This window comes from Brassica napus, chromosome C4 (genome assembly GCF_020379485.1).
Source record: "Brassica napus cultivar Da-Ae chromosome C4, Da-Ae, whole genome shotgun sequence".
Classification (NCBI taxonomy): Eukaryota; Viridiplantae; Streptophyta; class Magnoliopsida; order Brassicales; family Brassicaceae; genus Brassica; species Brassica napus.
Window position 1 is genome coordinate 22,505,007 of NC_063447.1, and position 71,469 is coordinate 22,576,475.

Consider the following 71,469-nt stretch of genomic DNA (forward strand, 5'->3'; position numbering starts at 1 on the left):
CCCAATAATACCAATTTTGGAAGTATCCCTTTGATGGTGACACAACAACCCGTTTTCCAAACTACATCTATATATATAAAGTTGGTTTTTTCCCTTCTTATGACATGTGGAAGGGGGGTTTGTTGACATGTGTCCTCATGTTTTTTTTTTGTATTTTAAATCCTTCTTCTTTTAGATTATTGCAATTTGCTCCATCAATTTCTAATTGTGTATTATCTAATCCTTCTCATATTTATTGGTCCCTAAAAATCAAGAAATGAATAAAATAATCTATATATATAAAGTTGGTTTTTTCTCTTTTTATGACATGTGGAAGGGGGTTTGTTGACATGTGTCCTCATGTTTTTTTTTGTATTTTAAATCCTTTTTCTTTTAAATTATTGCAATTTGCTCCAACAATTTCTAATTGTGTACTATCTAATCCTTCTCATATTTATTGGTCCCTAAAAATTAAGAATATAATGAAAAGAGTGCAAGACTCCACATGAATATAATGAAAAGTGTGAAAGACTCCAACCAGAAGTGGTATAGAGAGCGTAGATAAACATCGCCACACACTGTTAATTTAGACGACCGTAGTTCAGATCACGCTGAACACATTAGCGATCATCATGTGAATAAAACGGTATCTAATGTTACAGTGTTTTTTACCTTTTTAGGATGGTTCAGGAATATAAACCTCACCGTCACACAAGGGTAGCATCCCCATGCATAAATTTATATGGAAATAAGAATTTATGGGCAGAGACAGTTGAGACGTTACAATTCAGGTTTTGTTTTGTTCAGCTTTAAATTATCCATCAAAACCCATCACTTGGTTAGATAATAATTTTTTTTCTTCTAAACTAGGGGATGTCCGCGCTTCGTGTAGAATATTGTTTTATTATGGCTAAAAACATAATCTTTTGGATAATGTAATTTTGTTGTCGTTTTTATTTGTTAAGAGCATTACTTGGTATTTTAGTGTGTTATGTAGTAGTAGGTGATATATTAATATATTTTGTGTTTGTTTTTTTGAATAATTTGTTGATGTGTGTATAGTACTTGTTAGTAGTGAAGTGAGCCTCTAACGTAAAAGAATATTGAATTTCTATAACTTTGCATCTACGCATTTTTTGATTCTAAGATTAACGGTTTCAGCGTTAAAATTGTATTATATATTTTTTTTGAAAATTATAACTATGATTTTTGCCCTCTCCCCATATTTTGACCTTGAGCTGTCACCGCCTATGTATTTCGTTATCTTTCTGGTGTGCGATACTTTTCACCATCACCGGAAAAAGATTCACCTCTTTCTCTTGTTCTTCCTTGCCTTCTTCACATGCGAGATTATATTGTATTTGTTATAGATCAAGTTTATGAGTTTTCATTTGTTCGGTTGATTCTCACGGCATTGTAAGCTGTTCCAGTTAATATTGACAGGCCCTCTTCTTCCTTAGATTTCAGCTGATGTTAGGAACTGTGTCTCTTTGGTTGGGTCAGAGTTTAGTCGTGTTTGATGTTGTATTCATCGTTGTTGGCTTACCGTCAATAGTCTATGTTCGTCTTGGTTTTCAAGATCTATTTTTTGGTGTTCTGATTTATATGCTCTCTTTTATAGCTCGAGGACGGCTCCATAGTTTGCTGATTTCGTTTCGTCTCCCTTTCCCTCTCTATTCTCGCATCTCTTTGCAGCTTTCATCGCATCTCTGGTGGCTCTTCCTTTCACCATATTTGCCACTTCAGGTTTGGATAATGTTTTCGTTCGTGTATGCTATGTGGGCTTGGAAGGTTATTTCTGGTCTCAAGTTTAGTCTCTGATTTCTCAGTGGTTGTCTTTCATTCTCCCTCTCCCAAGTTGTTTCTTTTCTTTCTATATTTCTCTTGTAATAGGTGTGCGGAGTTAGTCTCTTGAAGCTTTGGTCCCTTCTATCCAGAGCTTTGTGGTTTTGCACTTGCATGGCCGTCTTGTTTAGTTTGTGAGGTGTTTCTTCCCTTTTAGCTACTGGTTGTGATTCCGGTGCTTTAGGCATATATCTTCCTAAATTGAGAAAAATATGGTGAAAGTGATTTCGGTGCTTTAGGCATATATCTTTATTTATCATGGCAAACATGGTGAAAGTGAGAAAAATAATAGGGCACAATTAGAGAGTACTAAGCCAAATTGCAATAGTGTAAAAGAAGAAGAACCTAAAATGTAAAAACAAAAATACATGGGGACACATGTCATCAAACCCCCTTACCACTTGTCACAAAAAGATCTGGTTTTTTGTGATCTGACATCTATGATCTCTTTCATTTCTCGAGGACGGTCCCATGGTTTGCTGATTTTGTTTCGTCTCCCCTTCCTTCCTTGTTCTCTCATCTCGTTGCAGCTTTCATCACTGCTAGCATCTCTGGTGGCTCTCCCTTTCGTTATGTTTGCCAATCCAGGTTTGGATAGGGATTTTCAATGTGTATGCTCTGTTGGCTTAGATGGTTGCTTCTGGTGTTAAGCTTAGGCTCTGATTTCTCGGTGCTTACCTTCCATTCTCTTTTTCTCAGGTTGTTTATCTTTTTCCCTTCCTTCCCTTGGTATAGGTGTGTGAAGTTAGTCTTTTAGAGTTTTGGTCTCTTCTATCTAGAGCTTTGTGGTTCTTTGTTGGCAGAGACACCTTGTATATGCTTGTTTAGTTTATGAGATGGTTCTTACCTTTTGGTTGGTGGTTGTGCTTCTGCTGATTTAGGCATGTGCCTTTCGGCTTCGTGGTGACTTTAGTCTTCCGGTGATTATTCTTCCTCTGGCCTGCTTTTTTGGTTCTTTGCATTAGTGTTTGATTGCGTTCCTTTGTGTTCGGAGATTGCTTTATCTTAGATTTTATCTTTCTAACATTCTCTAACCTCTGCTTGTTCTGGCCAAGATACTCTATGGTAAGGTGAAGTAAGTTAGTTTTCATTCTTGATCTCCTTCCAGCTCCGGACATTTATTGAGTTAGCGTTATTATGGCATTTTCAGTTTTTTTTTTTTTGTGAATGTGGAGGTTTTTGGTTTAGATTATGTGCCTGCTCTAGTTTCTTCATTTTAGTTTGGTTATTTTATAATTTTTAATAATAAAATAAAAAAATAATTTGTAAATAAATTATTATAAAATAGTTAAAAATAATAAAATAATGAAAATTTATGTAATTTTTAGTTGTGAAATAAATAAATAAATAATATAAATATATTTTGAATATTTAATTTATTCACGACTAAAAATAGCATAAACTTTCACCATTGTATTATTTTTACTAATTTTTATTATTTTTACAAATTATATATTTATTTCACTATTAATATCATAAATAATCAAACTAAGAATAAGAAACTATATCACCGACGCAAATAACCAAGAAAGCGGGCCAGATGGAGAATAATAATTGAAAAGCCAAAGCCACCAAGAAGCAGGAAGATATATGCCTAAAGCACCGGAATCACAATCAGTAGCTAAAAAGTAAGAAACACCTCACAAACTAAACAAGAACATACGAGACAGCCATGCAAGTGAAAAACCACAAAGCTTGGATAGAAGGGACCAAAGCTCTAAGAGAATAACTCCGCACACTTATACCAAGGGAAACACGGAAAGAAAAGAAACAACTTGAGGGAGGGAGAATGAAAGACAACCACCGAAAAATCAGAGACTAAACTTGAGACCAGAATAACCTTTCAAACTCACATAGCATACATGAACGAAAACATTATCCAAACCTCGAGTGGCAAACATGGTGAAAGGGAGAGCCACCAGAGATGCGATGAAAACTGCAAAGAGATGCGAGAATAGAGAGGGAAAGGGAGACGAAAAGAAATCAGCAAACTATGGAGCCGTCCTCGAGCTATGAAAGAGAGCATAGAAGTCAGAACACCAAAAACTAGATCTTGAAAACCAAGACGAGCAGAGACTATTGACAGTAAGCCAACGACAAGGAATACAACATCAAAGACGACTAAACTCTGATCCAACTAAGGAGATGCAGTTCCTAACATCAGCTGAAATCTAAGAAAGAAGAGGAGCAGTCAATGACTCAATATTGACGGGAACATCCTACAATGCCGTGAGAATCAACCGAACAACTGAAAACTCATAAACTCGATCTACAACAAATACTATATAATCTCACAGGTGAAGAAGATAAGGAAGAACAAGAGAAAGAGGTGTGTCTTTTTTCCGGTGATGGTGAGAAGCACCGCACACCAGAAAGGTAACGAAATACATAGACGGTGACGGCTCATGGTCAAAATATGGAGAGAGGACAAAAAAACATCTTAAAAGTTATAATTTTCAAAAATATGAAAAAATATAATACAATTTTGACGCTGAAATCATTAATCTTAAAATCAACAAAAAGTTATTGAAATTCAATATTCTTTTACGTTAAAGGCTCACTCACTACTAACAAGTACTATATACACAACAACACATTATTCAAAAAAACAAACACAAAATATATTAATCTATCACCTACTACTACATAACACACTAAAAACACCAAATAATGTTTTTAACAAATAAAAACGACAACATAATTACATTATCCAAAAAATCATGCTCTTAGTAATAATAAAAAAATATTCCGCGCGGAGCGCGGACACCCCCTAGTATAATATAATACTCGGTATGTATGGTTATATACGAAAAGCTCAAAAATAGATATAAACAAAACTCATTTAGTTAATACTTACTGTTGTTGACTCTTAAATACTGGATAAATTCTTTTGAGGATTTCTAGAGAAAAAACTTAATGTGGATATCTAAAGAATTACCAAATGATATCTGACTGAAAACACCTAATGCATATTCATTCTACTTAAAACATGATCATGAGTTCACTATATGTACATATTTATGAAATTATCAACATGTTCAGTTGTAGCATCAAACAATATATATGTAACCCTAATAGCATTTGATATGCTTATTGCACCTATAATACACTGTGAAGACACTATATAAGTTGAATATATTAAAATAGAATATCTGAAGAAAGAATAAATAGTGTTATATCTTTGTAGGATTTGACAAACATAAAATGCGTGACACATACTACAACCACATCCATCTTCTTCGCGGTGTAAAAAATATTGTTTCGTATGATCTCCATATAAAGTATAATTAAGTATAACATCTCTAATATTTATTTTATGTAAGATACTATATCCTTGATTATATAATATAAATGTGAACGGCACTTATTTTGTATCGTGCAAAATCATTTGGAGTTTGGAAAAATTATTTGACTTTCCCTTTAGTTTTGACTTCTTCAATGTTATCAATGTGAATGATGTATACAATGCCATATGTCAAATTAAACAAACAAAAGATGGCAAACATGCGAGATTAGTCAGACTCTAACAAAAGGAATAAACGCATGTTTATTTTTTTAATTTAAAATATATAAGAATGTTGTTACCAATACGTTCCTTTCATATTTTCCATCTAACACCGCACAAAAGTCAGAGAAATATTTTTCCGGTACATCATCAGGAAAATCAGTCAACATTTTGGTCTTAGTGTCCTTAGGATATCCAGTTTGTAAAGAAAGAAAATTGTCATGAACTCGTCACTTGAATAAGCTGTTGGCTCAAAAAAGGAACATTTCAACTCGTTTTGAAGCTCTCCATCGGAGATTTCCTGTTTCCTTTTTTATTTCTTCCCTCGTCTGAGTGGACTTTCTCTTCCGGCAATCACTGCCACAGTTTATTACGAGATTACATTATTTGAAACTTTCCTTTGTTAGCTAATTCTCTCATTTGAGTTTTCTTTGCTCTGTTTCTTTCCTTAAAAAAGAGACCATCATTACTCTGTTTCCTTATCTTCCTTATTGGTATTTTCCCCATTCCCAAGTCTTTCCTTTTTTGATGGATTCACAAAAAAATAGTAGCGGAATTTAGCGATATCAAAGGAAAATTTGCATCAATCACGTTACACCTCTTGCCTCAGAATTTCTTGCTCCGCGCCTCAGAATTTCTTGCTCCGCCTTTCCTCCTCTGTATCAAAGCTACACTTCTCTTTGATTATGGCTGACATGCTACACAAAGCAATTCAATCGATGTCCTTGGAAGAAAAGGAACCGCTCACACTTCCAGACAGTCCAAGATTCAGAGTTTACGATTAGAATGAAATCAGTTTGCTTGGTCGGTTGCTAAATCCAGATTGTCAATCTATGGCGCGTATGATTGAGTACATGCCAACAGCGTGGAGAGTGTACGGCAGGGTTCGTGGGATTGCGTTACCACGTGACCGCTTTCAGTTTGTGTTCCAGCGAGAAGATGATCTCCAAACTGTGCTGGATGATAGACCTTGGTCATACCATCATTAGGCCATGGTCATTGATTGCTGGACTGCTAATCCTCCTGAGGACTTTCTCCAATCCATGGAGTAATGGATCTATATCCGTCACATTCCGGTGAACGTTTTCACTACAGATATGATGTATGCACTAGACCATGGATTTTACCCACGTTTAACCATGGTTTATGAGTGTTTTAAGATATATTATTACTATATAGAGTCTATTTAAAGTAATTATAGGTTCAGGTACTAACTGGAAGAAAATGATGTATTTGGAGCTATTTGGAGACTTTCTGAGCTTTGCTGGATGGTCGATTATTTGTCAGAATATCGACCGATAGTTAACAAGAAATATCGATCGATGGTGAACTCTTCATATCGATCGACGATGAAGCCACCCGAGAGTTAATGACAAATTAGAAGAATTAAAGTTTCAGAAAAGTTTCAATAATTATATTTTAAGTCCCTGGCCGCCTTTTAAGCTATTTATTAGGGTTTTGTATCATTTTAGGCAGACTTACCTAGAGACCTTTTTAAACCTAGTTTGGAGGAAGCAAGAAGCCACCATTGAAAGGGGAGAGCTTAGAATTGGAGAGATAGATCAACACTGCAAAACAAAGAAGATCTTGAACTCCCTTGCTTTTATTCTTTTTGTTGTTTACTCTATTTACTCATTTTATTTAAGTATTATTTAGACCATCATAACTATGTGTTCCATAAATATGTCTGAGTAATCCTTATTGTTAGATTTAGGTTTCTCAATAAGTTGATAAATGTATTACTGGTAACAATTGTTAGGGTGTTTAGAAATATAATTCTTTCATCTAGTTATGCTTAAAGCTAAGTTTAGGAATAATCACCCTTTAAACTTAGATCTTAGGATTAATTGGGATCAAGCCATCACTTGACTCAATACCTCAAAATAACTAGTACTTTAAATCGGTATGGAATCAGGACGAAACTGAAACGGGATACGTAAGTCGAATCAGTCATCACACCCTCTAAAACCAGGAGTAAACCTAGGTCTTGCCCTAAACCCAGCACATTGGTCTCTAACATCTCAAGGCATGATATCCAAAACTGATAACGAGATCTTAAATCATGTCCCTTCGTCAATATTCTAACTCTCTCGAATTTTTTTGAAAAAACAAATTCTTCGAACAATGCCATCTAGAACGAGCAGCGAATACGACGATCCAACAAAAGAGTTAGATACGAGATGACAACTTGTATTCTTCCCTCTACATTCGCAAGAATACAAACTTGCTCTTAAAAAAAAATAGTCTTCAATTCATTTAAAGTCCGCAAAGCGGCAGGGATTCGAAGCCACATGGCTCAGTCCTGAAAACGTAAATACGGCCACACTCGGCCAAAGCAACCTTCAAGGCTAATCTCGAGGCCGACAAAGGTCCACTACAAAATGCCATCAATGGCAACATAACCGGACCGTAAAAGGTCTCACTGGAAAATAGGTCATAAGAATCTTAACTCCAAGACGAGCTATGAATGGCTTGATCCCATTTGACAAGGGTACGTAGGCAGCTTTCATAGGCCGCAGCTCCAATCTTACCAAATTGCACTCTTTTTAGAGTGAACGTACAACTTTCAACTGACATTTTCAACCATTAATTCCGCCTAACTTGCATAACTTGTCTTATCGCTCGCTAGAATTCACATCAATGATCCACAGTTCTAACGGGCTGGGGGGCTAACTGTTGGGGTCAAAAACGGTCACGACGGAATTAACGCTTCAGTAACCGTAAAAATTAGCATGAACGTTTTTACGAAAAGTAATCTTCGTAAAGAGATCTTTACGAAAAAATTTGCGGTAAAATCTTGCACTAATCTCGGTTGATTCGTCGAAACTAAACACCAATAGTCCGAGAACACGTTCATGAAACGTCAGATAAGGATCCAGACAAGGTCGCCACGTAGCGACCGGTCCGCGAACGAGCCGGTCGCTACGTAGCGACCAACCAAGCCACTCGGTCGGTCGCTACGTAGCGACCGATCCAGCACGGACCAGGTCGCTACGTAGCGACTGAACTGTCTCGGACATCGATTAACGGGTACCACCCAAATCCGTGCATTCTCGCATGTTCCTCAATGCTGGCTCCCACGTCCCACAACCATATCACTTCTCACACCGTTCCGATCAGAGTTACCGTTGAAACTTTGCGATAAAAACTGCGAGAACTTGTTTTTATCGAAAAGAAAATCGTAACAAATGTATCATGTCGAATCATGTCGAAAGACGGCCCAACGAGGTCTAAAACGTGACTAGAAGCCCACTTATGATTCTTTAAGAATGTATCCATAGATGCTATGACGGTTTATGTTTTTTATTTTATAGAAAACATAATAATAAAAGATAAGTTTCCTCATAAAAAGTTAAGTTTCCGCGGATAAACATGAAGATCGGAAAAAATAGAATATCTCCATTTTTCACTTAAGACGGCTTAAGGGCAGGAAGGGAAAAGCAAAAACCGACCTTGGAGGAGTATATAAGGAGTCCTAGACGAGAGGCACAAAAAGAGAACTTTTTCAGAGCAAACTTAGCACTTAGAGTAATTTTAGGCAACTTTCCGGTTTTGTTATTCGAGCTGCGACTCAATTAGGTCTTGCAGTCTTAGGCTTTTAGAACTAGGAATCTCGCCGACAGCTCTCGTAGCTCAGGCTCTTACCTTGTTGTAACGCTCAAACGCGGATTCGGAATAAGATCTATTTTGCTCTTTTTTCGATTTCTTATTTTTCTCGTCTTTATTTCGTGTTCTGTTTGCTTGGCGTGTGGTTTAGCAGATATCCGGGACCTCTGGAAAATTAGGGTTTTCCAAACTTTCCTTATTTAAACGAAAATTAACAGTGTGAATTTCGGTTCCCACATCTCTCTCTCTCTCTCTCTCTCTCTCTCTCTCTCTCTCTCTCTCTCTCTCTCTCTCTCTCTCTCTCTCTCTCTCTCTATGTTTTAGGTGAAAGTAGAAATGGGGACTTAGGGTTGTGGGTCTTCAAAATCCTGCAGGTTAACCTGTAGCCCATCCCGTTTTCGACCTGTTCCGCTTTGAACCCGTCCCGCTTTAAACCTGTCCCGCGAGGCCCGCAATTTTGCGGGTTTACCAAATGGAAGCCCAATCCCGTCCGCAGCAAGCTTTTACGGGCCCGGCCCACAGTCAGGTCCTTGATTGCCATCCCTACTGGGAATGTCAAACAGGTTGATCCGTCCCGTACCGCAGCGGGCTCGTCTTCGAGCGGGTCCCAGCGGGTTAGGCCCGCGCGGGCTGCGGTCCTCAAAATGACTGACCAAACCCGTACTGCAAAACATGTAGACCTTTGCGGATCGGCCCGCGGGACATAGAATTACAAACAGACATATGGCTCTTGAATGCTTCAAAACATGATTAAAGACGCTTTATCAGTTTCATGACGCATCAGTAAATGAAATTAGTCGAGGATTGAACTAGATAAGGCAATACACTTGTTAGTTGAAGATTTCAGTTGGATCAAAACACTAGTTTATTAACTTTTGTTAGGCTCCAAACATTTTAAAAATAAACAATACTTTAGTTGCTGAATCCAAATATTATAACTCATAAGTTCATATAAATGCTTTAGTTTTCTGAATCCAAAATTAAATAAAACCAACACCAAATCAAAGATGCTAATCCCAAAAAAAAAAAAAAAAAACATCAATCACACTTCTTGTACCAACAAGCGACAAAAAGATGGAGATTTCTCTTCTTCACCATCAACTTTATCTTCTGCAAATAAGAATAATAGAAGTCAGTTAAAGATATATTGAAACCTAAGACTCCAAAATGTATGATAATGTGAACAAATATATATAGGCAAAACTACGAAGAACCCATTGCAGGAACTAGATCTTCTTTTTTGGTGGAAAGTGAGTTTTCAAATTTCTTATGATGACTCGAAGAAGCTCCACCGGTGCAGATCGAAGGCGCTTGGGAGACCGGAAGCATCATCGACCCTGAAACCACCATCACCGAAGCTACCTAACGTCGAATCGTCTTCTCTCTCTCTCTCTCTATCTCTCTCTCTGTGTTTTAGGTGAAACAAGAAATGGGGACTTAGGGTTGCGGGTCTTCAAAATCCCGCAGGTTAACATGTAGCCCATTCCGCTTTCGACCCGTCCCGCTTTGAACCCATCCTGTTTTCGACCCCTCCCGCGAGGCCCGCAATTTTGCAGGTTTGCCAAATGGAAGCCCAATCCCACCCCGCAGCAAGCTTTTACGGGCCAGGCCCGCGGTCCAGGTACTTGATTGCCATCCCTACCTAAACCCTATAGGAACCCATAAAACCAATAAACCAATTTCTTAGAATTCCACAAAAAAAAAAGAATCAAAATCATCATGTCACAAATCAACAAGTGATTCACCAAGCTCTCTGTTAAATGTCACAAAAACTGATAAATTTACCTTAGTTAGAAATGGTCTTCCAAACCCAGAATCTCGTGGATCCACAGAGATCTTATCCGACAAGCGAAGAGAGACTTCCACGCAACTGATTGGTCTCTACCTCAACTTCGGTAGCAGACGCAAACCCATGAACCCATTTGCCTTCAGATCGATTGAGAGAGATCAAACGGAAAGACGCAGATGAACCATACGCGAGAGTGAAAGAGACCTTAAACCTGTGGGATAAGAACTTCGGCGCCAGGGAAACTCAGCAGTCCCCACAAATGAAAATAGAGACAGAGCGTGAGAGAATCATCGGATTGACAAACATAATCACGGCGGAAAGAGATGGAGATCAAAACTGAAAAGGATTTAAGCAAATGAGATTCTGATAACTAAACGGCGGCGTATCGGGGACATTAGTGCGTTGAGCTTAGAAACGGAGGCGTATCATGTTCTTTAATTTCCCTTTTTTTTTGCAAAAGGCTTTCTTAATTAAAATGCAGAAGTTAAAATGTTTACAAGCATGAAGCTATAGTGTTAGAGCAAAGGCCCAGTAAATACCAGAGTGAAAGAACCCATTAGTATTGGAGCCCAAAGGAAGGAGGAGCCCAAAGAGAAAATGAAGGAAGGTGAGAGGTTGTTTCGATGATCACAATGGAGAAGGAAGTCGACGGTTCTTTCTTACGCAAGCCAGCGCTGCATCATCTACGAAGTGAGAGTTGGATTGTCCTGTCTGAAAGATTGGATTTTGTTTCGAATTTGGCGGTCAACGATGCGGAATAAAGTGTCCACAGAGCAAAAAGTCATTGCATCCAACCTTGAATTCCTTTCAGTCCAGATCAAGTAGAGCGTCGCTTGCCAAGCAAAGAGAGTGAGGAGTCTAGATGATCTTGGTGGAGGGAGAGAGAGTAACTGTTGAAGTGCAAAATCCCAATTGCGCAGCGGCTGAAGGTGGTTACATCTTGCAGCTACCTGAGTCCGAAAATCGAAGGTGAAGTTGCATTCCCAGTATAAGTGATTCCTCGATTCAGTTGGGAGGTTGCAGAGAAGGCAGTGTGGTAGTACTTGCAGTCCCCAGTGGAGTAACCAATCCCTTGTCGGAAGCCTGTCTCTTGTTACAAGCCAGCAGTGAAAACCATGCCTCGGAATCCCCCTAGGTGGCCAAGTGATTGGAGCCCAACGAACCTTATCAATAGTGCCACAGAGGTAAGTGTAAACCTCACCCGTTTTTAATTGGAGGCTTGTTTTACCATTGATCTCCCACTGGTAGTAGTCATCCTCTGAGTTTAGTTCGATTGTTGTAAGGTAGGAGAGGATGTTGAGCTGTTGGTCCGATCGTGCTGGAGGAAGCCACCATGATCCATTCCTATAGAGGGAAGAGATAGTCGCATTGATCGGGATGCCTAGTCGAGAGTTTGCAGCATCAAGATAAGTTTCAAGGCACCCATATGGACTCCAATTGTCCGTCCAGAACCTGCCAGTTTGTCCATTCTGCACACACATTTTAATTAGAGGGTAAGCTACATCTCTTAGCTTTAGGAGTTTATTCGCAACCCAAGAGTAGGACTGTTTTGGTTTCGTTGTCCAATAATTTTTCACCTCCCCTTTCAGAATAACTTCCTTGAACCAACAGACCTACACCGATTCTGGCCGGAAGAAGAGCATCCAAATTAGTCGCAGTGAGCAAGCTTTGTTCCAGACATAAAGATCTTTGACTTCGAGGCCTCCCTGCTCTTTTGTTAGACATACCGTGTCCCAAGCCACTCTTGCGTTGTTCCTGCTATCCACATCGCCTTTCAACAAGAAGGTACTACACATTGTATTAATTTTTGCAATGCAAGTTTTTTGGCAATATAAATGATGAGCACCAAAATGTAGTGATTCCAGAGATGACTGTCTTAATAAGCAGGAGCCAGCCGGAGAAAGATAGAATTTTTACAGACCAAGAGGAGAACTTGGCCTTGATCTGCTGAAGCAGGGTATTGCAGTTGGAGAGGGATAACTTCTTAGAATTGGGAGGAACTCCTAGGTAACGAAAAGGGAGAGTTCCGCAAGTCATTCCCGTTGATGCCTAGATACAGTTGATTTCATCTTCAGCTAGACCAGACACAAAGAAGCTTGTCTTCTGACAACTCATTGCAAGCCCTAACCGCTCTTCAAACTCTCGGAGAACTTGCATCACACATTGCACCGACTCAATGGATCCATCAATGAAGATAAGGAGATCATCAGCAAAGGAAAGGTGAGTATGCTTAGTCTTTTTGCAGTTTGTATGGAACCGAATTTTACTTTGAGCTGCCGCCTTGTTTAGCATATGGGAGAGGCAGTTCATGATGATGACAAATAAGTAAGGCGAGAGAGGATCGCCTTGCCGCAATCCTCTTTTACCTTTAAAGTAGCCATTGACCATCCCATTGTAACCAATCATGAAACTTGGTGTTCAGATACAAGCACGGAGCCATCGAAGGAGCTGATTCGGGACTCTGATTCCTTTCAAGCAAGAGAATAGAAAGCCCAAAGAGATTGTGTCGAAAGCCTTCGCAATATCTACTTTGATGGTAATTTTCTTGGTTCCCTTGTTACGATAATACCCATTTACTAGTTCACCAGCCAAAGTTGTATTTTCTATAATTAGTCTCCCTTTTACGAAAGCATAATTAGCTCTGATAGGATCGGCTTGATTCTCCTGACTAGTAGTCTTGATACAACCTTGTAAATGGTGTTAAGACAGGATATTGGCCTATACTCTGCAACTCTTGATGCTCCCGGGAACTTAGGAATTAAAGTTAAGATTGTTGTGTTTGCAGAGGAAGGCAGGAATCCAGAGAGGAAGAAGTGACGGACTACATCAACAAACTCATTTCCAACCACCTCCCAAGCAGCTTTGAAGAATCCTGAAGTGAGGCCATCGGGACCAGGGGCCTTGTTAGGATTTAGCTTGAAGACCAGCGCTTTTATCTCCTCAGCTGATGGAATTGAGATCATCAACAAAGATGAGATTCTGAAGGGTTGAAGATCTTCAAACCAGAGAGGAGCTGAGAACACAGCTGTGGCAGAAAATGGTGTGGCAAGCACTGATTGAAAATGGGCAGTTACATGGTCACTCATTTCCAGAGGATCTGTGATCCAGTCTCCTGTGGAAGAGAGAAAGGCTCAAACATCATTGAAACTGGCTCTCACTTGGAAAATTCGATGAAAGTACGAGGTATTCAAGTCTCCTTATCTTAGCCATTTAATTCTGGATTTTTTTCTGAAAAAAACTTCTTCAATCTCCCTCAGGAACAACCATCTTAAATGCATCTCCTTTTCGGCCTAGAAAGTTTGTGGAGACGGGTCTGATAACGCCTGTACCTACAAGGACTTAAGCAAACATTTAGTTTCAATCACTCTCTCCTGGATTTTTGAGTAATTTTATTTGTTCATTTGAATCAGATCTCTCTTAATTTGTTTCAGCTTCCAACATATTTCCGGTTTGCAACCAAGCAGTTTGGATCAGATGAGCAAAGTTTGGATGCTTGGTAAGATAGTTTTGGAATTTGAATGGGTAGGTACCAGTTCTGGGGAGGGAAAAAGCTAGGTTTCGGAGGCAGGGGGAGTGGTCTGAGAAAAGGGGGGGGGGGAGGGTAAGAAGGTTGCGGTAGCGTGAGAAAATGTCGTTATCAGGGCCGAGTTTACCATAAGCCGATCAAGCTTTTTTGCAGTTGGAGAGGTGGGGCATTTTTTTTTGTCCAAGTATGACATGGTCCCAAAAAATCGAAGGTCAAAGAGACCTGCTTGAAGGAAACAGTCTTGAAGTTGGTACATGAGCCCATCAGGAACCACGACATGCGGGCTTGAGTGCTCATTGGGGAACATTATTTGATTGAGGTCCCCACCAAGAATCCAGTTTTTGCTATCCAAATCAAGCGAGGCGTGAAGGTGAAGTAATTCAGCCCATAGATCAACATGATCCTCAAAGAGATTGGAAGCATAAATGGCTGTGTAATAGATCGGGCTTTGGTTTGGAAGACAGAGGATGCAAGTCATGCACTGAGAAGATTGCTGAATACTTTAAGAGGTTCTTTCCAGATGAGCACAATTCGGCCATCAGCATCAGACGCATGATTTGAAGTGTATTTCCAAGAAGGGCAAATCTTCGTATGCAGTGGGCTAAGAGAAGGTTCTTTCACATGGGTTCCTAAGAGCACACCAAAAATAGGCTTATAACTATAGAGCCAATCCGAAAAGGGTCTATGCTTGCCCAAGTCATTTAGGCCACGAACATTCCAAAAAAAAGAGCTTGACACTCATTGGGGAGTTGAAAGAGGATCCTCCAGAGAAGAAGAACCTCGGGTAACAGAAGAAGCAGATTGGGTCTCAAGGGAAGCGAAAGCATTGGATAGTGTGATTGGAGGGTTGGATTTTACCTGGAGATCAGGTGAGGAGTTGTTTGCTATTTTTGGGTGAGAGGAAGAGGGTTCAAAAAAGTTTTGGGAAGAGGAGATAAAGTCAAGGGATAAAGTTGAAGTTGGACAGAAGGGATTGGGTTTGAAGATATGAGAGGTGATAAGGCTGGGGAGGAGCGGGAGCGTTTCAGTAAGGGCCTAGGGGGAGGATCAGGAGAAGAGAAGATAACATCAGAAGGGTGTAATAAAGGAGCAGACGAAATTGAGGGTTGGGGAATTACGGGGGTAGTTTTTGTTGGTTTATAGGTCTGTAGATCATGGTTTGCAAGGTATTTTTAAGGTTTTTTTGCTGGATTAGTCTGAGGTTTTTGTTTAGATGGTGTGGTTTGAGAGGTGGGGGTAGGAGCAGTAGTTGAGTGGGGAGAATTTGTGGAGGAAGGAACAGTTGGAGGGGTTTTGTTTGTGGAGGAAGGAACAGTTGGAGGGTTTTGGAGGGATTTTATTTGTGGAGGAAGGAACAGTTGGAGGGGTTTTATTTGTGGAGGCAGGGAGAGGGTTCTTTTTGGATGGTGGCAGTGGAGGGGTGTAAAGTAAACAGTTTCTGACGATGTGGCCACAAACTTCAATAATCTCACCACTCTCACGCTCGAACTCCACCACAGAAGGTAGGGGTTTGGTCAAATCTACTTCAACCTTTGCATGAGAAACTGTAAGACTCACTAAATTTCTTGTGAAATCACCAGTTTCTTTTGGTTCGCCAACAAGTCCAGCTACCAGGTTCATTCCTTGTAGACGACGGAGATCTAGAGGAACTCCGTTCGGTGCGCCCATATTTGGATGGCCTTCAGGGGAGGAGTGGCTGATGAGTGGGAAGAAGACCACTGAGCAGTGTGGAACATTGAGCCACCGACGTACCATATACACTTGTCCAAGATCTTTTGACGAAGGTATTCACTCGGGATCCTTACAATAGTTGAGTGGTTTAGAGGATTGTTGTGAATCTCCAAGCGTTCCCTTTGCCCCACATATGATTAAAAACACTCTGAATTTGGTTGAAGGAAGGCGCTCTGCCATTGAAGTAGCAAATAATAAAATCTTTGTGCAGCTCGGCTCCTATTTGGAACACAGAATCCGTAATGATTACTCTTGGGCAACTAGACTGAGAGGTTGAGACAGGAGCAAGGCGCTTTAGAGTTCTATCTTCAGAAGTGCGGATTTCCACTACAAGGGTTTGAGTCACTGGAGTAGAGCTTGACTTGTTTACAAGTTCCGCTTCACGCAAATTTTTATCAGCAATATCAGTGACTTGTGTGCAAGGTTCATCAACTTCCATAGCATAACCAAGAGGAGTTGCAATAGGGAGAGATGCTACAGGTGCAGCAGCACTGTTCATTTGGAGTGGGGATGATGATTTTTGTGGTAGGATAGTGAATTTTGGGTCATTTTGGATGGAGTTATCTAAGGGTTGCACTGTAGCAGTCTCAGATCCAGAAATTGGAGCAGTGGAAGCGGAGGTTAGAACTCCTGCAGTGTCAAGTACGGCGGCCTTTAGCGAGGCTCTAGTTTGAGGAGGGTTCATCTGCTGCTTGGCAGTAGCAGTAGTTGGTTCGAAACGAGACCCCATTCGCCTAGAAGCTTTAGAGCCAGTTGGTGGAGAGGAGGAAAGGGGGGGGGGGGGAGTTAACAGGTGACAAAGGGGGGGGGGGGGGGGGGGGGGGGGAGTTAACAGGTGACAAAGGCTGGGTAGGGTCGGGAGGGTCGGGGTTGGTGGGGGGGGGGTGAGGTGGAGGAGGTTCACTAGAGGCAAACGGCAGTGGTTGCAGACCGGAAGAGAGGCCATGGACAGTCCATTTGTTTTGCATTGATAACTGTGTCAGAGAGAATTTGACCTTGTGGTTTTTCGTTTTCAATTTTTTTATGGATTTTTGTTCTTTAATTTTCCTCCTCTTTTCTTGGTGATCCACATCGACCGGAACTCCAAATTTTTCTTCTATGTTTTCGATGTTTTCTTTGTTGTATAAAATTAATCAGCTTCCAATGTAAAATTGTATATGTCAACATACTAATTCTCTCAAATGAAATGAGAACTGGAAGTGTGGAACCGACAATCTTCAGCTATTCTAGAAACAACACCATATAACAAAGAAATTGATTCTCTTTTTTTTTTGCATGTCCAGCATATCTATCTATTACAATAAAATAGACTATTCTCACTTCTGAAGCCTCCACCTCACCCTTGCATGCTCCTTTTTTACGACATGTGTATTTTTTAAACTTCACACTCGAATTTGTTTAAACTCTAGACATCTTTTTTTCTTCATCTTGGGCTCATTTAGTTTTGGCCCAAATTATAATTACTTTAGAGAAGTCCTACCTTTCTCCTTTCACCGGAGTAAAAAACGTATCTTTGGCGAGTCCCTTTCATCTTCTCAGACGATGTTACAGTCTTCGAAATTCACAATCAATCAAGCTACCCCACTATTTCCACTACGTACTCTTCAATCTTTCTTTAATTCACCTTCACCTACTTCATCGCATATAAAAATGAAGCGTATGAGCGACTACGCCAAATCCTTTTGCTTTTTGAAATCCAGAATTCGTGTCCATTATCACTGAAAGCCCTCTACCATGGCAACTTCTCAAGTTCACTTATTGGAGCTGAATGTTGTCCACTGCAGAGAGACCGTTCGGATGAGACTACTTCGATTTTGGGAGGCCCTTAATGTGAAAAAGGCCGGTGAGCTGATGGTGATCGACATGCTGCTTATTAATGCGACGGTCAGCCGGAACCTTATTTCAATTTTTAGTTTAAGATTTAGAGTTTTCTAACTTTTCCTGTAACTGGTCATTATTATCCTCCCTACATGATCTGAGTGCTTTTGATGTTGCAAGAAGCAAGCCAAAATTACGGTTTGGTGACGCTCCTTTCACGATTAGATTTGAGAGTTGTTCCCATTACGTTATCATTCCTGCAGTTCGTAGCTTGGCATCTCAAAAACTTACTGAAGCGTGTGCCCAAACCGGAAGTTATGTTGTAATCATCTTCCCAAAGCAAAAAAAAAAAAGTGTTCTTCAGGCCAATTTTAGCTTCTGTAATCTAATTATGAATTATCAAACTTTCTTTCTGTGAAGTGATTGACGACAATAATAGCAGTGCACAAGCCGCAGAGTTGCTAGGCAGAGTAACTGTAAGCTTTGACAATGAGTGTAATTAACTTTACTAAACATTTCATGTTATTTTCTGAGTCTTCTTGGATTTAATTTTGTTTGCTTTAGGAAATATGCAAGCCAAAAAGGGAGAAGAAAGGTTGTTTGCTTTAAGTTGGAACTACAAAGTTGACTCTAAACGTATTCTGTTTGCTAACTCTTCCAAACAAAAGTGATCTGAGTTTTTCCTTTCGCATTACAGTTGCTGCTTTTCAAGTTGTTTGGATGGGTGGTGTGGTGAATTCAACGAGGTCAAATAGGTTCACCAATGGATTAAATACCACTCATGATGCTGCTTTCTTTTATTCTTCTACAGCTGGTGTGTATCAAGAACCATGGGTGAGTACTACAGCAGTAACACGTTATGTGTTACTGAGATGATGTTATGCATAATTGTTTCTAGGATTCCCTCATAGAATTATACAGTTATATGTGACAGGCTAGACATGTCTTTGAGCAACTTGGCACGTGCCTGGGCAAGTTGAACTCGCTTAGAGGCTTTGATCCATTCCTTTATAAGACTTCTGTACGTGGACAGCTTCGAGATATAGCTCACCGAGGCAGAGCTCAGTTCCTCATAGAGTGCAGCGGTCTCCAGTATCTCCTCTAAATCCGAACGAGTCACGAGCTCACGCGCGCTTATACCACGATACTGTTTTAAGGTTACTTTCAGCTTCTCACCCGTTTATGAAGATTCGTTAGAAGATTTTCCCAAATTTAGACTTGAAGACCATAGTTCTTTCCTTTGCTTATCAACAATCTGGGCCAGTTATGCTATGAGACTAGAGGTCTTTGACGCATTCCACAGTTAGACACGAGTTAAAGAGGCTTTATTTTTCAAATGAAATGGAAATTGTCAAAGTCTTAAAGAAACCTGGGAAGGGGATTCTTCCTTGATGATCTTATCTATGTCATACTTTAGTATAACGATGGAAGCATCCTCCTCTACCTTAACACCATTTTTGTCTTGATAAAAACAACGCCACACACCTGCCCTCACACGCACACCACAAATAAGGTTAAAGTTCTTGATGTTTTTTTTGTTTCTTTTGATAAGACCAAACGATAGAATCATTGATCGAGTCTAGACACATTAAGAAAATTCGGCACTAGACCTAGCCTACCATCTAATGGTTCTATTGATGCTATAGATGGACATCAAATGGTAAAGAATAAAACCGGAGGTAAGCCTGACTGTGCAATTCCTCGAGATCCTAGCATCCACGAGGCACCATTGCCTTTCTTCAAACCACCACAAGTGCTACATCGCTGGCGACTTTCCGCTGATGCAGCTGAGAGGAAATAATTTCTATAAATCCAGGTTTTGTAAGAGAGAGACCTACCTGATATATGGTACTTTCCTTACATTCTTCTTCACCCGCTCTTTTTATAATATATTTGGTACTTCCCACTTTCTCCATCTGCACTTTCTTTCATCCCCTCGAAAGTAAGCATCAACCAATTATCATATTAAAAGTATTTTCTAAAATATAAAAGATGTTATCTAAATCAAACTTATAAAAGATAATTACTTCATCCCAAGACGTTTTATTAGATTTGAACTGAAGGGTTACAAGAGTGACAGGAAAGTGAAAGAGCAACAAGATCAAAGAGCAACAAGATCAAGGACTTTTGGACGATTGGACAGACCAAGCGGCTAGATCTAGGGTTTTAGGCGATCTGAGACTTATTGTAGGAGATGGATTACATCCCTCCACAAGGCCCATCGAATAACAGGCCCTAATCCAGTGAGTCGTATTTGTCCGGACGGCTCAGCGGCTAAACACGAGAACTCGACCCTAGAGTACTTTTAGCCGGTCGACCAAGCCGACCAAATGTACCCGGCTTTAAGGGAATTCCGCCCGGGCCTGTGTACGCGGCCTTTCGCATCAAGGCCCAAAGAGGCACAAAATTAGGGCATCAAGGGCAGGAGGCCTACAAAAAGGGGAGAGGGAGCAACAAGATCAAGGACTTTTGGACGATTGGACAGACCAAGCGGCTAGATCTAGGGTTTTAGGCGATCTCTTTGATCTTGTTGCTCTTTGATCTTGTTGCTCTTCCACTTTCCTGTCACTCTTGTAACCCTTCAGTTCAAATCTAATAAAACGTCTTTAGTCATCCCAATTCTGACTTCTTTCATTTTAGTCGACTGAATCCCGTTCAAACAATTGGCGCCCACCGTGGGGCTGACTAAAGTAACGTTCTAGATCTACATGGTTGAAGACGACGCCACCTTCGGCGCTCCGGGCGGAGAACCGACCCCTATGCCCGAAGCCGCGCCACCCATCGCCGCAGATTTTATGAGCTCTATCATGGCTCGACTTGCTCGTCAAGACGAAGTCCAAAAGACGACCAACGACCAGCTGCTTTGGTCGCGGCACTCACAGCTCCCGATGGCCAAACAAGCCGTCCCCAGCAGATACGCCATCGCCTCTTTAACACCAACCCAATGGCGACCGGAGGCGACCATGTCTCAGACGACTCGGAGCCTAATGAAACCCTTCTCGCCGACCACCCCCCCCCAGTAGGTTCTGATCTCGCAACCATACGCGAGCTCGCCGAGCTCAAACTCAGCTTCAACAAATGAGCGAGAAGATCCATCAGGTAACCAGCGCGGCCTCGCAAATCGAGAGCGTACTCGCCGCAACATCACGCACCCCTTTTACTAGCGCTCTGACTAGTGTGCAACTCGGAAAGATAGAGAAGCTGCGCCTACCCGAGTACAAACCCGGCGGAGACCCGGTGGAACACATGACAGCTTTCAACATCGCGATGGCACGGGCTCGACTCCCCGACGAAGAAAGGGACGCAGGCTACTGCCAACTGTTCGTCGAAACTCTCCACGAGCAAGCCCTAACCTGGTTCTCCCAGTTAGAGGAAATCTCCATCGGAAGCTTCCGCGACTTGTCAGCAGCTTTTCTCAAGACTTACATTATGTTCACCAAGCGCAGCGCTACCGCCTCTAGCTTGTGGAACCTCAACCAAACCAAAGACCAGAGCCTCCGCGACTACATGGAGAAGTTCAAAGCCGTAGTCTCGAGGATTGAAATTCCAGCCGGTATTGCCATCGACGCCCTGCGGAACACATTGTGGGTTCGTTCTAAATTCCGAGAGGATTTATACCAAAACCCAACTACGTCACTCCAGGACGCTATCGCGCGATCTGATAATTTCATCTGAATGGAAGAAGATACTAACGCCATTCTCAGCAAGATGAACGCACCCAAAGCTCCAGCGGCTTAAAACGCCAACACGCGACAAGAACCGCGCCAGCATGCTCTAATTGACAAAAACGGCCGCAAAGACGGATACATGTATGTCGTCAATGAGAACAACTTGCCGGATTCAACTCTCGTAGTCCGCAAAGAAGGATGGAACAAGTGGGTAAGGGAGCTCGATTCGTCCGATAAACCAGTCGACGCCGTTTGCTCGACCCAGACTACAACAGCAACAGGTTCAGCGGCAGGACCTTCCCGAACCGTCGATCTCACCAAACATTGCAAATATCACGACGTCAGAGGGCACTATACGACAGAGTGCAAGTCACTCTATGCGCACTACCTCTCATCCCTAGCAAGTGGCGACTTCAAGTTCGAACCCCTAAAGGCTAAGCCGAAGAACGGCAAGAGCTGGAGCAAGAATAAAGAAAGGAGAGCCCAGCGCAAAGCTACAGGCAAAGGTCGACATAGCGAAACTCAACAACGAGATGACGAGGAGGATGCTCCGAAGAGTAACGGCGAGGGAGACTACTCGGCCGACGAAGAGCAACCAGCTAACCGCAGACGCATTGAGGTCATATTTTCTCAGCAAACCTTGTCGTCGGACGATGAGAACGATGACACACCTATACTCGAAGATTCGAGAGATGTTCAGAAATGAAAGTTCGAATCCGAAAATAGCAACAGCTCCACGCACAATGATCTCCGAACAACGTTGAATGCACGGAAGTCACGGTATATCTCGGCAGGTGACCCCGATCCCAAAGAACGCTCGAACGGCGACCTTCAGGATAAACTCAACGCAGGAGCATGCGATCTTCGAATCCGTCTCAATCGTTCGAAACCCACTGACCTCCGAAGGCGTTTGGAGCAAACTAAGATGTCAAGCAACGACACTCCGTCATCAAAAAACGACAGCAGCGTACCAACCGATTTACGCGCCTTCTTAGACTCCAAGCAAGTAAAAACGCGACATCAACTAAATGTCATCATGGGCGGTTCTCCTCCTTGCGGCAACTTTGTTCGCTCCGTCAAGGATTACCGTCGACAGGTCGCGACTTCGCAGAGGTGGCCGACTAGGCCGCCAAATCACCCTCCGATAACCTTTTCGCCGGATGACGCTGAGGGGATTCACGTACCCCACAACGACCCTCTTCTTGTAGTCCTTGGAATTGGGGAGTACGACGTCACCAAGGTCCTCGATACAGGAAGCTCCGTCGACCTCATCTTCCGAGGAACTCTGTAGAAGATGGGAGTCGATCTCGACGACATCAAACCATCCTCCAGAACATTAACCGGCTTCAACGAATCCTCCGAAACAATACTGGGAACAATCCCCCTTCCGGTACGCGCATGTGGAGTCACTCGAACTGTCAAGTTTGCCGTTGTAAGCACGAAGGCCCCTTACCACGCTATACTTGGAACCCCCTAGATACACTCAATGCAGGCCATTCCATCTACTTATCACCAGTGTGTCAAGTTCCCCGGTACGGACGGAAAAATCAAAACACTGCGAGGAGATCAAAAAGCCGCTAGGGAACTCCTAGTCGCCACAGTTAAACTCCAACGATCGTCTTTATCGGTTAACTCCGTTTCTCCTCCAACCTATAAAGCCTGCTCCCAGGAAGGCGAAGTTCTCGAGTTACCTATTGATGATACCGATCCAAGCCGGACCGCAAGGATTGGTGCGTATCTGTCTGAAGATATTCAGCGGTCAGTTCTCAACTTTCTCAAGGCGAATTTGTCCACATTCGCGTGGTCCATGTCAGACATGAAAGGAATTGATCCGGCCATAACAACTCACGAACTAAATGTCGATCCGACAGTCAAGCCTATCCGACAGAAGCGACGCATGCTCGGTCCCGATAGGTCAAAAGCTGTAAACGAAGAGGTCAACCGGTTGCTCGGCGCTGGCTCAATTGCTGAGGTGCGCTACCCTAAGTGGTTAGCAAATCCAGTAGTCGTCAAAAAGAAGAACGGGAAGTGGCGCGTCTGCGTCGACTTCACAGACTTAAATAAAGCATGCCCAAAGGACATCTATCCTCTTCCCAACATCGACCGTTTAGTCGAGTCCACGGCTGGAAACGAGATGCTCACCTTCATGGACGCTTTCTCTGGGTACAACCAAATCATGATGCACCCCGACGATCGCGAAAAAAAGGCATTTATCACGGATAGAGGAACCTACTGCTATAAGGTCATGCCATTCGGTTTGAAGAACGCAGGAGCAACCTACCAACGGCTTGTGAATAAAATGTTTGCAGACAAGCTGGGCGTCACCATGGAAGTATACATCAATGATATGCTTGTCAAGTCGCTACACGCCGCTGATCACCTCTGTCACTTGCAAGATTGCTTCGAAACTCTCAACAAATACGGCATGAAACTGAACCCAGCAAAGTGCACGTTCGGGGTTTCCTCAGGCGAGTTCCTTGGATACATAGTCACGCAGCGGGGAATCGAAGCCAACCCGAAGCAGATTTCCACGGTCATGAACCTCCCGAGCCCAAAAAACAGTAGAGAAGTGCAACGGCTTACGGGTAGGATAGCTGCACTCAACCGGTTCATCTCCAGATCCACCGACAAATGCTTGCCATTCTACGATCTCCTGCGAGGTAACAAAAGGTTTATCTGGGATGAGAAATGCGAGGAGGCATTTACCCAACTCAAGCATTATCTGACAACACCACCCGTTCTCGCCAAGCCAGATATCGGCGACGTTTGATCTCTTTACGTCGCAGTGTCACAAGCAGCAGTCAGTAGCGTTCTAATAAAAGATGACCGTGGTGAGAAAAAGCCAATCTTCTACACAAGCAGGCGCATGACCGGACCAGAAACGCGATACCCAACTCTGGAGAAGATGGCACTGGCGGTCGTCGAAGCGGCGAGAAAGCTTCACCCTTACTTTCAGTCACATTCGGTGGAAGTATTAACCGACCAGCCCCTCCGAACAATACTTCAAAATACAAACAGGTCCGGAAGACTAACGAAGTGGGCTATCGAACTCGGTGAGCTTGATATCACTTACAAGAACAGAACCGCGGCAAAATCTCAGGTTCTTGCAGACTTCTTAATCGAATTGGCCCCGGAGTTGGAGCAAGATCTCACACTCCCAAACCCAAACTGGACACTGCATGTCGACGGATCTTCGACTAACAGGGGCGCAGGTGCCGGAGTTCAACTACAATCCCCGACCGGCAAACTGATCAGACAGTCTTTTAGCTTCGGCTTTCTAGCCTCGAACAACAAAGCAGAATATGAATCTTTGATCGCTGGACTCCGCTTAGCAAAAGCTGTCAAGGCCAAACGCCTAAGCGCGTACTGCGACTCGCAGTTAGTCGCCATTCAGTTTAGCGGCGATTACGACGCCCGCAACGATCGGATGGACGCCTACCTCAAGATAGTACAGGGCTTAGCCGCAGAGTTTGAATTCTTCGAACTCGTCAAAGTTACCAGAGGAGAAAACGTGTGCGCCGACGCCCTTGCAGCCCTTGGAAGCAAGCTTCGAGACCAAGTTAAATGAACCATTCCAATACACCGCATTGAGAAGCCGATCATCGATATCTCGACGGACCAAACCATCGTCATTGCCCCAGTCACCGAAACCGACACGCTCGTTACTGATGAATTCGGCCCCGACTGGCGAACTGAGTTCATCGACTATCTCTCAAAGGGAGAACTTCCAACCGAGAAATGGGCAGCCCGCCGACTAAAAACACGCAGTGCCCATTAGGTCGTCCTAGACAACGAACTCCATCGATGGACTGCGAGTAAAGTACTCCTCAAATGTATCCATGGTGAAGAAACGGTCAGGGTTATGGCCGAAATACACGAAGGCGCTGGAGGAAACCATTCGGGCGGACGAGCATTAGCAATCAAAGTGAGAAGCCTAGGCTTCTTCTGGCCGACGATGAACGCAGATTGCGAGTCCTACGCCAAAAGCTGCGACAAATGCCAACGGCACGCACCAAGCATCCATTGTCCAACTGAAATGTTACGAACGACGGTCGCTCCGTACCCGTTCATGCGATGGGCAATGGATATCATAGGACCTCTTCCATGCTCCCGCCAGCGGCGTTTCATTCTCGTCCTCACTGATTACTTCACCAAATGGATCGAAGCTGAAGCCTACGCTCAAGTCACCGACAAAGAAGTCTGTGGTTTCGTCTGGAAAAACATTATCTGCCGCCACGGTCTACCGTACAAAATCGTTACTGATAATGGATCACAGTTCATGTCGGACAACTTCAAGGAGTTTTCCAGCAAATGGAACATTCGTTTGAGCCCCTCTACCCCTCGTTACCCACAGGGAAACGGCCAAGCGGAATCCTCCAACAAGCTCATCATCGACGGCATTAAGAAACGTTTAGACCTGAAAAAGGGTCATTGGGCCGACGAACTCGACGGAGTTCTATGGAGCCACCGCACAACACCAAGAGGGTCGACCAAATCGACACCTTTCAATCTTGCATACGGTGTCGAGGCTATGACTCCTGCAGAAGTTAATGTTTCCAGCCTCCGACGCTCGAAAATGCCCCAGTACGTCGAACTCAACAAGGAGATGCTGCTTGATGCCCTCGACGAAATTGAAGAACGACGAGACCAAGCTCTGCTGCGAATCCAAAACTATCAACATCAGATAGAGAGTTACTACAATAAAACGGTCCAAGCCAGACCTCTTGAACTCGGTGACTTTGTCATGCGCAAAATGTTCGAGAACACTAAGGAGCTGAACGCCGGCAAACTCGGCGCTAGGTGGGAAGGACCTTACAAAATCATCAAAGTTGTGAAACCAGGAGTCTACCAACTTCAAACGTCACATGGAGAAGAAGTGCCTAGAGCATGGAACTCAATGCATCTAAGACGCTTCTACACGTAAAAAAAAAAAAAAAAAACCGAGTAGATGCACCTCCGCGGTCACTTCTACTCGACCGAGTAAATGCGCTTCCAACGGCCACTTTCACTCGGGAAAAACGAACTACGAATGGCTTGATCCTCAACCGAGGTACGTAGGCAGCCTTAACCGGTCCAGCTGTAACAAAACCAAAGTCAAAATCTTGTTCTTTGTTTCGACTCCGATCGAGTAAATACAGATTGTCAAACCCAACGGCTCCCGTACCTCCAGCAGGAGGTACGCGGACACTCACGTTCCATCTCCTAGCTATGTCCTGATCAGACACTTAGCCTAAGGACCCAATGGTCGCGAGTCACCTATGCCCAAAGAGCATTGACCGACCAAACGGAGTGAATCTTTAACCTTTTCTCGACTAAACGCGTAACGGATTAGCTACCCATTTACAAGATAGTCTTTGGGAAAACAGACGAAAGAACCTTCTACTCTTAGATCTAGTTTCTTGTTTTCAAAGTAGAAAAACGCGTCTAGACGTTATCTCAATCGAAACACGACAAGAGCTGAACAAAGTCCCTTAGCGGGTTGTGTCGCTATCTATTTGCAAAAGCTAAAGGTCAAGAATCTATTGTCTCTAGTCGAACATATCGCGAGACTCTAAAGATAACTGAAATTTACTTAAACAAGTTGCAAATACAGATAAGGAACACAACAACCCGCAAATCTAAATAAAAATACGTCCAGTGATACAACAACAGGGTCTATCAAGACCACAAACCCAAAAAATACAAAAGAGACACAGACAGAGCGTCAAGGCGCAGTATCTTGACCGACCTCCTCTGGCGTCCCAAGAGCAGAAGGACCGACTGGGTCTTCAGTAGCGGCAGCAGTCGAGTCTTCCTCGACAGGCTGCGACGGCGACGTCTCCTTGACTATATCGTCTACCTCTTCTCCATCTTCTCGTCCTTCAGAAGAAGAATCCGAGACGAGGATAGGATCCTCGATGCCCACGTTCTCGGTCTCTTCCTCTTGAATCGGAGTATTGCCTATCTCAAAGTTGTCCTTTCCGGGGACCTCCTCCAGGTTCTCGTTCTCTGGACACTCTCCAAGGTCACCTCCTTCCCGAACCTCAACGTGCTCAGCCGGGACCGACGTCACATCAACCAATGGCTCTTCTGTTGGCTCCCCGGTAATCTTGAGCGAGGTAATAATCTGAGAAGCCATCTCCGGTCTGATCAAATTTACGTTCGACCCATAAGGATCAAACGACCCTCTAAACCTGTCCTCGACGAAGCGAGAAGGGAGTCCCAGCGGAGAAACAGTGAGGTCGCTATCAGATAGCGGACCAACACAAAGTTTCATAGCCTCCACCTCGTAGATTTTCTCCTGCTCAGCGAAGACGTCGATCATCTCTTGCGGGGTGTCCGTCCCGCTTGCCCTTATCATCTCAAGGCACTTCTTCGTTCCCGAAGCCTGACCGTACAGGTTCTTCGCTTTCCCAAGGGCCTCCAAGCGAGTAAAGTGATCGCGCACGCGAACAAAGCAGCGATTGGCCTTATCAATCATGGCGGCTTCGACTCTTTCTCTCTCACGAGTAACCTCCAAACTCCGAGAGTCCCTCAAGCGCTGCCCTTCTCTGATCAACTTCTCTACCGCAGCGTCCCTCTCTTCGAGTAGCTCGGCCTTCTCCTTCTCCAGGTTCGCGGTCGCTTGCTCCAGACGAGTGTTCTCTCGGGTAAGCTCTTTCCTCGCCGCTCCGGCAGATTTGAGCTTACCCTCCAGCTCTTCAAACTTCACTCGAAGAATCTCTTTCTCCTTCGCAGCCTTCTCATTAGCCTTCTTATGCCCCTCCCTTACTCTCTCGATGGCCTTCAACCTCGCTTGGGCAAGCTTCTCCGAAGACCCCAACTGGATCATCGTCTGCTTCAGAGCACTGTCGTACTTCTCAACGAGGAAGTTCATGCTCCCGTCACTCTGCAGAACGACAAACACAGGCCACGTGAGATGGATGAGCCCGATAAATCAAAGAAGGAAATAGAAAGAGAAAGGTAACGCAGTTACCCGTGCTCTAGAGGAAGCAGCATTGATGTACTCGCTCTTGAAGTAAAGGTCTTTCAACTGCGGCATCTACTTTGTCCCGCCGTGAATTTGACGCGTCAGCTCCGCGCACCTAAGAGGATTAAGGATTAGGGGAGTCGTCTCGTCGTAGGAGAACTCGACGCGATCAGGGAACTAGATCCTCCCCCTCTTCACGATAGAACCTTCAGAACGAGAACATTTTCTCGCAGACGGATCAGGAGCAGACCTCTCGCTCGTAACAGGATCACTCCCTTGCATTGAGACCTTTCTCTTCTCTGGAGGGGTTTCAGGAGAAACGCCGTCTCTCGTGACGACTTCGACCAGGGCCGCCTCCCCATCAGAAGGACGCGGTTCCGCTTCGATGGATCTCTTCTTCTTTCAGGGACGATCCTCAGGCACCCCCTCGGACGGGTTTGTCTCGACAGGATCCTCTGCAGTGCCCTCTCGCTCTACTGCCGGCGCCTCTCCGCGATCAACAGAGGAAGTATCCCCTTCGTAAGGCCTCTTCCTTCCTCCTTTTTCCTTCCTTGCCTCCAAACCCTCAGAGGTTTCATCGAGAGAAGCGATCTCTTCAAGAGGAAGCTCTTCGGTTACTCTCCTCTTGGATTTTCTACTCTTTTTCTTCTTCTTTTTGGGACTCGAGGTAGGAGGCTCCGCCCCAACGCCCTCGTCGACTAAATCGGGTGCTCCTTCCTTGGAAGCCCGGTCACCGTCAGAGCTAGTCGACGCTTGCACGTTAGCGGGAGTTGACCTCTTCGAAAGCAATTGCAGCTTCCCCTTCAATAACGCGCTCAGATCAGGAACTCCGTCCATTTTTCTAGCTTCGTTTAGTAGCTTCTGCTGTTTCCGAGTAAAAAGGGACAGGCGCGACTTACGGGGCCCGAGTACAACGGGAAGTCTCGACTCCCAATCAACTGCAAAAAAGAGAGGAGGAGACTAAATGGTCAACAAAAACATAGGGACGGCGCAAATAAGTTATTGATGAAAACTTCTCGGTGAAAGACCAACGAACTCACCTCTGGCAATCCGAGCTTCTTGGCGTCTTATCCACTCTCGACTAAGATCGGGCCAATGGAGATGTCTGTGAGCCGCGATTGCCCAGGCACTCTCGAAGAATTTCTCCGGCTATGCGATCGTATTCGGATGGCGAACTGCAACAACAAGAAACACGCGATTAAGAATACCCGAATAGGACGTGACAACAACAAACAATATCTACCGAGCGTTTTGTTCCATAGCACGCGATAGTCGTCCCCAGGAGGTTCCGAGAAGGCATGCTCGTCGGACTTGATATAAAAATATGAGCGCTGCCAGTCTTTCGTCTTGTTCGGATGCCCAGCCAAGACGTTGTAGCTCGAACGCATCTTCACCGAGAATATCCCATGCGGCTCCGCCTTCGTGAAAGTTAACACTTCGAACACTCTCACGCTCATTAAGACATCTATCTCCGCTGCCATCACCATCAGCATAACCGCACTGCGCAGCGACCCATTGAGCAAATGACAGATTGCGATGTCCCGACGAAACGCGTAAGACGTGATCAGTCGGGGAATCGGAAACCAGAGTTTCGTATGGTCCCCGAAATAAGATTTGTAGACACACTGGTAGCCAATTGGAGGCGACCAAGGACGTTGCCCCTTTGAAGGAATAATGTATGTAACGCCGGCGCCTCCACTTCGCCTCAACAAATCCCGCACCGTCTTGGGAGAGGAGCAAGAATCGAAGACATTCCCCCATGACTGAGCCCGCGGGTCACGAAGTAATTCAGGCGGGAGTGGAGAGAGTTCCTCGAAGTTCCCGCCAGGATGATAGATCGTGGGACGGCAGTCTACCTGGTCGAAAGGAATCCCCCGACAAGCTCGTCTCGAATGTCTCGAGGTTTGGCTGGACGCGTCAGATCCACTACCGCTCACGTCGCTGCTCCCGACTCCAACGCGATCCGCGCCTTCATCACGAATCATCCTATGAGCGTCAACGACCAAAAGACGTTGAGATAGGGTCATGTTTTCTGTATCCCGGAGAGCATCGCGATGAATCAAGTCGAAGTCGTCCAGTTGGCTGTCAGTTGCAGACGCATCTCTGGTCGAACTCGGAGAATCCGCGATTCCCTTCCCTTTTTCTTCTCGCGACAGTCGACTTTCTGGAGGCATGTTCCTTAATGTAGGGGACGACTACAACCGCCGAAGGATACTAACGAGTCTACGCAAGAGAAAACCTATCTAGAGAGAGAAAGTAAATGAAGAGAGAAGAGAGAGAAAACAGATACCTGAATCTGCAGAAGAAGAATGACGGAAGCAAAGGAGAGAGGTCTATTTATAGCAAAAACGAAGGCACGTTTTTCGAGTGCAATCATTAGGTCTATGAAGGCCTAAATGGGCCTCAAAGGCCGCCTGAATAACCCAGGAACTTACTCGCGACGGTCCAACTTCTCGCTGGAACCGGTTTTCGATCAAGAGCTCAGACCGGAATCAATTCCCTATCTCTATTTAAACCGGTCTCCGGTTAACCAACAAAACCGATCCCCGTCTTTTCACCCAAAATAATCTGTTACCCGAGTAAACTGTATCTCATTGTAAATACTGAGAGGCGAAAGCACGTGTCGACGACTAAACGCTACTCGGAGCGACTAAAAATACACGCTGACGACTAAAACGGGAAGTCTTACCCCTTGCTTCAGAGCCTGCTATTCGAATGAACCTGACCCTCAAATTCACTGAGACCGCCGCGCCGCTCACAAGTGAACTGGGGGGGACTTATTGTAGGAGATGGATTACATCCCTCCACAAGGCCCATCGAATAACATGCCCTAATCCAGTGAGTCGGATTTGTCCGGACGGTTCGGCGGCTAAACACGAGAACTCGACCTTAGAGTACTTTTAGCCGGTCGACCAAGCCGACCAAATGTACCCGGTTTTAAGGGAATTCCGCCCGGGCCTGTGTACGCGGCCTTTCGCATCAAGGCCCAAAGAGGCACGAAATTAGGACATCAAGGGCATGAGGCCTATAAAAAGGGGAGAGGGAGCAACAAGAACAAGGACTTTTGGACGATTGGACAGACCAAGTGGCTAGATCTAGGGTTTTAGGCGATCTCTTTGATCTTGTTGCTCTTTGATCTTGTTGCTCTTTCACTTTCCTGTCACTCTTGTAACCCTTCAGTTCAAATCTAATAAAACGTCTTTAATCATCCCATTTCTGACTTCTTTCATTTTAGTCGACTGAATCCCGTTCAAACAATATCCATCTAAACGTGTAGTACCTTCAGATTTGATCTCGTGTGTCCCCTCATTCTTTCTCTTTATGCTTCCCTCTTCTAGGACAATTCTTCTTCAGTTTAAGGAGTAAGGGGGACGGACTTTGGTTACATTACATTTAAGTTTTTTTTTGTTAGTTACAGTTCGGGTTCATATTAACTTTTGATTAAATTATTTGATATGAAATGGTACATAACTAAAGTAAAAGAACTTCCAACAAATAATTTTGTTATTGAAGTGAGTACAACTAATTTAACAGTTTGGCTCATACTTTGAAGTATCATGTTTTATTAGTTTATAAATACTAATTTATAATATATATATATATCATGAGCATTTTCATAAAATTTAGAATATTTTTTTTTAAAGTTTTATATAATTAAACAAAATTCATATACATCAATTTTATTATATACTTCTTCCCGTAGGGCGGGCCAACCACTAATAACCAATAAAGGTGGTGAATTGCAATCTTTGCCTATGTGGTTGCATCACAATTGATAATTCTCGTTTTCGGTTATGAACTCTAGACTACGTAAGAATCCAATATATAGATTCTTTACAATGAGATTGTCATGTCGTCGATCATAGCCAAAGCCACGAAGTCCATGCTGGAGATTGCAACAACAAATTGGGAGAAATCAATTAATTTGCTGTTAGTAAATCTTAACTATTAGACAAACTAAAATTATTAATTTATCATAATATTACAAGTAAAAATATTATTGCTCTATCAAATATTTAATATAGTTAGTAAAAACAAAAAGAATATTTATAAATGATTTAGACAAATATAAAGTATTAATTTATCTTAATCATATTAAGATAATATTACATAAAAATACCCAACTTAATATTGTTAAGATATTCAATATCCAATTTTTTTTAGTTACCCCGTTTTTTAATACCTCAGCTAATTATTTTTTTTCCATTTTAATACACCGAATTTTAAAATCATGCTTATTTTAATATACAAACTATGCTTATTTAATCAAAAGTATTAATATGTTTCAAACAAAAGTTATAAAATCTCTCAAATTGAAAACAAATCTTTTAAAAAATTAAGTTAATTTTAAATTTAGGGATATTTTTTTTTTTTTTTTTTTTTTGACAGCAAGAACATTTACAGACTCATATAGACTCCGTAAACCATAGTGGCAACTCTGCATCCATGTGTATGACGAACGACGGTTGTATCCGAGCACTGCGTGCCAAACGATCCGCCATTTTATTGTCCGTCCTCGAAACATGAACAATTTCTGAGTTGATGAAGCTTCTTCTCAAAAGCTTGATATCCTCCAGGTAACTTCCAAATGCTGGCCATTCCTCTGGTTCTGAAACCATCTTCACCAGTTGAGAACAATCCGTTGCAAATGTGACCTGATATTGTCTTAAGTTTTTCATACATTCCATTGCCCAAGTCAATGCCTCTATCTCCGCATGAAGAGGTGATAAACTTGCCCTTACATTCCTTGCCCCTAACAAACCCTCAAACCCTGGAAGGGTACTGAGCCAACCTTGTCCTGAAAAAACATCTTTATCTTTCCAAGACCCATCCGTGAAACACCATCTTCCTGTGGTCACTAAGGGCAATCTAAGCTGTACTTCAGGTACGACCCTTGGATTATTGATATTTTGTGCCTCAGCCCAAAGTCTTGACTCCAATTCTGCTAAGTTTAGCGTCTCTCTCGGTTCAATATCAATATTACTGAAAACTTTATTATTCCGGCCCTTCCAAATATACCATAGTATCCATGCAAACTGATGATCCTCCATTTTTGGGTTAACTCTCCAAAATAAATGATCCATATTAGTAAAAAGAGAACCAGTTGGAAAAAAATTTGGATTTGATGGAATCTTAGATAGTGCCCACACTTGCCGTGCCGGAGGACACTCAAAGAAGACATGATTTATTGATTCCTCTGCGTCTCCACACCGTGCACAAACTGTATCTCCTTGTATTCCTCTAGATTTTAGATTCTTTGTCACTGCTATACAACCTGTCACCAACTGCCATAGAAAATGCCGTAGTTTTGGAGGACACTTCACTTTCCAACAAAATGCCTTGAGTATATCCACATTGGGACCATAACAATCTGGTGGTTTTTCCTTGTCAGGATAGATCCTTTCTACTTGATACCCTGATTGTACCGAATATTTCCCATTATTAGTGAAATGCCAACCATTCCTATCTTCCATCTGATTTCTACTCAGAGGAATACTTTCAATCAACTTTGCATCGTTAGGCTCCACCAAAGTCCTAAGTGCCTGTAAATTCCAAGTGCGGGAATCCTGATGAATAAGGGAATCCACTGTAAGGTCCGAATAACTGTGATGAGAATTTTTGTTAGCTGGTCTCGGGCGAGTGGATGGGATCCAAGGATCATTCCATACTGAGATAGATGATCCTGTACCCACCCTTTTAATTAGTCCTTTACAAACCAGAGATCTAGCAGAGGTGATACTCCTCCAGCCATACGACGGGGAATATGAGCGAATCGGATCCAGGGGTGAAGCATTCCTGTAATACCGTCCTTTGAAAACTCGAGAGAAAATAGAATTTGGCTTCTCGATCAGCCTCCACAATTGCTTTCCAAGCATTGCCGTATTAAAATCATTCAGATCCTTGAACCCTAACCCACCATTATCCTTATGTTCACACAATTTATCCCATGATTTCCAATGCATACCTCGTGTGCTTCCTCCTGGACTCCACCAAAACTGGGCTACCGCACTCGTTAGTTTCTTCACTGTAGCTTTCGGTAACCGATACACGGACATCACATGGTTTGGTAGCGCAGTTATCACAGACTTAATAATCACCTCTTTTCCCCCTTTAGTGAAAAATCTAAAGGTCCAACCATTCACCCTATTATTCAGACGATCTTGTACAAAACCAAACACTTGAACCTTGGATCCTCCTAAACTTTCCGGCAGACCTAAATAAGAACCCATTCCTCCTAAATTCTGAATTCCCAATATATCTCGCAATTCCTGACGGCTTGATTCCTCAATCTTATGTCCAAATTGAATTGAGGATTTTTGAAAATTAATTTGTTGTCCTGATACAGCCTCATAATCCTTTAGTATCCTAAGAATAGTGTGGCACTCTTCTTTGTTTGCCTTGCAAAAGAACAAACTATCATCTGCAAATAGCAAGTGAGAGATAGCTGGACACGCTCTGGCTACCTTCATACCGGTCAATTGTTTCATCCGCTCTGCTTTTTTTATATTCATAATTAGAGCCTCTGTACACATAATAAATAAATAAGGAGATAATGGATCCCCCTGCCGTAGTCCCCGCTGAGGTATAATGAGACCTCGTGGCTGCCCATTGAGTAAAACTCTATATTGAACTGAAGATATACACTCTCGCATTAATTTAACCCAATGCGGATCAAATCCCATTTTATTAAGTAAGGCCTCTATAAAATTCCACTCTATCCGATCATATGCCTTACTCATATCCGTTTTAATTGCCATAAACTTATTTTGACAAGATTTGTTGGTTCGCAAACCATGGAACATTTCCTGCGCAATGAGAATATTATCCGATATTAACCTTCCTGCCACAAAAGCCGATTGCGTCTCCGAAATTAGATGGGGAAGACAAATTTTCAATCTTTGACATAAAACTTTCGAAATGATCTTGTAACCAACGTTACATAGGCTTATCGGTCTTAGTTCCGTCATCCTTGTAGGTCTCTCTATTTTTGGGATCATGCAAATGTTTGTTATGTTTAACCGTGAATCCATATCTCCTGTGACCAAAAAATTATTGACCAACTCAACCACATCCTTCTTAACGACATTCCAGGAGTGTTGGAAAAAGAGGGCCGTCATTCCATCTGGGCCAGGCGCTTTCTCCGGATGCATCATAAATAGTGCTTGTCGAACTTCTTCCTCCGTAGCTCTTCGCAGTAACAATTGATTCATCTGGGGGGAAATTGATGGACCTATTTCCTCCAAAAAACTATCAAACTCCCTTGGGTTAGTTGAACTAAACAAACCAGCAAAGTAATCCACTGCCACTTTCTCAATACCGTTCTCTTCTGTAATCCAATTACCCGCTTCATCATGGAGACCCACTATTTTGTTTCGGATCCGACGTTGCTTTGTCAAAGCATGATAAAACTTAGTATTTAGGTCCCCAGATGAATACCACATATTTCTACTCTTCTGGTGCCAATATTCCTCTTCATCCTTATATGCCTCTTGTAATTTCCTGGAAATCTCAATAATTTCCTCTTGTGACCTATTATTATCTGTTTGTACTTCTTCCAGCGCGTTTTGGAGATTATGAATTTTGTCCTTCCCATATGGTTGATTATTTTTCCGCCATGATGAAATTTCATGACGACAATTATTAATCTTTGTCATAAAATCTTCAGAAAGGCTTTCCTGATTTTCTGTCCACCCCGATACAATTGATTCCATGAGTCCTTCTTGGCCAATCCATCGCTTATCAAACCTGAATTGTCCTCTTTTCCGTCCTGTAACCTTATCGTCCAAAAAAGCTACCACAGGTCTATGATCCGATCCCACCAGTCTCAGATATTCTGTATAAGAATATGGGAAAAGTGTATGCCATTCCTCATTAGCCAAGGCTCTATCCAATCGACATCTAACCGTAAATGCTCCTTTCCCTTTGCCTCTTCGTCCTTGCCATGACATCTTATTACCCCGAGCCGGAAATTCCAGTAAACCACTATTCCTTATCATATTATTAAAAGGAATAAAAGAAGCTGCATTGCGTAGAGCCCCCCCATCCTTTTCATGATTCCCAGTTATCTCATTTAGATCCCCAATAATAAACCAAGGTTCAGATCGTGCTAGCCCATACCGAGTTAATCTTTCCCATACTTGTTCTCTAAGCGTTTGAACCGGATCTCCATAAACAAAAGTAAGGAAGACTTGTTTCCCATTAGTCACTGCTTCTATATCAATCATTCTGTTACTAGAATATAAGATCTTTACTTGGATGAAATTTAGGGATAAAAATAACGAAATTTTGGATGAAATTTTGAAAATGTTAATTTTGAATGAAAAATAAATAAATTTGTTTTAAGTTAAAAAAAGGAATTAAATTTGATATTGAAAATAAAACTAAAATTTAAAAGTTTTAGGTTATCCACGCTTTAGTTTATTTTTATTCGTATAATTCGAAATTAACTTAAATTTTAAAGATTTGTTTTGAATTTGAGAGATTTTATAAGTTTCGTTTGAAACTTGTTAATATTTTGATTAAAATAAATATATTTTGAAAATTAAAATGAGCATAGTTTTAAAAGTTAATCAATTAAAATAGAAAAAATAATTAACTGGGGTACTAAACTAGATAGCCTAAAAAATTTAGGTATTAAACAAGGGGAAATTGGGCTGCATGGCAAGGAAAAAACACATAATTCAATGCATAACCATTTTCTCTAACGTTTCTATAGACAGCGTTAACTTTATAAATTAATATTATACTATCCCTTCTTGCAATCAGCGAAACTTGAAACAGAAAAAATTAATACTCTTAATTATTATATCCAAAAAGTAAATCGTGCCTTTAATGACTTCACATCTTCCCCTTTTACTTCTTTGGTAATTTCGTAGCCTTTGGATGCTTTCCGGCACCGCTTCGCTCCACATCGTCACCTCCACCGGGTTTACATTGAATTTTTAACTTCTTCTTCATTATTTGCAAGCGTGTCCTCTTCTTCTCATCTGAAATCGTTGGCTACACGACGGCGTTAAAGTTTCAGCAGCGAGTAGTACCAAACCGTTCATATTCCACTTCACACCGTCGATTCTTGTCAGATCTCTGGAACTACGGTAAGTTCTCGAGTGTTTACCTTCAAATCTTTTCATATATTGTTATTTGTCTTTTCTATTTGGACTATTGTCAGAATTAGGGTACTATAATTAGTAAATTTACAACCTCGTTACCATTGCATGTCGGATCGGAAATTCGCCAATTAATTTAGGGTTTGGGTTTCCCGGTTGTTCGTAGTCGTTGTTAAATTTGAATTTTGCATTTTAGGGGAGATACATATTAAATAGTATAGTAATATAGTTTGTTGTGTTGAATAGCATCTGTAATACAACTTGTTTGCGTGAGATCTCTTATACCTATTTTATTTGAGATGGAATAGGAAAGTATATGTTCAAGCTATTCTTTGAGATGAAATCGATTGACAAACTATTCTACTTGAGATGGAATTGAATGATCTGTAACGTATGCGCTACCATTTTTTATCAACAATTGTACTGTTTGAAATATAAAAAATTATTTTCTATATAAAATAGAATGAATTACTCTGTCATAACCATGTTTCCCTCTTACTTTGTTCTTCATGTTTGGCATGGACGATTTAGGCCTTCTAAGTAGATTGTTTGAGACACGCTTTGATCCCACTAGAAAGAAAATGATTAACAACTATTTCAACCTCTGTTGGAATAGGGTGATCAAGAATGCATTAAAGGGTTCAATTTTGTTCATTGTTATTTCATGTTCTCTTGATATGAGTTTTGTATCGGTGTATATATGTGTTTAATGTTAGTGTGTATATGATTTTGTAAAGAGAAATAATATATTGAACGTATATGGAATATAATTTATTATGACATCAAACAAAACAAAATACAATGTGATGTTGAATGAGAATGAGAATGATATTCATATGATGTTGTCTCTTCCAACTCTTTTCTTTAATACCACATTTTTTTCGCTACAATCAATCTGAATTTGGTGTAAGCATTACTTACTTCCCTTTAGATACTTCAAAATTTGAATAATAAGTATTGTGTTATATCGTTTGTCATCTTTTTTATTCTATATGCTCATGTAGGATGAAAATACATCTTACTGGCATTTCGAAATTTGGGTTTCGTTTCTGAAAGATTAGGGATGACATTAGATTAGGGTTTATATTTCAATATAGGGTTTAGTGATTAGTGGCTAGGGTTTAGTTTATGGAAGATTGGGGTTGACATTGGATTAGGTTTTATATTTCCGTGTAAGGTTTAGTGATTAGTTGATAGGGTTTAGTTTATATACGATTGGATTGACGTTAGGGCAAACATTACCACTTTCCACGAAGGCATAGCCATATCAACATGAGATTACATTGTAAATTGTTTTTATATTGAAATTACATTTTCACCTTGTCTATTCTATATGACTCATGTGGAATTGAAATGCATCTTTGATGTCAGCTCGAAACTGTGTTTAGTTTATATAAGATCTGGTTTACATTGGATAAGTGTTTATATTTCGTTTCGGTTTGCATGATTGGTGAACAATGTTTATTTTATGGAAGATTATGTTTGACATTAGATTAGGGTTGATATTCTCGTATAGGGTTTAGTGATTAGTTGATAGGGTGTCTACCGTGTGTGGTTTATTGATTAGTTTATGGTCTCTCATTCGAAGTTTGGGATTACATTGGATTATGGTTAATATTTACGTGTAGAGTTTAGTATTTAGTTATTAAGGGTTAATTTATGTATGGTTGGGGTGCCAATTGGGAACTTTGTCGTACTTCCATACTATTTGTCTTTATTTCGTGAGCTATACGATTATGTCAGATAGAATAGCAATGCATGTTTCGTATATTCTCCGTTACGTTAACATTTGGACTGTACCGAGTACTATTATTATCCACATATTTCGCTACATAATTTTTTATCATATGTGATAAATACAATTGGTTTCCAGCTGCGTATTAGCATGTGCTTGTTTATCACCCATCGCTTATTTTATATATTGTAACCGGTAATTTATTATTTAAATTAGATCTCGATCCGCGCAACCGCGCGAGTTTTTGTTTTCATTTATTTTTATATAAATATTTTGTTTTAATTCTAAATTGGTATATATAATATAATAAGTTTACGGTATGTTTTTTTCATTGAATAAATTGTTTCAAACTTTCACATGTATTTGTATCTTCTTCAATATATATATTTTCGGATTATTATTTCATTATTAAAATCGTAACTATATATATAAAGATTAGTAAAATATTGTTTTATTGTCATATTCAAAGATATTGTAACATTTCACAAATTTAGAAAGTTTTTTAAAAATTAAATTTTTCGCTTCATAGATTTATATTATCGAGTAAATAATTAAACATTTAGTTTTTGTTTAGTTTTTAAAATAAACTATATAGTTTAAAATTTGTTTTCATTGGTTTAAGGTAGTAAAAATTAATCATTGTTAGATAATGCGAATTAGGGTTTCGAGGGAATTTCGACGGTGGGATTCATAGGATCACGGGTCTGGAGAGAAACTGATACGAATAGATCCTTATCAGGATGGTAGGGACGGGATGATACGGAATCGACGGGGAGTATTTGGGAGACGGGATCTCACGGATCCTAGATGGATATTCAGATACAAAGGAAAGATTGGGAGTCTAAGATGCTGGGAATCAACAAGATCCTGGGATCTCTATTCGAGGAATATCTGGTATTCAAGCGATTACTCGCGGGATTATCAAGGTATGAATTTCGTTATCATTAAAACGAAATTTCATCTGATTGAAGCTATTGGAAAGTTTGGTTATTGTGTCTATCTCACAATTGGACTCTAGAGATCTTTGGTTGGCTGATTGTTTATTGGATTGCCATCGCGAGAATCAATCATAGGAGATGTGGTAACAATGGTGTAAAGCTTGGGCGTGAGAATTGGGGAAAATGGGTTTGCTATAAAGGGAGATTTAGATTCATGCTTTCTAGCATCACACTCTCAATTTTCATCACAAAAGAGAAGTTACGTGAGCAACTAGTGGGCTCCGGTGTTTCTATTTTATGTGTTTCAATAAGCTCTCTGAGTATGTTTAATTGTTTTGTCATTGTGGTTCTTTTGCATCTTAGCTGGTTTCCGTTAATGGCTAGATCTTTTGGTAAGATCACCTTACTGGAATAAAACGGTCTTCTATGGTTTGTTTTTTATTGGTGTTGGTATTGGTGCTTAGTTATCTTGATGCGAAGCACATTTATCTGGTTTGTCTTTCTCCCTTGCGAGGTTTGTGCTCAATGGGGTGAGGACTGGATTGCTGTTAGAATGCTGCTACTTCACTTACACTTGGGGCTTTGGCTCTCACTGACTTCGTCACCATCATTGAGTCAGTTGTCGTGTTTGGTATCATTAAACCAAATACAGACAGAGAAGCGGACACAGAGTATGGAAAAGGACAGGAACATGTTTGTTATGGTGGTTCATTATGGATACAAAGTTACAAAAAGACCAGGTTATCATCTTGTTAGAGATGGGTCATGGATCTCAGAGGAAGTATATGGGTATTCTTATATGGGTGTTATGTGGCGTTTGATGGAGCCAAACATAGGGCACAAAGACGGGTCTGATCTACATCAGGGGTGCGACTTATTGAACTATCAGGCGGTTCTAAATAGCAACAAGATTCAAACCTTTTATTTTTGTGGTGTCATTCCGATGTGGAACGTTGTAAAATTTGGCCATACAACGTCTTGCATTGTCTTCATTGGTACTTATGTGGAATCTATGGTGAAGTATTGGTTTGAGGATATGAGGAGAAATTTTACTCTTGCTGATTGGAATGGATTATTAGATTCTGATTTGACTTGTGGGTTGTGGCATTGGAACATAGACATATGTTTAAACTCCCACGTTTATCTTTCTCATAATTTTTGGATATTATGGATTCTTGGTGAAATGGTCTCTATTACTTGTTACCTTAACTATTGTAGGCATAGGGGGCGGTTATTACAGAATGGGGCGGGAGATGCTGCAAGTATAAGGAGGCAGGAAGGTGACTGTCTGGTGTATCGTGATGATACAGGAGCTGCCAGGGAATTACAGGGCTTGGCACTACTCTTGACGCTTATATGTACGAGGTTTTGGAATGGGCTGGTAGAGCTGGTAATACGAGAGCGAGCTCTCTGGTTGGTCTCATTAAACCAATCACAGAGAGCGGTAGGAGATGTGAACATAGAAATGGCGCGCAAGTATAAGGAGGCAGGAAGGTGACTGTCTGGTGTATCGTGATGATACAGGAGCTGCCAGGGAATTACAGGGCTTGGCACTACTCTTGACGCTTATATGTACGAGGTTTTGGAATGGGCTGGTAGAGCTGGTAATACGAGAGCGAGCTCTCTGGTTGGTCTCATTAAACCAATCACAGAGAGCGGAAGGAGATGTGAACATAGAAATGGCGCGCAAGAGGGGTAACAAAATGGAGAAGGGTGAAGCTGGTAGCTTCATAGGTCGTAGGGTGATCGACATATTACCAAGGAATTCAAGTCTGAGATCCTTGATTCAAAGTCATCAAACTTCAGGAGCAGAGGTTTTTGGGATGAGCTATATGGATGGAGGGAGACAGAGAGTTCACGGTTTTCAATTATAACAAAAATAGCAAATGATTTGAGTGGTGTAACTGGTTTGTTTGTGATTATATTGATGGAGCTGTAGTATCCTATAGAGTTTGACTTATTTCAAAGATCACGTTTTGGGATACGAGGTTGTTTGGATTGGAGGTCATGTGGTTTTAATGTTCAGATTAGTGTAAAGATTCGTCTTGTCCTAATTTTGTTGATAGTAGCAAGGGCTAAGTTTTTTCCTTTGTGTCGGTTTCTTGTACGTTATGTGTTCTCTGTAAATGTTAAATTTGGGAAAAATGAATTTTTAAAGTTTTTTTGGAATACACTGCAATGGTTCAGGGCACAAATGAAGGATATTAGGTGGAGTGTGAAAATAGGGTACCATTACACCCGACGATTTGGCTCTTCGGAGCGAATGAAAAACAAATTTTTTATATGAGGATATTAAGTTGGAATTGCCGAGGAATGGGCAGTAAGTGGACTATAAGTTATCTAAGAGAGATAAGACATAAACATAAACCGGACTTTCTATTTTTATCAGAAATAAAGCAAGAATCAGAGTTTGTCCTAAAGTTTCAGGCGCACTTTGGTTATGATAATTTGGTCACAGTGGATCCAGTGGGAAGAAGTGGGGGATGAGCGCTTTTTTAGAATAATGAGTATCAGGTGAAGGTATTATATTCTAGTAACCGAATGATTGATGTGGAAGCAGAGGCTCTAGGCAAGAAGGTGTATCTTACTTTTGTATATGGGGACCCAGTTCAAGAAATGAGGGAACAAGTATGGGAGCGCTTAACTAGATATGGTCTGACGAGATCCGAACCTTGGTTCATTATTGGTGATCTAAATGAGATTCGTGGAAATCATGAAAAAGACGGAGGATCTATAAGGAGTGCGGATTCATTTATTCTTTTTAATAATATGATACGAAATAGTGGTTTATTGGAATTTCCGGCTAGGGGAAATAAATTTTCATGGCAAGGGCGAAGAAGAAAAGGGAAAGGGGCAGTGATGGTCCGCTGTCGTTTGGATCGCGCTTTAAAAAATGAAGAGTCCCATACGTTATTTCCTTGCTCTTTTACAGAGTATCTGGTGATGGTGGCCTCTGATCATCGACCGGTGGTGGCTTATCTAGACGACAAAGTTCCCAGGAGGAAAGGACAATCTCGATTCGATAAGAGATGGATTGGACAAGAGGGCCTACTGGATTCAATTACAATGGGTTGGGCAGACTCCAACGAAGGAGGAGTGGAAGGGAGAACATAGGGTATTGTTGAAAAAATTAGCAATTGTCGCCATGAAATTGCTAAATGGCGGAAAAATAATCCACCTTATGGGAAAGAAAAAATAAATGAGTTACAACAAGCACTGAAAGAAGTACAAACAGATAATACCAGGTCACAAGAGGATATTTTGGAGGTGTCTAGGAAATTACAAGATGCATATAAGGATGAAGAAGGCTATTGGCATCAGAAAAGTATGAATATGTGGTACTCATCTGGGGATCTTAACACAAAATTTTATCACGCTTTAACTAAGCAAAGACGGGTTCGTAATAGGATTGTGGGTTTACATGATGTTGATGGGAATTGGATTACAGAGGATAATGGTGTGGAAAAGGTGGCAATAGATTATTTCGAAAATCTTTTTAGTACAACCTCTCCATCGGAATTTGATAGTTTTCTGGCAGAGGTTACACCTGGAATTACTCCTCAGATGAATCAACGATTATTGAGGCTAGCGACAGAGGAGGAGGTCAGAGAGGCTTTGTTTATGATGCATCCCGAAAAGGCACCAGGACCGGACGGCATGACTGCCCTTTTTTTCCAACACTCCTGGCATATTATTAAGAATGATTTGGTTGAAATGGTCAACAATTTTTTGGTTTCGGGAGAAATGGATGCAAGATTAAATATTACTAATATTTGTATGATCCCAAAGACGGAGAGACCCACAATGATGACGGAGCTGCGACCAATCAGTCTATGTAATGTGGGATATAAAATTATCTCGAAGGTTTTGTGCCAGCGGTTGAAAATTTATCTTCCCTTACTTATATCCGAAACTCAATCGGCATTCGTGGCAAGACGGTTAATCTCGGATAATATTCTCGTCGCTCAGGAAATGTTTCACGGACTACAGACCAATAAAGCATGTCAAGGAAAGTATATGTCAATTAAAACGGATATGAGCAAAGCGTACGATAGGGTGGAATGAGACTTTATTAGGGCCTTACTGCAGAAAATGGGATTTGATCTTCATTGGATCAAATTGATGATGGAATGTATTTCCTCGGTTCAGTATCGGGTTCTTATAAATGGTCAACCACGTGGCCTCATTGTTCCAAATAGAGGCTTACCTCAAGGAGATCCTTTATCGCCATATTTGTTTATTCTTTGCGTGAGGCGTTGATTACAAATATAAAAAAGGCAGAGAGAGGGAAACAATTAACAGGAATGAAAGTGGCTAGAGCTTGCCCACCGATATCTCATTTGCTTTTTGCGGATGATAGTCTTTTCTTCTGCAAATCTCAAAAGGAAGAGTGTCAAACTATTTTCAGGATTTTAAAGGAATATGAAATAGTTTCGGGGCAGCTAATAAATTTTGATAAGTCTTCAATTCAATTTGGACATAAGATCAACGAACCCGTCAGACATGAATTAAGGGATATTTTGGGCATTCAGAATCTTGGAGGAATGGGATCCTACCTTGGTTTACCAGAAAACTTGGGGGTTCAAAGATCTAAGTTTTTAGCTTTGTCCAAGATCGATTAAAAAATAGAGTTGATGGGTGGACTTTCAAATTTTTCACAAAAGGCGGAAAGGAAGTGATCATTAAATCAGTGATCACGGATTTACCAAATCATACAATGTCTTGCTATCGATTACCTAAGGCAACTGTGAAAAAATTGACGAGCGCGGTCTCACAATTCTGGTGGAGTCCAGGGGAAAGTACAAGGGGTATGCATTGGAAATCATGGGACAAGGTATGTGTAGACAAGGACGAGGGCGGTTTGGGATTTAAAGACATCACTGATTTCAATACAGCGATGCTTGGTAAGCAGTTTTGGCGTCTGGTAGAGAAGCCAAACACTTTATTCTCTCGTGTTTTCAAAGGGCGGTATTTCAGAAATGCTTCACCTTTGGAACCGATCCGTTCATACTCTCCGTCATATGGCTGGCGGAGTATTGTTTCTGCTAGATCTATGGTAAGCAAATGACTAATTAAACGGGTGGGATCATGTTCTTCTATTTTTTTATGGAATGACCCATGGCTCCCAACCACTCGCCCGAGACCAGCAAATAAAAATCAACACAATTTATATCCGGACCTTAAAGTGGAGTCTATCATAGACTCTACCTCACACACTTGGAATTCACAGGCAATTCAGGCTTTGGTGGATCCAATGGATGCGACACTTATAGAAAGCATACCATTGAGCAGGACTCAGAGGATAGATAGAGATGGATGGCACTTCACAAAGAACGGAAAATATACGGTCAAATCATGATATCAAGTAGAACGGATTTATCCAGATAGAGAAAGGCCACCATTATTAATTGGTCCCACGGTAGATGTTCTGAAGGCTCACTGCTGGAAAATACGTTGCCCACCAAAGTTAAAACATTTTCTATGGCAATTAGTGACAGGATGTATAGCAGTAAAGAAGAATTTACAGGCAAGGGGAATACAAGGGGATATTTGTTGTGGAAGATGTGGAGCCGAGGAGGAATCCATAAACCATGTGTTTTTTGAATACCCTCCAGCTATTCATGTTTGGGCTTTATCGAAGATACCATCAAATCCAACTATTTTTCCAACAAGTGCTCTCTTCACAAATTTGGATCATCTGTTCTGGAGAGTTGTTCCGCAGATGGAAGATCATCAGTTTGCATGGATACTATGGTATATCTGGAAAGCTAGAAATAATAAAGTTTTCAGTAATCTGGATATTGATCCTTTGGATACGCTTAAGTTGGCAGAAACAGATTCAACACTGTGAGCTGAGGCACAAATTTTGAAAGAGCAGAGGACAAGACCACAAATAGTAGATACGATCCTGCCGTCAATTCCAGGAAGATGGTGTTTTGTGGATGGCTCATGGAAAGAGGGTGATACTTTTTCAGTACAAGGTTGGTACAACACTTTAGAAGGATTTGATGGATTGTTGGGGGCAAGAAATGTTCGGGCTAGTCTCTCTCCCCTTCATGCGGAGATGGAAACGCTACTCTGGGCAATGGTATGCATGAGGAATTTACGTCAATTTCAGGTTACGTTTGCAACGGATTGTTCTCAATTGGTGAAGATGGTTTCGGAACCAGAAGAATGACCAGCTTTTGCAACTTATTTGGACGATGTCAAGATCTTGAAAGAGAGTTTCACCCGATCAGAGATTATCTATGTACCACGGACGCAAAATATAAAGGCGGATAGACTAGCACACAGTGTTAGGAAGCAGCCGTCTTTAGTCGTTCACATGGATACGGATCACCCGGTTTGGTTTACAGAGTCAGTATGAGTCTGTAAAAGTCGATGACAAAAAAAAAAAAATGATAAGACGTGAAACATCAAGCAAGGTAGCAAGCCTAGGGGTGTTCAATCCGGATATCGGTTCGGTTTAGGTTCGGTTTTTTTTGGTTTTCGGTATTTCGGTTAGTAAAATATAACTACCATTCTAAATCCATATTTACTTCGGTTCGGTTCGGTTTATACACCGTCGGTTTTTGGTTTATGCGGTTTTATACCAAAAAACATAATTATTTAGTTTGAGATCATATAAAATGAATTTTAGAGTCATATTGTCAACACAGTCATTTATTAAAAATATATTACATGTTCAAAGAAATGAACAAAAACGTAAAAATGCTTCTACCATCAAATAAAATCATCAAATCTATAATTAAAATCAGAGCCTGAAATTTTGAAAATAAAAATATGAAACAAAACAGAAACGTGAAAGAATATTTTTTCCACTCTTCCATATTTAGTGTTCATTAAAGTCATGTTTTTTTGATTGAACACGAAACTATGTTTGTTTATAGATAAGAAAGAAGTTTTGAAAATTTTCCATTAATTATTTTCCATCGAATTTATCATCTTCATATTAATTTAGTGAATACTGAAATAAAGCAAAAAGATATAAAAAAAAAAGACTTAGAAAATAAGATGTCTGAATTGCGATGTATTCAAGTGTTTTACAAATTATATAAAGTTCTTTATTACTATAACATTACGGTAATAGTTATTAACACAAATTTAACTTATATAACAAATAGATTTTCATGTATTGTTATAAAATAGATACATATTTACATGTTTCTATTTTTAATCGGTTTTGTTTGGTTTATTCGGTTTAATCGGTTATATACCAAACCATATCCAAATCCTACGGTTTTTATAAAATTATATTCATTCGGTTTATATGGTATATACCAAAACCAAACCATATTGTCTATTTCGGTTCGCTTCGGTTCGGTACGGTTCGGTTTTACCACATTGAAGAGCTCCATAGCAAGGTGTAGCCTTCTCTTTGAGGAGAGTTAAGATGGGGGAATTAGATATTTAGGGAAAATCTCCAGATTGGGTGAAGTCATTACCCAACAACTAAGACTCCCATGGCCGACGATTCTTCCTCGCCGGCGACGGTAGATCCCAATTCGCACAAACCAGGGCCATCTACTCCAAATCCTTTATCAACCCCACCGCCTCAACAACAACTTTCGCAGCCGCAAATCGCTCCGCTCGATCCAACCAAACCACCGATCTTTCAACCAGGTCCGCCTTATGCTCCGTCTGGCTCACTTGTCCCCAATCTTCCGCCGCCACCACCATTCCGTCCCGGTGTGCAGTTCACTCAGGCTTCCAACTATCAAACCCCTAACTCGGGAGTTCCTCCTCCTCCTCCTCCTCCTCCAGGATCCATTCCTTATCCTGGCCAGCCTATGCGACCTTTCACGCCTATGGCTAATGGTTATCCCGGAATCCATGGTGTTCCTCCTCCTGGTGGGTTCCTCAATCAATCAAGTTTTTTTTTTTTTTTTAATTTCCCAAAGTTGTAGAGTTTTGTTTGCTTTTGTGTGTATGTGATTCACAAAAGTGGAATTATACATGTCAATGTTAGCTTAGATGAGATTAAAAGGTTTTAGGGTAGTTATAGCTTAGATCAGGGACACCGATGACCACCTGGTGTTTTCTCATACAGTGTCTTTGATTGAGAAACGTTTGGAGGCTTGAGTAGGGACTCTCACTTCTACGACTCCCTTATGTTGGTATGCTCAATATTCTCCTTCCTTTTCTTTAGTTAGTGTAGCTATAACCACCCACCCTCTTTAACACAAACCCCCTGACCTTAATGCTCTTGCATCATCTTGTTATGTTAAACTGAGATTTACTCTAGTTATTTTAAGAATTTTGAACTTGATGGGGTTAGCCACCTCCTGGAAGCAAAAGCATTTGTAGCGACTGAATTCTCCTTGGTCTTGCTTCCACATATATCTCCTTCTTTTCCCTACCACCAGCTAACTGTTGCGATGAATTTATTACGATGACAAGTACTAGTTTTTATATCTTCCATGTGGGCATGTGATATATATGGCATTTCAATTCTATCCAATCTCAAATCCAATGTTTGTGAGATGGTTATATATTTATTATCTCTTTCAAGTTGCCCCTATGAGGAACAACTACTTTAATGACTGTGACACTGGTGCTATCTTCTTAATGTCTCCTTCAGGTTTTATCTGTTCATCCTGGCGGTATTTGTACTGCCTCTGGTGTTCATATCTATTTTGCTCTAGTTTGTGGTAACATAACAAAATGAATTTTCAATTCCGCTTCAGTGCCACTCTTGATTTATGCTAATTCTGTTCTTCTCTCTTAACATGTAAAACATTTACTGACGATTTTGCAGAGACTTGTTTTCTTTTGTTGATGCAGGGCTTGTCCGGTATCCTTCTCTATATCCAACCATGGTTCGTCCGGGTTTTATTACGCCCCCCCCTGGTACAGTCGGTGCTGTGCCGCTTGTACAACGCCCACTTATCCCGGGAATGCCTGGTCTCCGTCCCGTAATGTCCCCTATGACTAGACCAGCTCTTGTTCCTTTCGTACTACAAGTAGAGAAACCCCAGACCACAATCTACATTGGCAAGATAGCAACCGTGGAAAATGACTTCATGATGTCTATCCTCGAGGTTTGCTTTCTTCTTTCTGTCTGCGGTTTCCCCTTTTATAACTTTTTAAGGCTGTCTGTGTTTAGCTTCCTTTTTTTATATTTTCTAAGAATTGATTTTGCCATTGTTTTGCAGTTTTGTGGCCATGTCAAAAGCTGTAAACGCGCGGAAGATCCCACCACCAAGAAACCTAAAGGTTTTGGATTCTATGAATTCGAATCAGCTGAAGAGAGTCTTCGTGCAATACGCCTGCTTACCAAACTAACTATAGATGGACAAGAGCTTTTGGTAATCATGGATCTCTCTACCCAATTTTTAACATATGTTTTTTTTAATCCAAGTGGAGGCAGTTCTGCGTGTCACCAAGATCTCTACATAAGCTGTCTCTTAACGTTTTTCTCATTTTTTATTTTGTATGGTTGTTAGGTAAATGTTAATCAAGCAACAAAGGAATATTTGCTAAAATATGTTGAGAAGAAAATAGACAATGCAAAGAAAGCGAAGGAAAGTCAAGCTGTAGGAACCGAAGATAACCAAGGTGAAAAAGCTGTAATATCTGCGGCGCCCACCGTTGGGGAGATGGGAAAGGATGGAGAACCAAAGAGTAAAGAAAACATTGATATTGCTAATTCTGCAGTTCTAACTGATGAAGAAAGAGAAGCTGACAAAGAGGCTAAAGAGAAGATTGACAATGCTATTGAAGAAAGGTCAAAGGCCAACCCTCTGCCGCCCCCACCCCCACCACCACCTGCTGATGGTTCAGGCATAGAACTTGCCTTCAAATCTAGGGACGGAGACTCCAACACTGACATAGCTCGAAGTGGTCAGTTTCTTTTTTGCCTCCACTAAACCGGCTGCCATTTTCTGTTTTACTTATTTAATTGGTCTGATAAGATGTTTCGTTCATGTAGAATCCGCTGCAAATGATGTTGAGACTCCTGGAGAACACAATAGGCCTGACACAAGTTCACCTGATTGGAGTAAGAGAAATGACCGACGAAGCAGAGACAGGGGTGAAAAGGAGCAAGAAATGGATAGACATGAGAGGGAGGCAGAACGAGAACGTTTAAGGAAAGAGAGAGAGCACAGGAGGAAACTTGAGGATGCGGAACGTGCTTACCAGACTCGTCTTCGACAATGGGAACGCAAAGAAAGAGAAAAAGAGAAGGAACGACAGTATGAGAAGGAGAAGGAGAAAGACAAAGAGCGTAAGAGGAAAAAGGAAATCCGCTATGAGGAAGAGGAGGATGAAGATGATGTTGATTCAAGAAGAAGATGGCATAGGGGTGCAGACGAGAGAAGAAGACGGCGGCTAAGAGAGAAGGAGGATGACTTAGCTGATAGACTGAAAGAAGAGGTTGCGGAGGCAAAGAGGATTGCCGAGGAAGAAAAGTTGCAGCAACAACAGTTAGATGCCTTAAGGCTCCTATCTGGACATGCAGTTATTGGAAGCGAACCGAGTAAGACAACAACCAAAGAAAACGATAATAAGGCAGCTCTCCAAACTGTAGGTGAATCTGTCCATGAGCAACATAGATCAGGTACAGACTTTATTTCCTCTCTATCTTATCCTATCTCCTTCTCTGTGTCTTTTTCTAATGGGTTCCTTTCCCAATTGCAGATATTGAACAAAATGGTTCTGGTAATGAAATGTCCATGGCTGTTGATAATAACAGTGGCTCAGAGGCACATGCTCCATCCAAGAAATTGGGATTTGGGCTTTTCGGGTCCGGAAAGCGAACTTCTGTGCCTTCTGTTTTCTGTGAGGAGGATGAAGAGGAAGCGCATAAGGATAAGAAGATGAAGCCTTTGGTTCCTATAGATTACTCAGCCGAGGAACAGGAAGCAGTGGCCCATGGTGGCTCAGGGAATACACCACCTCATTTGGCTTTAGCCGCTGAATTTGCGAAACGAATTTCGAGTACTAATCCCAAGGAAGAGACAGCAGACACCGATACACATAGGAGCAGACGGTCTCTTCATAAGCCAAGCCACCGGGAAAGAGAACGGGAAAAGAACAGAGACAGAGCCAGGGACCGAGGCGACGGGCATGGTGACGGTAAAGATTCTGGAACAGCAAAGACACCTGATACTAAGAAGCTGATGGATGCGAAACAATTGATAGATACAATCCCAAAGACAAAGGAAGAGTTATTTTCTTACGAGATAAACTGGGCTATGTATGACCAGGTAAGCTACTCATCTCATTGCACTTTCTAAAGATTAATGATAATTTTTTGTTGCCTTTGGTGCTCATATGTTTTGCCGTTTTTAACAATGAAAGCACCAATTGCACGAAAGAATGAGGCCATGGATATCAAAGAAAATCATGGAGTTTCTTGGAGAAGAGGAAGCCACACTGGTAGATTTCATTGTGTCAAACACTCAACAGCACGTGAAAGCCTCTAAAATGCTTGAGCTATTGCAATCAATACTAGACGAAGAAGCTGAGATGTTTGTGCTCAAGATGTGGAGAATGCTCATCTTCGAGATCAAGCGGGTCGAAGCTGGTGTCCGGTAAAATCCAAAGCCTGAAACTTTTTTCTGTTTGAAGACTTTTCTTCTTTTGTTGTGTACCCAATTTTTTTTTCAAGGTATTATCGTCTTTGGATTTAAAGAAGAATCATCATGTTTGCAAGCTTTAATGTAAAACAAGAGATTGGAAAAGATATATACATACACATTCTAGTCGACAATAAATATTTCCGCTTAATTATTCTCTATTTTTGTTTTATAAAATTGGTTTCTATGATGTTTTTTGATGTATTTCCAATATTATTCACTGAGCACATAAATTTGGATTATTTCTATTTGAAATGCTTTTAAATCATGCAGTGTAGATGTGTGGATTGGTCTATCTGAAAAGCATTTTAAAACATAGTATAGATATATCGGAAAAAGACAAAAATAGCACTAAATCAAGTTTTTGTTTTCAAACTAGCACTTAAGGTCAAAAATCACAAAAATAGCACTTAATGTTTTATCAAAAGTCACAAACTTAGGGTTTAGAGTTAAAGGGTGGGGTTTAGGATTTAGGGTTTAGGGTTTAGGGTTTAGAGTTTAGGGTTTAGGGTTTAGAGTTTAGGGTTTAGAGTTTAGGGTTTAGGGTTTAGGGTTTAGAGTTTAGAGTTTAGGGTTTAGTGTTTAGAGTTGAGAAATGAGGTTTTGGGGATAAGATTTCGAATTTTGAAAAATAAAAAAATTAAAATTTTCAAAGGATAAACTTAAAAGGTGCTATTTTGGTCATTTTAGTTTTTGAGTGCTATTTTTATGATATAAACTTAGAAATGTGGTATTTTGGAGATTTGCCCTAGATATATGGTACAAAATATTATTATTAACAGAGCTAAGATTTACAGATGTAAGTTAATATTTATTCAACAATAAAAATAGAAGTGTATCTTTAACCTACAAAAAATGAAAGTCTGTGATGGTATATAAGCCTGTGATAAAAAAAAAACTCAGAGTTGCTGTGTGGTGTGTATGTATACCAATCACCAGGCGGGTACGAACCGTCCTCTTTCTAAACCCGGTTCAATTTTCCTCTCCTGGAACTAGAGATGGCAATTGGGTTGTACCGACCCGTCTTGTTCCGCCCCGCCGCGGTACACGGTCAATGCGGGTCTTGGCGGTACAGGCTCGCGCGGGATGCGGTCTCTAGATGTGCTGCCCAATTCCGACCCGCGACTTGCACAAGCCTTGGCGGTACAGGCCCGCGGGATTCCGATCTTCATCAACACATGCGCTAGTGATGGCAATTGGGTTGTACCGACCCGCTGTGTCCCGTCCCGCCATCTCCAACCTGAGCATAGCACCTGCAAGAAGAAGAGACCAATAGAGATGAGAACACAACATAAGTCCTATGAATAGATTAGTGATTCAGAAGTATGTATATAACACAACATAAGTCCTATGAATAGATTAGTCCCGCCCAAGCCACGGCAGTGACACCCGCTCTTCTCCTTCTGTTTGTTGTTATCAGAATGCCTCCAAGAATAGCTCTCTTGAACTAGCTTCCATGAACAACAAAAAGTGGACGAAGAAGTCAAAAAGATGGCTGAATATCAGAAGTTTTGGTGTCTTTCCTCTTCTTATTCTCCCTTAACAAAGGCTTTTGTTGTTCATTAGTGCTTGTGTGATGACCTCTCAGACGCAAAAGGAGGAGCTCCATGAGAAAATCATGACTAGAAAGACAAAGAGATCAGAAACAAGCGATCGAGCTAGAGATCGAGCAGTTGAAAGGAGAGTTAAACGTGAAGAAGCACATGCGATCAGATGGCGACGCTGAGATTGTGAAAGAAGTGGAAGAAATCTATAAAGGTTTAACTGAGAAGGAAGAAGAGCTCGCAGACCTCGACAAGTTTAACCAAACTCTTCTACTCAGAGAGTGCAGAACCAACTGTTAGTTTGTAATTGAGTTCTTAGTCATATGTTATTTAGTTATTAAGTAAGTTATAATGTTGTATCAAAACGTGTGTGTAATAAGTCGTGACTTTACATTGGAGAGTTGTGTCTCTTATTCCAAAAGTCACAATGTTTAGTCAAGTATTGTCAAACCTATATAAGTGTATGTGTGTTGTCTTAATAAAGTAATAAGTTTCAATATTACTCTGTTTTGTCTTTCTAGAAACGGAACACGTAATATTGATTTGTGATATTGATAATCAGAAGGTTGAGATATTGATAATCTCTAACACCAACGACAAGCTCCAAGATTCAAGGGATTCGAAGCATAACGTTTGCGAGCTTCCCCTGATGGTTTACATGTGATGCTGCAACTCCTAAAATGCTTTCCTACAAAAAAGGCATGACTTTGGGCAATCTCTACGCAAGGATTCATGGAGATAGAGCTTCTTTGAGTAGAGTGAATCTCAGACATACGTAGATGAATGCATAATGATGGAGACAGATGGATCGCCACAAGGTGCAAACAGAGCGAGCATGAACAACATCGAAACAGAATGTGAAGCAGCTCTTCAGGGAGAAGAGACCAGTCTGGTACGGATGATGGAGACAGAGACGTACGATGATCATACGGTGATGGAGACAAAGACCAGTCTTTGCGGATCCCCACGCGTCCCGCGGGATACACTGAACCCATCCCGCTTCTGGCCCAATCCCGCACAAGCTCATCCTGCGAGGCCCGCTAAAAATTCGGACCTGAATCTTAGTAACCAATCCCTCCCCGCAGCAAGTTCAAACGGGCCGGACCCGCGGACAGGTTCAAATTTTGCCATCCCTACCTGGAACTCATGAATTATTTTGATAAGAGCACTTGCCTTTCTCCCACCTCCACAGTCGCCGTTACTTAACACCATGTAAAGCGACCCCACGATCGACGGATCCTTAGCCAGAGCCCCAACAACGTCACTTCCCCCGTTAACACACAAATTCAAAAGCAGAACAACACAGTGCTGCTTCGTCGACAAACTGAGAATCTTCACCGTGAGTTTCAACCCTCCACGACGGAGTACAGAGATCATCCCATCGGGATACTCCGCGATTTTCGCGAGAATCGCAATCGAATTCGCCTTGACTCCATCACCGACCTCGCCGGATCTCACAAGATCCAACAGAACGGAAACGGCTCCAGCGACGAGGACACGCCAGTTGTTATACGACTGTCGAATCAGCAAATTCCTAATCGCGATCAAAGCGTTGCGTTTCGCGGAATCTCCATAATCACAACCTTTAACGATTCTCAACAAACCTGGAATCGAACTCGGGATCTCTCCTATCAATCTGCAGTAATCTCCGAGAGAAGAGAGATAGAATATCGCAGCTGCTGCGTGTTTTCTACTCTCTGCTCTGGCTCCTTCGTTTAAAACCTCCACGATCATCTCCAATCCGCCGCCGCTTCCACCGATTCGAACTTTCCCGGCGATACCTTTGGAAAGATTCAAAATCGCAGCCATGGTGTTCTCTTGAATCGTCCGATCTCCCAAACGGAGAAGCTTCATGAGCGATTCCACAACGCCAGCTTCCACCAAACGAGATCTGTTGAAACAACTCGTCTTTGTGAGAATTCGGATCTCCACTAATGGCTTTACCTTCTCTTTTGTGCCTCCGTCGATCAATTCTCCGGCCAGAAAGTCCGCCATGAGTTTCCCGGCTTCTTCCGCCGCTAAACTCTCTGGAACACTGATAAGTTGGCGGTACCGTTGGCTTACGTGCAGAGGAAGCAACGAACGAGGAAAGGAGTTAGAAGTGGCTAATGAAGAAGAGAAGAGGAGTGGGAGAGACTCTGACTGAGAAGGAAGCTTAGCAGAATCTATTATTGAATAAATGAAGTGATATCGTTTTATTAAGTATTGCAGTATTTATATGTCTGAGTTGTAAACATTTGGGTTTATCAAATATACAACAAACAATCTTATCTTCTTAACCTATTTCTTCTCTCGAACCTCCCTTTTCTCTATTATCCCTAACCCCCTTTCTGTCACAGATAAACCCTAGTTTATCATTGGTATCAGAGCATAGTCATGCCTCCGAAACCAGACACCAACACGGAGAGAATCATGGCGATCGAAGGGCAACTTGGTGGATTATCGAGTATTCTCGAGACGATGCGAACAGAAGCGAAGGAGATCCGAGAAGAGGCGAAGATGAACACCCAAAGGCTACTGGAGATGGAGAGACGAGCTGAAGAGAGACACCAACAGACCATGTCTGCTTCCAAACAGCCGATGGTGCTACCGGTGGAGGGTTCAAACCCTGGAAATCTCGGTTCCAAAAACGGAAGCTGCGAAGAGACTCAGCGTTCAGTAACTGAAAGCCCTCCGCCTCCGGTGCAAGGGTTACATGCCCGACCTGAAAAAGGTCTTCTACATATTCCCGAGACGGTGACTCCTTTCAGATCTGTGGAGATCTCAGCTCCTCTGTTCACGGCGGGGTCCTCAGGACTCTCTGCGCAACAGAAGAATGGTTCACCACCCAAAAAGCTTGAGCTACAAGAGTTTGAGGGAAAAAACCCAGATGATTGGATCTTCAGGGTACAAAAGTGTTTTTCAGTTAACCAAACTGAAGAAGATGAGAAGTTGATGTGGGAACCGAAATTCACACCGTCGAGTTTTGTTAATCGGAGGAAAGCCAAGCTAACTTAGCCTTCCCTGAAGGTCCCGGTTATCTGCTGGGCCACGCACAACACAATCAATATGAAATATTCGAAAGTAATAAATCGTAAAAGAGCGAAAAGAGAACAAAGAGGTCTTATTTCCGAATTCGCGTTTGAGCGTGAAAAACAGGTAAGATCCTAGGCCACGAGAGCTGTCAGTATGTTCACTAGTCTAGCCACCTAAGTTCTAACCTAGTCGAGTCGCAGCTCGATAGTAAAAACGGAAAAATGCCTAAATTGCTCTAAGTATTAAGTTTGCTCTGATGCGCTCTTCTGTCTCCCCCTTTTCCTCTTCGTCCTAGGTCCTCCTTATATACTCCTCCTTAGGTCGGTTTACCTCTTCTTGGGCCGGATTTGTCGCGAAGCGGGCTTTTCCATATTTCCTTCTTCTTTGTGATTATCTTCGGAAATTTGACATTTATCTCTTCCCGCGGATGAGATAAACCATCGTACCAGTCTTCGGGCTCAAGTCTTTTGGGACCATAGATGGGCCGTTGTCCTCAATTCGGACCCTCTTTAGGCCGTATCGAGACTTAAGCGTTTTTTACGACTTTACTTGCGAAGTAGCCGTTGGCATAGGCATGGTTCTTCCAACGGAACCCTGTTTCTTTGCATAGCCGAGGCAGTTGGTGTTAAGTTAACCGTAACCTACTCTACTACGAAGAATAGGAAACCGTTCGAGAGACATAACCTTCCCAACTTCCCTTATACTTTCGACGATGTTTTTTAGATGGAACATTGGTGTCGTATCCACGGACCCGAAGACTGAGTTACGGAAACTTCGGATGAAGACGCATGGTTATGGGATGGTACCGGGTTCGGAATGACCCACGGAGAATTGGCCGCGCTAGCCGGGCGAGCTGATCCGTGCCACGGTCGAGCTCGCCGGCGAGTCGACCGGTGACACGGTCGTGCTCGCCGGGCAAGCTGGCTCGTGTCACGGCTGAGCTCGCCGGCGAGTCGACCGGCGACACGGTCGTGCTCGCCGGGCAAGCTGGCTCGTGTCACGGCCGAGCTCGCCGGCGAGTCGACCGGCGACACGGTCGTGCTCGCCGGGCGAGCTGGCTCGTGTCGCGGCCGAGCTCGCCGGCGAGTCGACCGGCAACACGGTTGTGCTCGCCGGGCGAGCTGGCTCGTGTCATGGTCGAGCTTGTCGGGCGATCCGTTTCGACTATTCGTCTGCTCGGCTTTTGAAGTTTTGAACGAGATTCGGTTTTTCTGAGGACTTTCGGACATCGATTCCGTCGTGACCGATTTTGACCCCAATAGTTAGCCCCCCAGCTAGCTAGGATCCGTAGACCTGGGTGTTAGGTCCTACCTTGCGGTATGGTCTGTTCTAGGTGGAATTAGACGTAATCGTTTGTCGAAAGATTGAAGGTGAATAGTAAAAAAAATTGTATAAGTAAGGGAAGTAAGTTTTTCAAATTCTTTACTCACTTGTTCCCTTAAGAAAAAATTCCTCCAAGATAGGAATTTTTTCTCCAAGATCTCTCTTTGCTCAAAGAAAATGTCTTCAAGAAAAGGATCTTCAATGAGGAATTCTTCCTCACACTCATCTTCGGGTGACTCTTCTGCCAATGAGGTGATCGCTCCGAAAGAAGAGTTTGAAGTTGAGGAAGAAGCAGATGATGCGTACTACAAAGCTCTTTGCGGCTCGCCTCCGCCTTCGCAAGACATTCTGATTCCTAAGAGGCCCGTGAGGTCGCCAAACGCACCCCTCACGCCGAGCATGGTCTCTCCCGACTACCTCACGACTCTCAGGGACTTTTACCAGATTCCAAGTGGAGTCGAATTTCGGATCCCGAGTGGCAACGAGAGTGCGAAGAACCCTCTGGAAGGTTTCTTTACTTGCTACGAGGCCTTCCTGGTGTATTGCCGCATGTGGTTTCCGATCCCTGGTACCATCGTCCGCACGCTTCACCACTTTGGGCTTTCGATCAGCCAGCTAAGCGTTCCGGCCTTGCAGCATTGGCTCGGCGTGTTGATCTCGAGTTACGAGCTAGGAATGGATCTTAACCCTGGCGACTTCGAGGGATTTTGGTTTACGAGAGGAACGGGGATCGATGTCTCATACAGTATGGCGCCAAAGAAGGGCATGGCTATAATTCAGGGGCACACTTCACATCCTAAGACATGGTTCGAGCGCTTTTTCTTTGTCCGGATAGATGGGGAGTCTGTCGAGGAGAGCTACCTCCACCTATTCCGTCTGGAGTGGAACTTCACCCGTGGTAATACAAATAGCTATGTTTTTCATTTTGATACCTTGAAAACATGCGAAGGTGATTTTTTTTATTATCTTGCAGTGAACAGGATCCTTCCGCCGACTCCTGTCGATCTTTTTGCCAAGCTAGATCTTCTCCGCGCAGGCCGTTCTTCTGGAATTCCTTCACCGTTGAACGGATTCGAAGCGCGGAGGAGCTCCATCGATCTCGAGCCGTCTCTCAGCCTCTTGACGTTCCGTAGAACCGGTCATTGATGTTTTGCCTGCTCAGAGGCAGAGAATTAGGTCTCGGAAAGGCAAGGGAGTTGCCTCCGAGAACGTCTTGGGAAACCTTTCGCTGCCAGAATGGAACCCTAGTTTCTCCCCAGGGGAAAGGAGTGGAACCAGCAAGGTTCCCCTTCCCAGCGACTTTTTTGCCGACCTCCCTCCCGATTTTACTACTCATAAGTCGCTGGATGAAGAGTCGAGGAGGAAAGTAGTCGCCGAAGGCTCCAGCTTAATCAACGAGGTTTATCCTTTGAACTTTGATCTAAATTATATTTTTTTTTGTTTCCTTTTCCGATCTTAAGTTCGTGCAGGGGATGAGGGTGTTCAATGCGGCGCTCGACGGAAGTTTCTGGAGTCGCGTATCTCTCACTTCAAAGCCGAGGAGGCTGAAAGAGAACTCTTTCGGTTTCGGAAGGAGGCCGAAGAACAGAGCCGGAGACAGACTGAGCTCCATTCTCGGGCCCTTGTCTGTGCGGAGAGGAGAGGAAAGAGAGCGATTGTCGCCGAAATGAAGCGGAGGGCTGCCTTGTTTGCCACCGAATTCGAGAGCTTTAAGGATGCTCAAGAATTCGTGGGCGATTTTTGCGAGTGCCGTGGCTCGGTTGCTACCCTCTACAAGTCGCAGAACGAGGACTTCTCTTTTCCTGCCGAGGTTGCTGAGATGTCGGGTCTTATGAACGGGTGTGCCCATGCCGAATCCTTGGTTCCTCCGATCGAAGGAAGGGTTCGACAGCTTTGAGATTCCATCGAGGTCTCGGAGGACACGGCGGAAGCGGGAACCGGTGTTGGTGATGAAGGTGTCGGAGTCACGGACGGAGAGGTGGACCAGCCCGCGAGCTCGTTCGGAATCTCCATGTCCGGGTTCCTCGACTTTGAGCTTTGAGGATTGTTGGGATTATTTCACTTAGTTTTATTTCGAGGTTTGATGTATCTAGGCCGAGTGTGGCCGTATTTGATTTATGTGTGTTATGGCCTTGCGAGGCTATGTGAACTATGTGTTTGAGACCGGCCGTTTGGTGGCTTTGGGTCCTAGCCGTTTTTTGCGGCTTCTATATATATGATGAATGATTGACATTCTGTGCGTTTTAGTATACTTCTGCCAAGTGTGAGGGAAAGATACGAGTAGTCACTTCGTATCTTAACTCTTAGTTTATCGCCTTGTTCGTTTGCTCTTACTGAACGAGGGCGTTCGGAAACGTTTAGGAGTTTCGTGAGCGTATTAGATATAGACGATGGGACATGTTTTTAAGATCTCGTATCATGTCTTGAGATGTTAGTGGACCAGTAGGACTGGGTTTAGGGCAAGACCTAGGTTTACTTTCGGCTCTAAGGCTGTGCGACGACTGATCGGCTCTCGTTTTGCCTGTGGGCGATTTCCACCTGGTTCTTTCCGATTTAAAGTCCGCGACTTGGCGCCGGCTTATATGACTTGTATGGAACGAACCGAGCACTCTCTCCAGAGACCGTCTGGAGTGCTGACCAAAATTTTGGATTTCTTGTATAGCGCACTATGGTATCCTCGTCGGATGTAAGAGAACCTTTACTTTTACGAAAGGTTAGACTACGAGTTATTTTTTCAGAACGTTTTGGGTTTGTCCGTCGGGGCCAATCGACGGGCAATTTGTTTTTTTTAGAGTCGCGGACGTCTTGCTTTTTCCGAAAGGTATATCTTTTGTAGTGAGAGAGTTACGATCTTCGTTTTTAGAGAAGATGTATTTGGTCTTGCTTGACCATTGATACGCAGTGATTATTGTTTAAGTTAGTTCTCATCCAAGGACTGCTTGAAAGGTATGCGTGTTTGGAGACCCTTGTTTTGGGTGTTTCTCTGGTTAATCTCCGATTGTTGTGGCTTATTGCAAGTGAATCGGGAGACCGGAATAAAATGAGTTTTATTGGAAAAGTTTCAAAAATATCGAGTACATGTGTGGATATTCCGAACTTTGTGGGAGATTACGAGTATACGTACCCACTCCCCCCCCCCTTTTTGGAGAGGGGGATAGCTGAACTTGTCAATAGGACAAGCTGCCTACGTACCTCTTTCGAGGATCAAGCCATCTCGTAGTTCTGCTTTGTTGGTGCGGGCGTTCCTACTCGTTGGATAGGGCCGTTTCTGTAACTTCGGCCGTCGGGGCTTTAGTTAAATCGGCGGCCGTTTCGTGACTCGGGTTTTCCGCTGGTAGGGCGATGGACTCCGGGATCGTGTCGCTGTCCGGAGCCGTTGCCTGGGCTAGTGATTCTGAATCGCTCTTTGTGGAACCTTCGGGAGTACTCTGAGTTTTCTTGACTCGCTTCAGGCTAATCGCAGGGGTGTTCCGAGTTTGTCGTAGCTTATGCTCGGCCAAAAAGCAGAGCCTAGATTGTTTCTGGCATCCCCAGATTACTGCTGTTCCGTTTGGTGTTGGGACCTTGATGCTAAGGTGGTAAGTCGACAGTACCGCCTTCATTGTGTTGATCCACGGGGTTCCCATGATAACATTATAGATGGCCGGGTTATCGACTACGGCGAAGTCAACGATTTTCGTGACTTCCCTTGCCATGACCGGAAGTTTGATCGATCCGAGGGTCATTGATGTTGTGCCCGAAAAACCGGTCAGTGGTTTTGGTTCCGGGACGACTTCCCCGAGTTTGATGTTCATTCTCCGGAGAGTGTCGCGGAAAATGACGTTGACCGTGCTGCCTGTGTCGATGAGGATTCTTCCCACTTCGAGGTCTCGAATCACCAAGTCGATGACCAGCGGGTCGCAGTGAGGTTTATCAAGTCCGTCGGTTTCCTCCTCCTCGAAAACAATCGTATCGTTTGGAGCGTTATCGGTCAGGGACCGAGTCGTCCAGTTAGAACTTGTTTCCGCCTTTCTTCCGTAGGCCTTGATGGATTGTAACAGAGTCGCGGTAGAATTACGATTCTCCGATGATCATGTTTATCCTCCGGCGGGTACTATTGTCTCCAAGGTCATCCTTCCTTCTTCCGCGTTTCTCGCCAGACTGGTTTGCGCGTGCGTCCCTCTCGGGAGACTCTTTATCAGTCCTGGGAGGGCGGTCGGAATCCAGGATGAGGTCTTTTATGCTAGTGACCTTCGAGAGGTCGCGAGCGAGGAGTTTTGCGGCTAGCCTTGCGCCGATAACTTTGCAGTTCGTAGTGGAATGACCTTTGGTCTGGTGGAACTCGCAGTAGTAGTTATCCTTGTACTGGTTCCTGGTCCAGGTGTTTCCGGAGGTCTTTCCTTGTTCGGAATTGATAATGTAGTTGTGCTCGCCCTGGACGTCTTCTCCCTCGTGGTGGACATACTTGTCGTTTCGAGAGCTTTTCTTTTTAGTGGGCGTCTTCTGCGGGTTGTACTTCTGGGATAGGATTTTCATCTCCTCTTCCATTACGATGAAGTCCGTTGCCTTATGAAGAGCGTCTTGAATCGTTCTCGGTTTTTTGAGGGATATCCATTGTCGGAATTTCGACCGGTACCAGAGAGTTTTTTTCAGAGCATCGATCGCCACTTTGTCGCTGATCCCGGTGACTCTTGCCATTACTAGCTTGAATCTGTTCATGAACTCGTGAAGTGGCTCGTCTTCTCTTTGAGTCAGGCTCCAGAGATCGACGTCCGAGGTTTCTCTGTCCATGAACATGGAATACTGCTTGAGAAACTCTGAAGCAAGTTGGCGGAAACTTCCAATGGAATTTCGTTTTAGGCGAGAAAACCATTCGAGCGCGGCTCTTTTGAGGTTTTCGACGAAGAGGAGGCAGTAGCCAGCGTCTCGTTCGCGTTCCTTGAGTTTGCACCTCCCCATCGCGATCTGGAAAGACTGCAGGTGCGCTTTCGGGTCGGTGGTGCCATCGTAGATGGGAATTTTGATCTTCCCTGGGTCCGAGACGTTGGTCTCAGTAATCCGGGCAGTGAACGGGGTTTTGTGTGCTTCCTCGAGAAGTCTGTCGATCTCGGGCGCAGCGCTTGTCGCGTGGTGGATTTGTGATTTCACCGCTTTCATCTCCGCTGCGGTTTTCGCGATGTACTCGCGGAGATCGTGGATCTCATCAGGATTTCTGGCAGCCTTGCGAGCTTGTCTGTGTTGGCTGAAGTGGATCATGGCCTGCTTTTCGGCCAGCTCCTCATGTTCTACCCAATAGAGGTTTTCTTCTTCCTCGGTCATGGGTCTTTCAAATGACGCGTCCTGCCGAGCGGACTGGCTTCGCGTTCTTCTTGGGTGGATGTCAGCACCGTCGTCCGAGTGATCGGACTGGTCGCTTATATCCAGGTCAATGCGCTCGATTTCTTCTCCTTCGTTGCTCCCGGTAGGAGGTGGAAGGTTCTCCGCAGTTGGCTGTGCACCTGGCTGGAGCGTTTGATCAGGGTTTTGGCCTGAGGAAGCCTTGTCCGCGTGTGCAGCTAGATTGCCCGGAGTCTCGAAATCAAGTCTTCTACCCTACGGGCTCTTGTGGTCCCACGCGGGGCTTTTCTCCTGGCCTTCGCCGTTAAGGTTTCCACCTGCTTTGCGAGAAAGGCCACGAGTTTTCCTTGTTCATCCGACTTTTTCTGAGCAGAGGCGAACATTTCCTTCATCTGGTCTAGTATCGCAGTGTCGGCAGTGACCGTTGATACGTTTCTAGCTGGAGTTTTATCAGCGTTGGCATCGACGGGAGTTCCGTCGTGCGTTTGCGGGTCTTTGTCAGCGTTGGTCGTCATATCGGACTGAGCGTGTGTGGTTGCGAGAGAGATAGATCTGTACCTCCCCTCCTTCTAGCGCCAAACTGTGGGAACCGAAATTCACACCGTCGAGTATTGTTAATCGGAGGAAAGCCAAGCTAACCTAGCCTTCCCTGAAGGTCCCGGTTATCTGCTGGGCCACGCACAACACAATCAATATGAAAGATTCGAAAGTAATAAATTGTAAAAGAGCGAAAAGAGAACAAAGAGGTCTTATTTCCGAATTTGCGTTTGAGCGTGAACAACAGGTAAGAACCTAGGCCACGAGAGCTGTCGGTATGTTCGCTAGTCTAGCCACCTAAGTTCTAACCTAGTCGAGTCGCAGCTCGATAGTAAAAACGGAAAAATACATAAATTTCTCTAAGTATTAAGTTTGCTCTGATGTGCTCTTCTGTCTCCCCCTTTTCCTCTTCGTCCTAGGTCCTCCATATATACTCCTCCTTAGGTCGGTTTACCTCTTCTTGGTTAGGATTTGTCGTGAAGCGGGTTTTTCCATATTTCCTTCTTCTTTGTGATTATCTTCGGAAATTTGACATTTATCTCTTCCCGCGGATGAGATAAACCGTCATACCAGTCTTCGGGCTCAAGTCTTTTGGGACCAAAGATGGGCCGTTGTCCGCAATTCAGACCCTCTTTAGGCCATATCGAGACTTAAGTGTTTTTTACGATTTTACTCGCGAAGTAGCCGTTGGCATAGGCATGGATCTTCCAACGGAACCCTGTTTCTTCGCATAGCCGAGGCAGTTGGTGTTAAGTTAACCGTAACCTGCTCTACTACGAAGAATAGGAAACCGTTCGAGAAACATAACCTTCCCAACTTCCCGAATACTTTCGACGATGTTTTTTAGACGGAACATTGGTGTCGTATCCACGGACCCGAAGACTGAGTTACGGAAACTTCGGACGAAGATGCATGGTTATGGGATGGGACCGGGTTCGGAATGACCCACAGAGAATTGGCCGCGCTCGCCGGGCGAGCTGATCCGTGCCACGGTCGAGCTCGCTGGTGAGCCGACCGGCGACACGGTCGTGCTTGCTTGGCGAGCTGGCTCGTGTCACGGACCAGCGACACGGTCGTGCTCCCCGGGCAAGCTGGCTCGTGTCACGGCCGAGCTCGCCGGCGAGTCGACCGGCGACACGGTCGTGCTCGCCGGGCGGGCTGGCTTGTGTCGCGGCCGAACTCGCCGGCGAGTCGACCGGCAACACGGTTGTGCTCGCCGGGTCGACTCGCCGGGCGAGCTGGCTCGTGTCATGGTCGAGCTCGCCGGTCGATCCGTTTCGGCTATTCGTCTGCTCAGCTTTTGAAGTTTTGAACGAGATTCGGTTTTTCTGAGGACTTTCGGACATCGATTCCGTCGTGACCGATTTTGACCCCAACAGTTGACAGTGGCGATGGCGTGTATGGTAGGATGTGCTGTAACATGGTTGAGGATGATACAAGATAGGGATGAGTTACTGGATTGGAGGGATTTCAAGATGAAAATCAAGAGGCGGTTTAAACCCACCAGAGGGGGAACGATACTCAGTCAGATGTTGAGGCTCAGACAGACAGGGACGATTTCAGACTATCGTGAAGCATTTGAAGAGTTGTCTGGAGAGGTTCCTCATGTCACTAATGATGTATTAGAGGAGATTTTCCTCATGGGATGAAGAGGAGTCTAAGAGAGCAAGTAGTAAGACTGAGACCGGTAGGAATGGATGAGATTGTCGATATGGCGAAGATAATAGAAGAGCAAGAGAATGAGAAGAATGCCTATCATGCGAGATCCTTCCAGAGAACCAACTCTTCTCCCTCTCTCAATAATCAGCAGAGGCAATATGCTAATGGTCCTGCGAAGGCCAGTGAGGTCACTCCGGCGAGGAAATCCTTTGAGATGCAGCGAGATAGTAAACTAGGTGATCAGAAGAAGACTATGCAGAACCCTTGTAGGTATTGTGGAGAGAGGTATTTCGCGGGGAATCGTTGCAAGGCATATCAGAGGTACAAATGTATGGATGTGGAAGAGGAAAGTGAACCTGAGGAAGATGATGAGGAAGAGACGGAAACTCCACTGAGACAACAGAACTCACCCGTTTCGGAGCTACAGGTTATGTCGTTGCAGTCAATGGTTGGCATCACCACTAAGAGGACTCTCAAGGTGTTGGGCAAGATAAAGAACGAGAACGTGGTGGTGTTGATATACTCGGGCGCATCATGTAACTTCATAGGCAAGAACATGGTGCAGGCGTTGGGGTTACCAGTGCAGCAAACGCAGGAGTTCAGAGTCTCAATAGGAGATGGTACTGGACAAGGGAAGTGTAGTGGAGTGGAGTTACACATCCATGGGGTGAAGATTGACGAAGAGTACCTACTGTTCGAGCTGGGAACCATAGATGTAGTGATGGGTTACACTTGGCTCGCAAAATTGGGAGAAACAAGAATCAACTGGGGCTTACATACCATGAAATTCCAAGTCAACGACACTTGGGTGGCTATCTGTGGTGATCCTGCATTACTAAAGGCGCAAGTGTCAATGAATTCCATGGAGAAGTTGATGGAGAAGGAAGAAGTGGTTTATCTTTTGGAGCGCATGCCCTGTTTGAAGCTAATCCCGGAGAAAGCAAAGTCCAAATTCCGAGCAGAGGAGTGAAGAAGCTACTCAAGGAATTTGAGTCTGTATTCTGAATGCCTCCAGGACTCCCCCCAAAGCGCAGCCGAGAACACGCAATCACCTTACAATCTGGCACTTCCCCAATCAATATCAGACCGTATCAATACTCACACATCTAGAAAGATGAAATTGAGAAGATGGTGAGCGACATGATACAAGCAGGAATCATATGACCAAGCATCAGCCCATTCTCCAGTCCAGTGCTGTTAGTGAAGAAGAAGGATGGAGGATTCCGTTTCTGCGTGGATTACAGAGCAGTGAATAAGAGCACTATTCAGGACCGGTACCCGATACCAGTGATAGAAGAACTACTGGATGAGTTGGCAGGAGCCGCAATGTTCTCGAAATTGGATTTGAAGTCGGGGTATCATCAAATCAGAGTGAAAGAAGAAGATGTGTGCAAGACGGCTTTCAAGACACACGAAGGGCACTATGAGTTCCTAGTGATGCCTTTCGGTCTCACGAATGCACCAGCAACATTTCAGTCAGTAATGAATGAGATCTTCAGGCCATATTTGAGGAAGTTTGTATTGGTGTTCTTCGATGATATATTAGTGTATAGTAAGAATGAAGCAGAGCATCAGGAGCATCTTAAGACTGTCCTCAACGTTCTGAAGCAGCATCAGTTTTATGCAAATGAAAAGAAGTGTGCATTTGGGCAAACCAGTGTATCCTACTTGGGGCACGTGATCTCAGCACAAGGCGTTGCAGCAGACCCTGAAAAGATAGAAGCTGTGAAGCAGTGGCCACAACCAAAGAATGTGACGGCTCTTACAGGGTTCTTGGGCCTCACTGGTTACTACCGACGGTTCGTGGCTGAATATGAGAGAATAGCACGACCTCTAACGGATCTGTTGAAGAAAGAAGGATTTAAATGGTCAGATGACGCCACCAATGCTTTCTGCTGGTTGAAGTTAGCAATGACCTCGCTGCATGTGTTAAGGTTGCCAGACTTCAAGAAGCCCTTCGTGGTCGAAACTGATGCATCTGGTACCAGAATTGGAGCAGTCTTGTCGCAGGAGAAATTGATGCATCAGGTAGAGTGAAGTCAGTATACGAGAGGGAGCTGTTGGCAATTGTGTTTGCGGTGACAAAGTGGAGGCACTATCTCACAGGGAACCAATTCACAATCAGAACAGACCAAAAGAGCCTGAGGTATCTGTTGGAACAAAGAGCAGTGTCTGTAGAGCAACAGAAATGGGCCTCCAAGCTATTGGGACTCAACTACACCATAGAGTACAGACCCGGGAAAGATAATCGAGTAGCTGATGCATTATCACGACAACAAGGGCTAGCAAAGGAGGAGTTGGAGTTACAAGAGTTCCATCTTACTACACCGTTGTCGATTGATCTAGATGAGTTGGCTATGCAAGTTGAGAAAGATGAAGAGTTACAACGAATCATTAGAGCGTTGAAGGCTGAGATGGAAGCGCCAAAGGGATATTATCTTAAGAAGGGCCATTTGTTCAATGATGGTAGACTGGTGATACCCGCTAAGTCTCCATTCATTCCTGCTTTGATGAAACAGTTCCATGACAGTGCTATTGGAGGTCATGAGGGAGTGCTTAAAACTTTCAAGAGGATGGCGCGAGAAGTGTATTGGAAGGGGATGCGTGGTGATGTTACAGAGTTCATCAAGGAGTGTGAGGTTTGTCAGTGGAATAAGTATTCCACTCTTACGCCTGCTGGTTTGCTATCTCCATTACCGATTCCGTTACAAGTGTGGTATGATATTAGCCTTGATTTCGTGGAAGGGTTGCCAATCTCCAAAGGGTTTGATGTTATCATGGTGGTGGTTGACAGATTGTCGAAATACGCACACTTCATTCCTCTACGCCATCTGTTTAATGCGAAGGGAGTAGCAGACACCTTCATCAAAGAGGTGATCAGACTCCACGGATTTCCTGAGACGATGGTTTCTGACAGAGATAAGATATTCTTGAGAAGATTTTGGGAGGAGTTGTTTAAGACGCAAGGAACCGCTTTACACAAGAGTACAGCTTACCATCCTCAATCAGATGGACAAACTGAGATGGTTAACCAATGCCTTGAAGCTTATTTGAGGTGCTTTACGGGAAGGAAGCCGACTTCTTGGTCTCAATGGTTACCTTGGGCTGAATACTGGTATAACACGTCTTACCACTCATCAACAAAGGCGACTCCGTTCAAGGCTCTGTATGGACGTGATCCCCCGAAGCTGTTGAGATTTGGGGACGTTCCTACAGCCAATGCAGAAGTTGAAGTGCTGATCCAAGACCGTGATGCGTTGTTGCAAGAGCTACGTGACAATTTGGCTTCGGCTCAAACGAGAATGCAGGTATCAGCTAACAAAAAGAGAAGAGATGTTGAGTTTAAAGTAGGCGAGTGGGTATTTCTGAAATTGAGACCATACCGACAGGTCTCGGTAGCTAGTGGAAGGGCAGAAAAGTTGGCTCCGAGATACTTTGGTCCCTATCAGGTGGAAAAGAGGATTGGGAAGGTAGCATACCGTCTAATCTTACCAGCTAACAGCCTCATTCATCCTGTGTTCCATGTTTCACAGCTGAAGCAGGCAGTGGAACCCCCACGTCAGAGGACATGAGATTACGCTGATCCTTTCTTCCTCACTTGAATGGAACACTGAGCCTGCAGATATCTTGAGCATTCGACAATCAACAGAGACCGGTCAACCTGAGGTGCTAGTGAAGTGGTCGGGGTTACCGGATTTTGAGTGTACATGGGAACCTGTGGAGAGGCTAGCTGAGCAATTTCCTCAGTTTCAGCTTGAGGACAAGCTGTGTCTTATGTGGGGGGGGGGGGGGTATTGATAAGTTAGCGGTACCGTTGGCTTACGTGCAGAGGAAGCAACGAACGAGGAAAGGAGTTAGAAGTGGCTAATGAAGAAGATAAGAGGAGTGGGAGAGACTCTGACTGAGAAGGAAGCTTAGCAGAGTCTATTATTGAATAAATGAAGTGATGTCGTTTTATTAAGTATTGCAGTATTTATATGTTTGAGTTGTAAACATTTGGGTTTATCAAATATACAACAAATAATCTTATCTTCTTAACCGATTTCTTCTCTCTCGAACCTCCCTTTTCTCTATTATCCCTAACCCCCTTTCTATCACAGATAAACCCTAGTTTATCAAACACTCAACTTCTTCTTCTTGCTCTTATGATCAATCTCTTGCTCGAAGTAACTATGAACCACTTGCTTGACGGAGACGTTACCAACCAAAACAGTACTCACAAGAGTCTTCCCGGTCTTAGGGCACGTGATGTTACCGGCAGAGAAACACTTCGTGATAGAGCTCCGATCATATGTGTGACCAGTTTCCAAAACCACTAGATCATTCATAATCTCTAGAGAAATTGGACAACGTAGATCATCAACTTTTAAGCCACGAATAATCACATACTCTTCTTCTTCTTCTTCTTCTTCTTCTTCTTCTTTCTTATCTTCGTCTTCATCAATACCTTCAAGTATCACACATCTGCAGTAGCATATGAATCCTATCAAGCTACTAAGAAGCTCGATTTCATTCTTGTCTTTCTTCTCTACTCTAATCTCTTCTCTTAAGAAACCAATCTCTTTGACACAATAGCTCCATGTTCGGACACCAATGTGATCAAGTACCCGGAGTACTTCATCTTGGTTCGGTTTAATTCTGTTCTCAAACAGATTAAAGATCCAATAGACTGAGTCTATGGCCCGTTTGTCATCCCGGTCAGGTCTTGCTTCGTATTTACGGGTTCGACAGATTAACAGATAGATTAGCTAGTTGACTTCTTCGGGTAAGTCAACGGATCCTACTGGAAAAGTATCAAGGCATGTGGATATGGATCGGGTCAAGACCTGGAAATGAGATGAGACTTGGTCGGAGTTTATCAACATATAAAGCTTAGCTCCTTCTCGTGTACAGTCTTGTAATAAAAACTTGAGTTTTCGGAAGATGACGTGTAACTCTGAGAGGCTTAAGATTGCTGAACGAGGAAAGGAGCGACATGCCGGTAGTTTTCTGACCCGGATTTCTTGGAAGATGACCATGAGATTGTGGATATGTCGGAAAGTTTCTTTGGCGTTTCCTTTGCTGGTGGAGAAGTGTTTTGATTTGAAGCTGAGAATCTTACCGGCGATTTCTAACAGTGAGTTGATGAGTGTGGTTATGGAGATAGATTCACATGGATGTACTGCTGGAAAAGTTAGAATCCGACGATCAGACATGGTTTGGTTTGTGTGTGTGGATGAGGATGATATTTTCAAGTGTTTTGAGGTTCTGTATATTTGGGTTGTGAAGATATATACACTTCGTTGGGGTTTTGATTTTTCAACTCTCTACATAATTGTGATACGTGTAGAGGTCTGATTAGTTGGTAAACTTTGGGGTCTGTAAGTTTGCCACGTGATATACCATGGCGATGATGTGTATGTGGGACCAATTTTTCATGAGTGTATGGATGGTAGGGAGCTGGGCATTGATGCTTGTTACTCGGTCAATACTTGCTATTTGACTTGTACTCAGCTTGAAAAAGCAAGTACTTGACTTTGTCAGCAAGTCCGAAAATCTTACTACTTGCAAGTACAAGTCAAGTATTAAATATTACGATTTTTTCTAATACTCGACCCGTTACTTGTTTTATTACTTGTTATTGGTTCTAAAAATATATATGACCAATTAAAATACTTGTTTTACTTCTGACATTGTAATAAAAATTAAAAATATTATTCTTAAGGTATTTTATATTATAAGTACTTATTTTGAATGGGTTATATACACACACTAAATCAAATTACTTGAATTAATTGAATAAAGTATCAAGTATATGGAAAAATAAAAGTATTTATTCCATGTTTAGTTGTGCTTATCAGTTTTGGTACATTTAATTTTAAAATTTTAAACCTAAATAAACAAGTATCAAGTATTACCAAGTAATTTGCAAGTATTAAAAATATAGTCAAGTACTTGATTACTAAGTACTTGATTGGATCAAGTGCAAGTACAAGCCCAAGCCAAAAATTCTAATACTCGCACAAGACAAATCAAGTAGCGAATAGGGCAAAAATACCAAGTACCCGGCTTGCGCCCAGGCCTTTGGATGGAGGTAACTGGCAATTTTGTATGACCTTTCTGATAGTTTTCCTCCTTCAATTATTATTTTTAGTTCTTGTCTGTAGTTTAGATAAACAGAACTTTGGGCTTCTCTCTCTTCTTTAGAGAGAGATATAATCTCTCTTACCCTTTTATCAAATACAAAATCCTTCAGAGGGGGAGAGATAAAGCCGATTCTTTTGTTTGTAATAAAGTTTCGATCGCTTAATCTATTTT

The 71,469-nt window shown here is 42.8% G+C and overlaps 3 protein-coding genes and 1 pseudogene across 7 annotated transcripts; 1 reads left to right on the forward strand and 3 right to left on the reverse strand.

Annotated features, from left to right (window-relative positions):
• Positions 1-11,407: 11,407 nt before the first annotated feature.
• LOC125585898 lies at positions 11,408-12,761 on the reverse strand. The gene is made up of 3 exons (XM_048755612.1): positions 12,646-12,761; positions 12,452-12,512; positions 11,408-12,193 (listed from the first exon to the last, which is right to left on the reverse strand). Exons 1-3 carry the CDS (start codon positions 12,759-12,761, stop codon positions 11,408-11,410), a joined length of 963 nt encoding a protein of 320 aa, XP_048611569.1.
• A 5,198-nt stretch (positions 12,762-17,959) lies between these two features.
• On the reverse strand, positions 17,960-19,369 carry LOC106393032 (annotated as a pseudogene).
• A 28,198-nt stretch (positions 19,370-47,567) lies between these two features.
• Positions 47,568-51,932, forward strand: LOC106396500 (RNA-binding protein 25). Of its 5 annotated transcripts, XM_013836903.2 has the most exons (9): positions 47,756-48,047; positions 48,247-48,313; positions 48,778-48,847; positions 48,981-49,237; positions 49,352-49,504; positions 49,643-50,039; positions 50,128-50,757; positions 50,838-51,406; positions 51,501-51,932. In XM_013836903.2, exons 2-9 carry the CDS (start codon positions 48,308-48,310, stop codon positions 51,735-51,737), a joined length of 2,319 nt encoding a protein of 772 aa, XP_013692357.2. In that variant the 5' UTR covers positions 47,756-48,047; positions 48,247-48,307; the 3' UTR covers positions 51,738-51,932. The 5 variants fall into 5 exon arrangements, with proteins under 5 accessions (XP_013692356.2, XP_048609467.1, XP_048609465.1 ...); XM_048753508.1 differs by lacking the exon at positions 48,247-48,313 and having other exon boundaries at positions 47,581-48,047; XM_048753509.1 differs by having other exon boundaries at positions 47,802-48,047; positions 48,778-49,237.
• A 505-nt stretch (positions 51,933-52,437) lies between these two features.
• Positions 52,438-55,760, reverse strand: LOC106393029 (U-box domain-containing protein 19-like). Its single transcript, XM_048755381.1, has 2 exons — positions 54,460-55,760; positions 52,438-52,764 (listed from the first exon to the last, which is right to left on the reverse strand). The coding sequence occupies exons 1-2, from the start codon at positions 55,315-55,317 to the stop codon at positions 52,711-52,713; spliced, it is 912 nt and encodes a 303-aa protein (XP_048611338.1). The 5' UTR covers positions 55,318-55,760; the 3' UTR covers positions 52,438-52,710.
• Between the last annotated feature and the right edge of the window lie 15,709 nt (positions 55,761-71,469).

Excerpts from the sequence above, each read along its gene's own strand:
- LOC125585898 (XM_048755612.1), bottom strand. The coding sequence starts at position 12,761 with ATGACTTGCGGAACTCTCCCTTTTCGTTACCTAGGAGTTCCTCCCAAT. Across the intron at positions 12,513-12,645 it reads AAGGCCAAGTTCTCCTCTTG|TACCTTCTTGTTGAAAGGCG; the intron begins GTCTGTAAAAAT and ends TACAATGTGTAG. Across the intron at positions 12,194-12,451 it reads CAAGAGTGGCTTGGGACACG|AATGGACAAACTGGCAGGTT; the intron begins GTATGTCTAACA and ends ATGTGTGTGCAG.
- LOC106396500 (XM_048753510.1), top strand. The coding sequence starts at position 47,660 with ATGGCCGACGATTCTTCCTCGCCGGCGACGGTAGATCCCAATTCGCAC. Across the intron at positions 49,505-49,642 it reads TAGATGGACAAGAGCTTTTG|GTAAATGTTAATCAAGCAAC; the intron begins GTAATCATGGAT and ends TATGGTTGTTAG. Across the intron at positions 50,758-50,837 it reads CCATGAGCAACATAGATCAG|ATATTGAACAAAATGGTTCT; the intron begins GTACAGACTTTA and ends TCCCAATTGCAG.
- LOC106393029 (XM_048755381.1), bottom strand. The coding sequence starts at position 55,317 with ATGGCGGACTTTCTGGCCGGAGAATTGATCGACGGAGGCACAAAAGAG. Across the intron at positions 52,765-54,459 it reads AAATAATTCATGAGTTCCAG|GAGAGGAAAATTGAACCGGG; the intron begins GTAGGGATGGCA and ends CTCTAGTTCCAG.